We start from the raw sequence: 72089 nt of genomic DNA, 5'->3' as shown, positions 1-72089 counted from the left end.
AAATGACACTTGGAGGAAATTAAACGCAGAATAAATATGGGAAATGCCTGTTATTATTCGGTTGAGAAGCTTTTGTCATCTAGTCTGCTGTCAAAAAAATCTGAAAGTTAGAATTTATAAAACAGTTATATTACCAGTTGCTCCGCACGGTTGTGAAAGTTGAACTCTCACTTCGAGAGAGGAACAGAGATTAAGGGTGTTTGAGGATAAAGTGCTTAAGAAAATACTTGGAGCTAAGAGGGATAAAGTTACAGAAGAATGGAGAAAGTTATACAACGCAGAACTGCACGTATTGTATTCTTCACTTGACATAATTAGGAACATTAAATCCAGACGTTTGAGATGGGGCGAGCATGTAGCACGTATGGGCGAATCCAGAAATGCATATAGAGTGTTAGTTGGGAGGCCGGAGGGCAAAAGACCTTTGGGGAGGCCGAGACGTAGATGGGAAGATAATATTAAAATGGATTTGAGAGAGATAGGATATGATGGTAGAGACTGGATTAATCTTGCTCAGGATAGGGACCAATGGCGGGCTTAAGTGAGGGCGACAATGAACCTCCGGGTTCCTTAAAAGCCAGTAAGCAAGTATTATTATTATTCCATTATTTTCTGTATTGACGTTATTTATATTTGCTACGTATTTTTATACTGGTTGAGTGGAAGTGAAAGCCTTATGGCCTTACGTCTGCCAGTACTAGTAAAAATAAATCAAATAAATGAACAAGTAATTCAAATTGTAAGGAAGGTCATTGTACAGTAGTATCAATCTTTATCACTAGAGATCAAGGTGGAAGTGTTCCCTGATATTACCTGTGCCTCATTCCAAATAATATCACGCCAATATAGAACAATAACCTTATTTCCGTACGCCCTGGAGAGAATACGGTTCCTAATTATGATGGTATTTTTGAGATTTTATCTTTTGCGCTGATTGTCTAATGAAATTCATTTTTATACAAAAAATAATTGAGATGTCGGATTGTCTGGATGCCCGAAAAATTTGAAACTGGTGCACCTAAGTTCCACCCAGTGTTGGATGCACAAACTATTGAGTGAGCGACAGTATTATTTTACTGGTGAACTGGTCGCTGCACCAATTTTTTTAGATGTCGATTTCTCTCACCTGTAGTCGATGGCGCCGCAGATGATCCTACGCAAGAGCTGGGTGTACTCGCTGCTGAATAACTTGAGTCTCAGCACGTTGTGAAAGTTAGGAGCGAAGAATATAAGCAACACTGCGCAGCCATTCAGGATCGAGAACTTCAGCAGTTGGCGGTGGATTGCCCAGATTTCAGCATCGGGGTTCTTCAAAGAGTTACTCTCGATACCAAAAGCGCAGGAAGCGGTGACGTCAGTTGTGTACATGCACATTGTTTCCATGACGTCTATAGGAGCGCCTGTTAACAAGATTCACCTCTTTTGAGAATAATGAAGTAATTTTGTGCGAACGGGGTTTCAGGAGTTCTGATTTAAAATCAAGTCGCCATAGGAAGTGATATTATATCGTGCATTGGAGACGCTAAGTTTGGTTCAAGTTCGTTGAGTATGGCGAAATTCGATATTCGCCGATGTTCGCTCTGCAAGAGGACTATCGTGTTTGTTTTTTTTTTTGTTCACAAAAAACTCTATCCTTTCCTCCCACTCCTTCATGTCTTAACTGCTTTAGGATTTTATCACAGAACTTCCGGATAATTTTTCATATGAAATAAGACGAAGTTTGTAATGCCTTGGTTGCCTCGCTCATGTTCGAATATTGCAGGACACGTTGATGAGTATAAATCTCACTGTTATTTTAAAATTTAGAAAATTGTTCCATTATTTATTCCTGAAACTTCTGAAAAAAGGAGAGGTGACCTAAGGATCTGACACAGTCTCCAAGCACCAATATCTTTGGAAAAGATTATTCTGGCGCTCTGCCTCTGCTATTGTATAGTCCTAATTTACAAGACTAGATTCGTATTAACTCATTTGAAGATGTAATCACAAGAAATGCTTACGAAGTTGAAATAACCAAACGGGAAAAAGTCGCAATTTTTAAGCATCATTCTCCTTGAAGACGTCGGGATTCGAATTCTAGCGCTGTGATAATTAAGCTACATCTATCTGAACACTTCAGAGAGTTAACCTGAAGGATTTATGATAAAGCAAAGTGAACGAACAGACTAGTTCCTGGTTTTTAAATATTATGATTCTCTTCGGAGGCGTGAGAATAGAAATTCTACCGCAGCTACTTTACAAATATAATTTACGAACATTCCAAAACAACGTAAGCGAACGCTCAAGGCATCAATTAATATAAAGTGTGTTTCAATTATCCTCGCTATTTAGGATTCTCGATATCTTCTCGATCTGCAATCACGAATTCCTGCCTACTCATATCCAACCGAATTTAATATTCAAAACTGACTTCTAGTTCGAAGTGTTGTGTACTCTTTTCTCATAGTGCGTTATGGTGCTTCTCTGTTTCGGATCAGCTATGTTGCGTCCACAATACGTGATCATTCAATATTCATACCATCATCTATCGTGAAAAAATTGTACCGAAACAAGAAATAAAGTAATAGTATTATGATGATTTTCTCTGATTGGGATAATAAATTTTAGTTTCCCTTACACCCTTCCCCCTTATTAATATTGGTTACAGAAAATTATGTTACCTCGGTGACCACGCATATACGAGCGGAGAACTCAAATAGCTCAGTGGTAGAGCATTGGTTCAGGGTTCGAGATTCTATTCGGGAGTGCTTATTCATTTGTTCTTATAATTTCTATTTCACTTCATTAAAATATTTAATCAAAATACAGCACTGTATTTTCTCTTCAAAGATATAAATTTAAATACTCTCCGATATTGATAGATATAATTAGCAAAAATAATGTTTGAACTTGTGTAAATAACGATACACAAGTCCCTATCTTCTTGCATCAAATTACACAATTAATATTAAAGAAAAGACCATAGTATAAACCTGAATTCATAAATTTTCGGAAACCTAAGCAACATTCACAATATCTGTGTAAGGACTTGAATGTATTAATATTTAAAGTAGCGGTCGTCAGCACAGAGCACCCTGGGGCTTGCGTCTCTTGCCCGTGGAGAACACAGTGCACCATGGTGCACTCGTAGCTGCTAGCGGGTATGCTCTCTACCTCTTCCTGCTGCACGACGGGCCACACTGGTCGGCTCCGCTTACCCTTTGCGAGTCGGTATAGCGCTGGCTCTCTGTGCTCGAGGTTGCAGGTTCGATCCCGGGCCAAGTCGATGGCATTTAAGTGTGTTTAAATGCGACAGGCTCATGTCAGTAGATTTACTGGCATGTAAAAGAACTGCGGAACAAAATTCCGGCGCACTGGCGACGCTGATACAACCTCTGCAGTTGAGAGCGTTGTTAAATAGACCATAATTGTATTGAGAAAGACCTGAATCAGGTATTCGACCCAAATGGAACTTTAGTTTAACGCGCGAGAGCAGTCTCAGACCTCGAGTAGTCCTCGTTATGCTCAGAGACTCGCTGATATCTACCCGTATGTCCTACAGTTGTAAAACACAGTAAGATGGGAGGCTATCACGAAAAGTAAACCGAATTGTTTTCCTTCGCAGGTCCTGTAACATTCGTGCTAAGTTTATTAACTTACTACCATAGAAATCAAATAAAACATAAATCTAACCGACATGAATATCATACTCGAAGACAAAAGTCTACTTTCCTATTAATTGGGTCTAAATGTCATACAAGTGGAGCACTTAAACATGATGCTAGTTTCGGCTCAAGACTTTATAATAAAATTGGAAATCATTTTCCAAATTTGAAATATTTTAAAATTGAACGTTTTAAAAAAGAAATGTATAATTATTCAAGATCATCATTATTCAATACATCATGGTTTAGGCCCTTAGGCTTGTTTAATTTCCAGGAATTCAGAATTGTTCTCTCCATCTCTTTCTGGGCCTGCCAAGATCCCTTCTACCAACTGGTTGATTATAGGAACATCTGTATAGGAGTGCGGTTTATGACCATTCTCATCAGATGTTGGTACCACTGCTGTCTAGAAGATTCTATGAAATCAACAAGACTTAGTATTTGTAACTCTTCACGAATTTCACTATTTCTCTTCTGAATTTTCAATCTGTACCAGCAGGAGATCTCAATAATCTCATCTCCACCGCCTCTATTCTTCTACGTTGTTGTTTGGTCAGTACCCAATTTTCGGCTTCATATGATAACAGTGGTATTGCCATTGTCTTATAAAATTTCAGTATTGTTTCGTTCCGGACTCTTTTCATTAGAGTTCGTTTCATTGTTCCCAGGAGCTGTAGAAATCTAGAGAGTTTAGTTTCTTGATTGCTTGGTTGGTCACATGTAATATTACACCCTAGATAATTAAAATATGAAATGTGTTCTAAATTGATACCATTGATTGAAATTTTGGTTCGTTTGAGTTGAGATCCTTTCAATCCGAAAATTTTTGTTTTCTTTGTAGATACCTTCGAATTGTAATCGATAGCTATTTTATACATGCTGAATACTGATTTTTGTAGATTGCGCTCATTATCTGAGAGGATCAATAAATCATCAGCAAAAAGCTTAAAATTTAGAGGTGTTTTTCCGATAAAATTAACATTTTCTCATAACATCGTCGATACAAAAATTAAACAATGCAGGCGACATGGGACATCCTTGTCTTACACATCTTGTTATTTCCTTTGAATTCTTATTGATTCCGATAATTGTTTCAATTTTTGTTATGGTATTCATATACATGCTTTGAATAGATCTTATTAAATATGTTGGTATGCCCCTATCTTTCATTATTTTCCAAAGTTTCACTCGGCTCACAGTATCGAAGGCCTTTTCAAAACCAATGAAGGCCATAGCTGTCGGGATATTATATTCTCTATTCTTTTCTATTATCTGAAATACGGAAAAAATACAGTCCATACATTTTCTTATTTTTTACTTTAGTAGGTTATTTTACGACGCTACGACGCTTTATCACCATGTTAGGTTATTTATCGTCTGAATGAGATGAAGGTGATAATGCCGGTGAAATGAGTGCGGGGTGCAGCACCGATAGTTAACCAGCATTTGCTCATATTGGGTTGAGGGAAAATCCCGGAAAAAAACCGCAATCAGGTAACTTGCCCCGACCGAGAATCGAACCCCGGTCATCTGGTTTCACGACCAGACACGCTAACCGTTACTCAACAGGTGTGGACAGTCCATACAGGATCTGCTGTTCTTGAATTCATTTTGTCTTTGTAACAGTAAAGTTTCTATTGTTGTTAACCTTTTGTTAATTATTTTTGTGTATATCTTATACCCTGTGTTTAGGAGGCTTACACCACGATAATTGTGTAAATTCTTCCGGTCTTCCATCTTAAATAAGGGAATTATAACAGAAATATTCCATTCATCTGGTATATGACCATACATCCAACATATATTCAAGAAATATAGAAATGTATTAAGAAAGTTTAATGATGCATATTTAAATAATTTATTATTAAGCCCATCCGATCCAGGCGACTTCCTGTTCTTCATGCTTTTTATGACATCGATAAGTTCTTCTATCGTTAATAAATCAGTTATATGTTCCATTCTTGTTCTGAAATGATATTTAGTTGCAGTAATCTTTTTCGTGTCTATCTAGTTTTTTTTTTAATATTTTATATGCATTTCTATGGCGTCCATGTAGATCATGTTCCATTCTATTAACGAACATTTCCCAACTTCTTCGCTTCAATATTCTTATCTCTTTTTTAACTATTGCAGATAATCTTTTGTATTCTATATTGTCCTGGATATATGATATGTTAACAAATTGTGTATTTTTGACCTTTTTATTTCTGTCGACTATATTCATGTTTTTATAAAAAGGCATTGGTTTTTGTCTGATTGTCAATTTATATTAAATGTGTTTTTTCTCTTTCTGTTTTCTCTTGTGTGTTAGTTATCGGTCTAAATTAAGTTAATTGGTGTATTTAGTAAACTCTCTTTGTAAATTTTATATTTTATTATTGGCTAAGACCGCACCGTACACCAGCCTGGTTCTTACGGTAGTGGCTAGAAACATTTTTGTTGTATAATGTTGATTAACTAACGTTTTGTTTTAACATTTCATTACAATTTTTGCAGTAAGTCCAGCGAGTCACTTTGTACTTTAATTTTCTCTTAAAACGAAAAATGTGAAAGAAGTAATGGTGGAAAATAAGATACAGACCTTCATATGCTGTTTAAAATTACTTATTTATTTAATTTCACTATGCCGAAAACAACTATTGCACAAATGCTAGTGACATCTTCTTTCGGGAATTGTGTTTCGCTGCTCCAAACAACTGCACTAAATTCAATCAAAAGAATGGAGCTGGGTTGGTGCTTTACAGTCCTAATCACAGCGATCTTGATTACAGAATTTGCAAATGATTCCGAAACATTTAACAACTGAAATGTAACACGGTTAGGGAATCAAATTTTTTCTCCACATTCAGTCTCTGAGAAGATATGAAATGGGCCCATAATTTTTCATGATACTTTTCTTTAAATACTTCTAAATTCGATATTTTATTAGATATTGATCCCTTGCTCACATTTCATCATTTTTATCGCATCGGTTTGTAATCATTTCTACAATAAAAAATTATGAAAATAAGAAAGATGGATACTCACCGTCGGCAGTCGAGCTGTCCATGTAGGTGCCCAGTTCCTGCATGCAGTTTACTACAAGATGAATCATCTTCTTGAGCTTGATGGTAGTGAATACTTGCGTGAGATGTGAGCGCGTTTGACGCCATTTCTCGTCCTTTAGTCTGAAGATGATGCGCGACAGTAGGGGATCAACATTTTCCTTTACGTCAATCATGTGATTTACGAAATAATGAGCGTCCTTAACCAGAACTTTCTTCACCAGGTCCAGATCGTTGAGAATGATCGCTGGACGATCGAACGCCATGATGCCTACGTAAGGCTTGTCTCGATGTTGCTCGTAGATGTTCTTCAGGTGTTCAGAAATTCCGAGCTTCTGAAAGAACACATCCTTCAAATTTCCAAAGAAGGGCGTGGGTTCCAGGTGTGGTACGTTGCAGTTCTTCCAGAAGTTGAAGTTCCTCGTGAAGTAGAAGTACAAAACGCTAGATAAGATGACAGCCAGAAACCCGAGGTCGAGCACTATGAATTCGAAAAGAAGCGCCATCTAGGATAACCTGTACTCGTGGAGGGATCAAGATGAGGCATGACGGTATTCACTTAGGGACTTATATAGGTACTGAAGTGTCTGTTGTGGTAAATATGGTCCCCCACCGCTGCGCACTCCTGTCTTTTTGCCGCATAACCTGTTGGAGGAGAAGAGAAAGTCCGCTATTTTACACATGATGGTGTCACTCGGGAATGTAATACAACCTGACGAACTTATTCCACTTAAACTCATTTTTATGAGTTAAAAAATTCACAAAATTGAAATAAATATGAAAGCAGTTTTATTGAGAGAACACAAGAGTATCAATTTTTAATGTTTTTCTTATGAACATAAGAAACAGGCAACTTAGTAGATTAATGTAACATGCCCTTGGACCCAATGCGTTCTGGACGACAGACACCGTAGATATTTTCATTTCATGTCATTGTAGTATTTCATAGATCTTACGTTAGCATTGTACAGGGTGCGTCAGAAAGAACGGATGGATTTCACATGGCAAGAAAATTGTAAAGATTCATCAAATCAAAAATGTATTGTTATCAACATATTCACCAATACATGCAGTTTATTTATGTAAAACAACATTATCCATATGATGTCCTTGGCTTTCAATACAGGCATCGAGGCGTTTTCTGAAGTTCGCCATCAATTTCACAGTCATAGTTGGTGCAATTGCCACGATTTCTTCATGAATCGCTGTCTTCAGTTCGTCCAGTGTATGTGATCGATGTTTACAAACTTACGCCTTCAAATGGTCCCAAAGAAAGAAGTCGCAGGGCGCGAGATCTTACCGTAGCCTCGGACAATCTCAGTGCAATAGAATTTCGTCCAGGTGATTTCTTCTTTAATGTTGAACCTGTGATACGAAATGAAGCCACTCACCGCAAAATTGTATTCCGAGTTGGAATCCTAGCGTGACATCCGATGTCGAAATGAGTCCTGAGTGGCGATCACAGACTCTTCATTTTTCAAAAATGTCTCTACGATGAAAGCACGTTGTACGTCAGACCAACACCATATTCTCAACTGAAACTGCATTCTATGGCTGACCCAACAGTCGTGGTCCCCCTCACTATATCTCTCTCCTCGTTGCGTATCGATAGTTTGAAATCCATCCGTTCTTTCTGACGCACCTTTTATTTTCCAGATGTGAAATAAGTAGAAAAATACCGAAAACTGTAAAAAAAACTTAATTACGAATACGTACCTGCTAATGCTTGATATTTTTACGCACCATCGTCATATACGCAATTGTAACACAGGAAATTATGATTTTTGTCATTTTTTACGATGAAAGCACGTTGTACGTCAGACCAACACCATATTCTCAACTGAAACTGCATTCTATGGCTGACCCAACAGTCGTGGTCCCCCTCACTATATCTCTCTCCTCGTTGCGTATCGATAGTTTAAAATCCATCCGTTCTTTCTGACGCACCTTTTATTTTCCAGATGTGAAATAAGTAGAAAAATACCGAAAACTGTAAAAAAAACTTAATTACGAATACGTACCTGCTAATGCTTGATATTTTTACGCACCATCGTCATATACGCAATTGTAACACAGGAAATTATGATTTTTGTCATTTTCTGTGAAAAATAGAGAACACTTTTTGAGAGATGTTGATTTCTCGTGTCTTAGTAATTAGGTACTTCTGGATGCGAGCAATGATTTCATACCCATCTAGACAATGGCAGGGTTATTTGAAGCCTATGAATTTATCAAATTGCTCTGCTAACCTGTGTAGCAGTTATTATTGAATGAGTGTCTGATAGTTTGTTGTGATTTAATTCTCCTCCTTTCTCAGTTCTGTCATAATATTGAATAGAAGAAATAATGTCTCTCCTGCTTTTGTACAAGCCGTTATTGTAATATTTTCCTCGTGCATTTATATTGAGTAAATGTTAGTTTTTCTTCTATTCGTATATGGATTATTATTTTAGGTTTGTATATTAATAATTGTAATGAAATTTTACGAGCATTTTATATCGAGACAAGATTTAATGTTAAGATTTTTTGTAGTATGTCATAAAATTACTTCACATATTCTTTTTAAGTCCTCTATTTCTGGAATAAGAAAGGCCTTCTAACCTTCTCACAGTAAGATGAGTATGATAATATAGTAAGAATCCACACACATAATCGTAAGTTGTAATGTATTGTTGCATATTGAATTTATGTGCTCTATTATTTATCTCGGTAAATATTCAAGTTCCGTAATTTTAATAAAGTCCATTTTGTAATAGATTGAATCAAGCTTCTTGAAATGTTCCTGAACTGCATTATCTTTCTTGGAAATAAACCATGTAATTTCATTAGAATTCTTATTCATTATTTTCAATGTTCGCTTTTCAAGCGTGTATGTTTTTCAGTTTTGAAAGGCCTTTTACGACTTCCGGTCTTAAACGTTTAATACCGAGCAACAATTTCATTGAATTTGCAAAGATGGCAAAATATCATAAGGGTACACAAAAGTGTTTCATTGAGTAATTACATATAGATATTCTTACTTCAGCGTCGTAATTGTGAGATTTTTATTGGAGGGGAATCTCGCCATGAATTCATCCGGTGGTTTAAACAAAAGAGTATGAAATTTTAAAAGTCTAGTTTCAAAACGACTAGAAACTCTTATCTTGATATTTCAAAATAATATGTAACGCCATAAATAGTTTCAATTTATCAGTGTTTGAAACCTGACACACAAAAAACACATTAGTCTTTAAATTGAGTAACACACAATGTTGTAAGAATGCAGAAACAACGCGTTTAACCTAAATGTCCGTGGTGTCAGAAGTCCCTACATTATCTTATTCAAATATACAAGTTAATTATCAACCTGTAAACTGTATAACATGAGACAATCATTGAAACTATTACGACACATTTCTTACGTCATAGTACTGTGATTCATGTATGAACTTAATTGTGTGGCTTGGTGAAGAATAAACATTTTTTTCTTCATCTTGTTAAAAAATTAAAAATTTTTATTCAAAATACGTGTGTTTGACAGCTTATTTTCAAAATACAGAGCCTTCAAATAGATGTTTATACCTGAGTGTGCGAACGTGCGTGGCGGCTGTAAGCAAACTGTTTTCCGGCAGAGTAGGATATTCATAATCCCTTAAGTCAAGCTCATAGATTGCTCATGCAAACTACAGTAACCATCTGCCTTTGTCATAATTGTGTCGGACATGTGCTTGTGCCGACACACATAATTCACACCTTTTAAGGGTGAGCAGACATAATATCCATCGCAGAATGTCCAATGCACAAAAATGTCCACACCATATTGTCCTGCACTATATCGTCCAGCCTAAAAGGTCCACCGCCGGAAATGTCCACAAGGCAAACAGTCCATATTAAAATGTCCACATGGTCAAAATGTCCACTTAGCAATGCAATTCCAGTATGATACTGTGACCAAGGAAACTGCAGAACAGTAGACAAGATAACATGCAGACAGTAAATGTAGGAACTATTAGCCATGTCGTTCATTCCTCTTTCAGACATACAAGCCACATTTGACATTCTGTATGAGGATCTTCTCGAGCTTGCGGATTACGTGAAACATGTTTATGTAAGGGGTAGACGTGCGCAAGGGAGACGAAGAGCTGTTCCTCCTACCACCAGACAAATGAAATGTCTATGAATTAACTTTCCATGGCCACCATTGGACGAAGAACACTTAGTTGAAGGGTTTCATTCGAGATTCCAGAGGATAGTATCTGCACACCATGTGAATATTTGGCGATTTCTCGTCACGTGAGACAAGAACAAAATGAAACAGAACTTCAGATACTGCAAATTCAGGCTGGTCATGTGAATGTCAGACGCCCAATAAACAAGAAATTCGAAACAAATGAACGAAGGGTATTACAAATATTACGATCTTATCAGCAATATAAGTACCAGGGGAGCGTGAATCTTCAACTCAGAGCAATATTATACCACCTAAATGAAACATTACGGTTCCTCTTGAGCAGGAATGATGTAATTTTCTTAACTTTATTAAATCGTGTAATTCCAGTGACTCTTCATTTACTTGTACACATTTAGTAACCATTTTCATTAATAAATTTGTGCTGCAACCGCTATTAAAATAATTTAGTTTTTGGATAATTTTATGCTAATATCGAACTGGTTCAAAAGATGGACATTGATGGACATTATTGCGTGGACATTATGGCATAAGGGAACTGGACATATTTTTAGTGTGGACATTTTTGTCTCTGGACCTGTATAGTGTGGACATTTTTGTTATTGGACCTAATACTAACTGGACATTAATATAATGGACATTCTACGAAGGACATTATGACCTACAAGCCTTTTATTTTTATGCAATAAGAAACATGTCATTCTGAAGTTGCTGCAATTTCCCTTCTCATACAGGGTGTAAAAATATATTTTACAAGGCTCGGCGGTAGGTAGAAGGGTAACATGTGATCATATTTTGTTAATAAAACCATGTCCAGAAACTACTGTATTTGTTTACGTACTAGCGTCTCTGAAATGTAGAGGAGGATGTAGGCAGTGCGGATCACAAAAGCTAGGAAAGAAGTAAAAAGACAAGCTGCGTTAATGTGCTCTCAGATCTGCTGAAGATTCATCAGCCACTTTGGTACAAAATCTCTCTTACGTAGCACGACAAGAAGAAGTGCAATAGATGTAGATTTGATGACCATTCTGATCAGGCTACTGGCTCGTTCCAGCCCGAACCTCTCTCTCTCTTTCATATTTTCTATTTTAGTGACAAAGATAAAAAAAAGTGGTCTTGCCTTTACCACAAGTAGGAAATCTTAAAATGCTATTGATTATGCTTTCGAGCTCCCGCAAAAATTGATCACAATTTATATAAATATATTTATTGCGATTTAGTCCATAATTAACATTTTTGATATGGTATCCTATGTATGTAATAAGTCTTCGTGTTATATTGCCCAAGCTGCTTAATGACAAAATCATCACAATTTGTCATGTCTCCATAAAATTCTCTGACAAATTCTTTTAAAATCACACAAAGAGTTTCAATTTGTAAATTCTTTGGCCATTATGTGTGTAACATCATCAGAGTAGATAATTCTTAAGGCTCTGTTTTGTAGAATTTCTAGAAATGAAGACTGCTCTTGGGACATAGTACCAGACTTGAGCAGCATATCTTAGGTTGGAGAGAATTAACATTTTACGCTAAAGGGAAGGATGGATGTGGAGCCATTGATCCGTGCCGTTAAAATTACACTAATACACAGTATCGCCAACTTGAGGGAACATTATACGCGACTCTTATAATATTTTTGTGTTCTCAAATTTGCTTTTGTCGATTTCAACGATATTTCCCAAATCGTGTATTTCTCTTTCAGTTCTCTCTGATAACTTGGTACAATGTCATTCAGAATGTACATTCTATTTTAGGGTGTTAAAAGCCACAACTACAGTGACATCAAAAACTTTTTCGCTACATTTTTATTGTATGTTGTTTTTTTTTTACTATACCATGCAGGATTTGCTTAATGGTTAGTTTTAGTTGTCATGGTAATATTTTACACTGCATAGGCTAGGTACAATCAGGACATAGTTAAAAATGCAAGGAAAATGTTTTGACGTCACTTTATATCACTATTGCCGATTCTGTTGTGGCATAAGCATTTTTTATTTGCTTATAAATCATAACATTCATTTTCCTGCTTTAAAGCTGTAGATTTAAAGACGGAAAAAATCACGATACTTTACAAATTTTCGCTCTGGGTCTCATTCTGTACATTGTAATTATTATTAACAGAGTTTACTCATATTCATAGAAATGTCACGTTTAAATATATGTTAATAGCATAGCAATAAGGTAATGAACTTTTGATAAAGGAAATGTGAGCTTTTAGCTTACACAATTAATTGTGTCGTTCCCGTACATTAAGATTTTTATCTATGATAGTGCGTAAAAGTTGCATTTTACCCATATTATCACTGTGTAAAGCGAGCTTTTAAAACACTAGTGCCTAAAAAAGTAACTAATCTCTATAGGCACTGCTATTAATTTTACCATTGCCAAAGAAAATGTAATATACAGTGTACAAACTTCATTGCCTCTATCTTTCATTACGATACTTAATTATTACACGTAACACAAATAAGTAACAAATTTAACATTCGTATCTACATTTTAGCCCTTATTTTTCATAAATTACATGTAGTATTAATTTTAAAAAAAGATCCATCATTCAACTCTTCCTAACCGCTTTGTTGATTATATGGCCGGTTTAGACGGCCATGAAATCGTGAACATTAATAAAACAGACTGTCATTCCATGGATACTTTCTTCTTAATGGTTCTCAGTTTAGACGGCCATGACATTGTGAACTTATAACCTCTCGAACTTTAAATATTTGTTCAATGTAAATTCGTGCTGTCGCAGACAAACATTGTACGAGACACACTCGTAAAGTTTGCATTTGTGGCAAAAAGAGATTCTGTATGAACTTCTCATAAATAACTATTGTTTGTTCATGATTAGAAATATTAGGAATATACATATTCAGTACAGAATTGGACCAAGCCCTGAGCCTTGACTCTTCTGTGCTAAATGGGAAGCGTATCCCCAACATATTAACAAATGTAAAGTGTTAACCCTCTCAAATAATGATTATATATACGGCACAAGAAACCTGGAAGAATAAATATCTCTGTCACTACAATCACTTGATATCCCACCATCCGATCGTTTTAAATATTCTCGCCTCGATATTATCGATGCAAGGAAAGTGAGAACGGAGCTAAGAAAAGAGCCTTCCAAGAGTGGATTTGCAGCATAAAGGGAAAGGCGTAGACTATACACCCGCTAACTCATGGATCCGAGACCATCGTGGCTTGTCATAAAGTGAATGGCGAGAGACTATCAAGATGACAGCAAATGTTTCTGCAGTTAGATCTGTACCGGGACTATCTCAAAACGATCACCTCTGTAGGCGGTGCCACAAAGAGACAGAAACCCTTGCACACGTTTTTGGATTCTGCTCTCACAGTGATTTATTAAGGATACGCGTCATCATAACAGTCCCTCCGTTATAGCTGCAGCACTAAGAGATAATGAACTCAAGGTTTTCGAAGAAGTCCACGGCCTAGCACAGGGCTGGGCACATTACGTGATTCTGAGAAATGAGCGCTGTGAGTTTTAAAGAGCGCATCTTGCGAGCAGTGTGACGTATGCATACTGTACGTCATTCAGTGTCTGTGCAGTGGTGACTCTGCAGTATGATGGCGAACTTTGAAGACGGAGCTTCCACTCATACACTAAAGCGTCCCGCTATTCCCAATGCTATTAATGTATCATGGGAGGAGGAGTTCTTTTTGGTAGAGAGCAGTGGATTAGCAAAGTGTTTAATTTGGCATAAAACACTCCAACTGATTAAGAAGTTCAATATCCAACGACATTATTCTTTACAACATGCTACTGATTATGACAAATATGTTGGTAATGAACGCCATAAATTAATACAACTTAAAGAAAATGTTTCTCAGGTACATTATATTAGAGTATCTATTTGATATTTATATTGCATTATAAGTTATTACTGTATACATTTATTAATATATATTTTTAAATTATACAAGTATTATGATATATCATTGTATAGTATATTACAGTTCATATTATATATCATGAACTGTAATGTACTATACTATGTTATATCATAATACTTGTATAATTTAAAATTATATATTACTAAATGTACTATAATAACTTATAATGCAATATAAATATCGAATAGATACTCTAATATAATGTACCTGAGAAACATGTTTTTTAAGTTGTATTAATTTATGGTCATATCATATCATATCATATCATATCATATCATATCATATCATATCATATCATATCATATCATATCATATCATATCATATCATATCATATCATATCATATATATATATATATATATTATATTATATTAAATTTTATGTATTAAAAGTATGACAATAATGCACTTAGTGAATCGGCTATGAGAATTAGCTACAAAATTTGCCACGAAATTGCAAAGGAATTGAAAACATTCAACGAAGGTGAATTCATCCAGCGACGTTTAATTATATTGGCAGATGAACTCTGTCCACAGCAAGTAGGGGAAGTGGAAGCCATACGCCTGTCTCGTAGAACCGTGGTGAGGAGATTGCAGAATGTGCAGTTATGTAAATAAGCCTAATGATTTGTGTGTGTGCATAGAGCGAAGTTTATTCCATTAAATTAATAAGAGTGTTATAAATTCTGTAATGTACAATGGATTGATGTAATATCCTTATAAACTATTATGTACTGGCAGACTGAATGACTAGAACAACCGTGGCCCTTGTTATATTAATGCAGGGAAGGTAGCTGTAATGTGAGTACGCCACTGCGTGAGCGTTCTGCTCTGGCTTGGAAATGAAGTGCCTTGCGGAGGGAGAGCAGCTCTGGCCGACTAAATGGAGCCGCTCTCATGCCCGGCCCTGGCTTAACAGAAAATGGAAGCCACGGAAGAATCGATATATTTGCCTTTAATAACAAAAGCAAAGGTTACATTATTGACCCAACCATGAGGTCTGAAAGCAATCAGTCCCAGCCTTTAGAAGTCCATCAAGAAAATCGAAGGATTTATACATCCACCATTTCATATTATAAAGAGAAATGCAAAATTTTGTAAATATCTTTCCCTGCCAACATCTATTTTAAAAGAAATAACTATTGCCACTATTAGGGTTTCCGTACACATTAAAAAAACCATTGCTATTATCTACCTTAATTATTGAATTTTTCAGGATTTTTCACTGTTGTAAACTTGAATTTTCTTTAACTGGACATTGTATTTAATGCATTATATACATTTATTATTATCTGGTATGCTTTGTCTACGGGAAACCTCAAATTTGAGAAAGCAATAAATAAATACAGACATACATAGGCTACTGTGTGTATGTATGTATGTATGTATGTATGTATGTATGTGTGTATGTATGTATGTATGTATGTATGTATGTATACACACATATATATATATATTTATTTATATATATATACTAGTAGAGTTCGTTCCATCGGTTTTAACTTGGAAACTTATCTTACCTAAGTGGGGATAATTGAAGATTAATGTTGTTAATGGCTGAGGTAAAAATTTGTTAATTTCATATATAGCCTAAGCAAAATAAAGTTTCTTATTAAATATCTCGGTCTTACTTATCAGAACAGTAGAATAATCCAATGAGTGGACTTGAATTATTTTTAAAAAATTCTATAAACTTTGCTTGAATATTGAAAAAAATATGGTATTGGCATTTGGCTGTAATATGTTACAAGTTTCATAGTTGCAGCAGTTCCCCCATTCACACGTTAGGGCCATCTGTTCGATACACATTAAAATTTTTAAAACTAAAACATTTGTTCTTTAGATGTGTTAATTTATAAAACCTTAACAATATAATTTTTCTGAAGTCCGATTAGCGTAATATGTAGCTAATCGACGATTTATGCAATGGAGAGAGGAAAGAACTGGCCACCCTACTCCATTATCTCCTGACCTAGTTGGTATCACTTGTGAGGTTCAGACCTGTCTTCGGACAGTTGACTAAACTGAAATTATAATGAAACAATATTGTGTGTATTTACGCTGTTTGTATTCGAATAAACAATTACTAAAGTTTTACTTATTTGCAGTCATCTTGGAAAACTGTGTCGAATATGTCAGGTAATAGCCTATTTCAAAATTTATATCAGTTTACTTCGTTACATTTGTTTCAATTTTAAGTTGCAGTAGGGTGCTTTTGAACTCCCAGATATAGGCTAGCTTTGAATAATTATATTATTTTAATTCCAGAAGTTTTCTATGTCATACATTCTTGAATTATTATTATTGTTAGGAAATATTGTTGTTCTTGGAGTAAAATCAGGTATTCCTTACATTACAGGTAAAATTTTTGAATTCTTCTCAGTTAATGACAAGCTGAAATGTATTTCATTTTCTGAAGTTTTGTAGGGCTTGTATATATTTTATAAAGTTAGGGCATTGCTTATTATTGGATGACAATGGTGACGATGTTAAATCTACAGTACTTAGTGGTATTATCGCTGCCTAATTTCACACATTTTATATGTACAATGGGAGAGAGAGCCTTAGGGCCAAATCCTTGGTTATTTAAAGCTTTGCGTAGGACGTTCCTTGCTTAGAAAATCCTTTAGTTGTATCTATTTAAACAATCAATTTAAAGAGTGTATATCAGGAACAATGGGAGTAACAAACGTAGTTATGTTCCATAATGACAGTGATTTTCAGATAAATGTGTTTGCAATAATTTCATCCATCCTCTTTCAATTCATTTGCGTCACAGTTTGCATAGAAAATAATTTCACATTATTTCAGTTTCTCTTCGACTTTTAGTCTCGACGGGAAGACTGTATATAATTTAGTTGTATCTATAATAAAAGCGTAAAATTCCTAACTTCGGTCTGCAGGAAACAGTCACATATACTTATGGTCATCTATAACCTATTTGATGTGTGTAATTGAAATTGTTGACAACAATACTGGGATATTATCTCTTCTTTTATTCTTTTTTCTATTTATTTTGTGAATTTAAAGGAATGCATAAAATTATTAGTGGGGTCTTCTTGGTCTAGCTTGCGGACTTAAAAAGTGTGCATTTTGGGAAAATGTAATCAAAGGTATTAGTATACTGGGTTTTGGCATAAAAGTTATGTTTGTTGTACTTGCGTTTGTTAAGGAGGAATCGATGATCTTGCGAACTTGATATTTCTTTGTATTCAGGTTGTAGTGTTATACAGAGTGAACCGTAAGTAATGTCATTAATGTAAGGGGGATATTCTTTGAGATATTTCAAGCAAAAGGTTTAATATAATTTTGATAAAAATTGTTTTATATGAAACATTTAACAGGATGTTTTGATGAAGCCAATGACTTAATTCCCAATATGCTCAATAAAATTAAGAGAGCAGTGTATTATGATAATAAATGATTTAAAGAATTTTAGTTTTGTCTTTTAAATGTTCAGAAATTTGATACGAAGAAATCTAACTTTTCCTTCTGCAAAAGATTTTTGAAATATTCCATTACTTAGGGTTCATTCCTGTATATACATTTGAGTGGTTTTAAAATATCTGTTAGGATATAAGTTAACATCCATTGTTTCTCATTCATTGGTCCTCTTTTGTGTATTGTTATTTATAATCTAGACCATTATTACTACCGGAATTTGTTACATTACTTTCTTTTAGTTTTTTTATTGGTTATTTTACGATGCTTTAAATCTGCTACGATTATCTAGCGTCTGAATGAGATTAAGGCGATAATTCTAGCGAATTGAGTTCGGGATTCAGCGCCGATAGTTGCCCAGCATTTGCTCTTAATAGGTTGAGGGGAAACCCCGGAGAAATGTCAAGTAATGCAACTTGTCCCAACCAAGATTTGAAGACGGCCGCCCATTCGTTTCACAGTTAGAATGCTAACCTTTATTCCACAGCGGAGGAACTTCCATTATATCATCACTTAGACTTGAGTTGTAACTTAAAAGTATTATGCAAGGAGAGAAATTTATCACTCAGACAATCTCACTAACAAAATTATTAAGTTTAAAACAAATATTGTTACAAACAGTTAAAAAAACTCTCACACTGTAACTGTGTGGTTTCACTTCTCGATTTCGGAACACTGAGGTTAACAAGTCAAACTACCCGCCATTGAAAGTAATGCATCCTTCTCGTATGGTGGCATCATTCATTAGTGTCGCTTGCACATGCTGTTGCAGAATGTCGATGTAGTAATCTCCATTAATCATGTCGCACTCCCAGTAAAATAATGTCGTATGTCGAAAATCACATATTGCTTTAGTAAATTACTTACAACACTGTTTTACTGGTTGGAAGTATGAAGTTATAATAATAAAAAATAGTAAATTATCAATGGTTTTGGTACCTATTTATTAAACTATTTTACAGCAGTATTTTACTATTTATTTTATTTATTTACTTATTTAAATTTAAATATACAGAATAAAGAATATAATTACAAACAAGAGAAATAGAAATAAAATAATACAATCAATATAAAAAAGGAGATTACAGTAGTATTAACAAAATTTGAGACCGAATGAGCAGCGCTCGTGTTCGGTCGCAGTTCAGATATAATATTAATAGGCCTATAAGAGAATATAAAATAAAATAAAATAGGAAATAAATTTAAAATTACAGTTACAGAAATTATATAATACAATATTAATATAAGAGAAATATAGAAAATAATAAAAAAATAAATAAATAAAATATTCCATTTCTCTTGTTTGTTTGTAATTATATTCGTTATTCTGTATATTTAAATTTAAATGAATAAATAAATAAATAAATAAATAAATAAATAAATAAATAAAATAGGAACTAAAATTTAAATTACAGCGGCAATGGAATTATATAATATAATATTAACACTAGAGAAGAATAATATCGCACGTGAAAAGTAGGACAATTTATATATATATATATATATATATATATATATATATATATCAAAATTATAGAATACAAATATAATATAGGTTCATTAATTCATACACATAGGCTATAAATTTATTTAATCAAATTGAAGATATTAACACGTTTCTAATTTTCTTGTTATATGTTAGTGGGTTACATGTTAGAACGTTACTATTAGGTGGACACAAAGTGTTCCAGCCCACACCTTGGAGCTCAAATGGACATGGAATAGACAGGAGTAGCACTTTTCACAAAAGACTGCTCACAACTCGTCCAAAACATGAAGTATAAGTAGCACTAAAAAGACAAAAAAATTAGATTATATAATTATTGTTAGTCATGGATTCAAAAACAGAGACTTTAGGCTCAGTCCGCCCTAACTATTGAGGATTTTGAACAAAAAAAAAATATGTATTCAAAAATAAGCATCTTCATCTTAATAGACGAACGAAGTGTTGAATGTTTAGACCTTAACACTAATTTGTGAATAATTGCATTTGAGTTTGGCGTTTAAAAAATCCCCATACTGAGGATTTTCTGGTCGTGTAGCCACCAGAAGCGAAGGTCACAATTTAAGACACCGCGGGAATGGTACAATACAAGAAACACATACCTAAGTACAGTGGAAGAAACGTAAGACATTAGTAGTTTGTAGTTGCAAACGCCATCGCTTGAATTAAACGGAGGGTTTCATTACAGATCTGAACATTGAATTTTGTCGTATAACAGCAAGTCCGTTAGAATACATTGTAGTGCATTGGCGAAGAGCAAATGAGAGTCGCCTATTTAATGACAAAGGTTGGCTTCTAGAATGTTCCTCCATTTACTTCAATTCTGACGTAGACAAATACGAAGAGGGCGGTCTTAGGATTTGCTAAGCCTATTTGGAAACGTTATTCGGAGGCCCATGTACACAGACAAGACTTGCAGAATCTATGCCGGGAACAAAATTTTACTATAGAAGTGTGTCCTTTATACAATGAAAATCAGTGAAAATATGTACTGTATTTACTGTGTAAAGTGCATGTGATTTTATATAAAAATGTGCATTATATGTATTTTTAATGAACATGTAGAAAAATTAAGAACTGGAATATTAGGAAATAATTGATATCTTTTGCTTATAATTATTCTAACTATTACTTAATATGAATAGATAACAAAATGGTATATATATTTTTATTGCCTTTATTGTGAAAACTTTGTCTTTTTTTGATTTTGTCTAAGTTTAAATTCATCATAATTTCATATTCAATTGGAGTGTCAGGAAGAGTCAAAAGACAATAGGCTAAATAAATTTGGAACTTGTTGCAAGCAAGCAACTCATTGCTATTTTCCCTAAAATATTCGATCTGACCCCAAAAAAGTAGCTAATCCCAAACATAAATTTTAGTCGCTATTATGTTTCTCAGATCACCTAAATTTAGCGACTTTTTCCCCAAATTGGCAACACTGGTCCCCTCAAGGTCACACATCTGTTCTCAGGAGCTAAAGTAAAGGGTAAGCATAGATTGTTGTTGTTGTTCTTTTTTTTGCTTAGTCAACCGTTCGAAGACAGGTCTGAACCTCACAAGTGATACCAACAAGGCACCACTTATGAGGCAACTAAGCCAGAATATAATGGGGTAGGGTGGCCAGTTCCTTTCCTCCTCCATTGCATACATCGCCGACCAACTACATATTACACTAGTCAGATTTCAGTTGCATACAAACAATTGTTCTATCTGACACATATCGTCAAATGAGATGCCTGATAATAGATGTAGGGTAAAGGTTGGTAATATTGTGATACTAATAATATTATGATAGTTCTTTTTGAGAATTTTTTTATAATTTTACTGAGCGGAAGGAAAATCGGTTTTTTGCGTCACCGTATTAAGGAAATGTTCGTGGACAAGTTTCTGCACAAAACCGATCCTTCTTTCATCGCTCAGTAAAATTGTAAAAAATTCTCAATAAGAGCTATCATAATATTATTAGTATCACAATGTTACCAACCTTTACCCTATATGTCAGCCGGAACTGCAATCAGAGGAAGAAGCATAGATAACGGAGCAAAATATGGAGAGATGGCAGTGGGAAGGATGCAGGTTGTGATAACGTAGTGACGGATTTAACGAATGTACTCTTGATTTGCTTAAATTTTCAGGATGGATTCACCTTTTATAGTGATGTTGTTTTTAATTAAGAATTCTAGCAGTGATTACGTCACTAGCGTAGCTCAAGTGGTGGGACTTCTGCGTTCTGATTGGTGGCTGCTATCGAGCATGAGTTCGATTTCTGTTTGTTGTGCTTACCTGTTTAGTTTTCCCGAGGTTTTCCTGAACTGTTAGCCGAATGTATGGTAATTCCATGGCGAATCGTTGAACTCATCTTGCCAAACACTATCTCGCTGTTTCTAGCTCCATCGATGCTAAGTAACCTAGTAATTCAGATGAAAGAAATGTATTCTCTATTCCAACCAGAATCAAATATCTTTATTTATTTATTCGTTATTGAACATAACAGGCAAATCCCAATTACAATGTTCAAGATTGACAAACTAATTTATAAAACATAAACAAGGAAGGAAACATACACTTATTAAAAACTGAAACAAAATAGAAATAAGAGAAAGAAAAAAAGAGAAATTGAAATAAGGTGTGAAAGTAGCTTCAAATTAACTAACAACAATATTCTTTAAATTTTGATAACAAATAATTCTGAATCTAGAGAAATTCATATTGAAAATATCAACATTCGGATGAGGATGTAATTTATTGTATAACTGTAATTTGGAAAACTGAGGAATTTTTGTGGGATTCAGTATTTGCCCTTGGTATGTAAAATAAATTTCGAAATGTTGTATTAAGCTTAGGTGCATATAATGTTATGTAATAAAATAAACCAACACAGTCCAGCTTATTGTTAATAATTTTATAAAGAAAGTTTAAAGATTGACAATTTCGTCTAATTTGCAAACTAGTAAAATGGAAATGTTGTAGCAGTGTAGTATAAGTCTCATAAGTAGGATAATTATTATAAAGTCTGTAATATAACCAGTTTAGAAATTTATTTTGAATTTTTTCTAGTAACAATATATTTGTTAGTAACTGGGTTCCAGATAACCGCAGCATACTCTAATTTAGATCGAACAATGGAATTATACAAAATTATCATAGTTTTGACTTTAAATTTACAAGAATTTCTCATAACAAAATCTAAACTTTTATAGGACAAATTTATAATATTATTAATATGGCTATGAAATGTAAGTTACTCCTAAATAATATACCTAAATCTTTATGTTAATTTTCTGCTGGTAAAACTGTTGCGTCTATTTTATATGAAAATTTAATTGTATTTTTCAATCTAGAAAAGGTCATATGTATACACTTATTACTATTAAATAACAATTTATTATTAATACTCCAAATATGTAAGTTTGTAATATCCAGACTGCGGCCTAGGGTCACCAATTCGCGAGACTGAAGTTTGGAACGCACGGAGTATACATGACGTCATGACCCATGAAGTGGGATGGCACTGTGAGAGTACAGTTGGTTTCGTAAGAAATTACTAATTTCTAATTCTACTTGGCGTGGGTCCTTGCAATCACTACATGTTCTTGAGATCCTGTGAGTAAACAAGTATATTTTATTTCTTTTCATTTATTCATTTGATTATTTTACAAGCGTATTTGTGTTACCGTTAATTTAGCTGTTTTATAATTCACACTACTGAGGAACATGTCGAAAATTAAGAGCACCAAGCGTTCTCTTCAGAACGAACTTACAGAGAAGTTCGGAAAGGAATATTTTCTTATTAAAGGGAAAAAACACTGAATTTTGCAAATTATTAAAAAAGTTTAAGGACAAAATAGAACTGCATTCTTTCAGAACTAGTTAATAACAAAAGGTACATGGAAAATATTTAATTATACAGTAAAAACTGGCCTTCAACATCAAAATCAGACATAAAACATGAAAAAGGATTTAATCGAGAATTGTGTATAATGTCGGTACATGCCAACATCTCTTTAGCTTTTCTTGAAAAAAGTTATTTTGAGTGAAAGTAGGAGATAATGTTCTTTTGATGCATTGCGAATGTACTCGTACCTTGTAATCCCGTGCATTGAATTTTGAAGAAATGTATTTTATGTAAGTACTGTATATTTTTATTCTTTTTCGCTCATACACAAATGATTATGTTATATTGTTAAAACTTGTACAGTATAATGTAAATTGAAACATGTAATGTAGACAATTATTTGTTGTATTAGAAATGCACTGTATACGAGTATATTATATTTGTAAACGTGAACATTTATTTTGTGGCCTACTGTGATTGAATGCTTACCTATTGAGGCAAGGAGTAACTGCACTCTCAATCTCCCTTTCCTCTCGATCTACACAACACAGTGGTCAGTGCGTTCGTAACTTCATGCGTTTCGGTAATCTGCTCCGCAATCTGGTAATATCTTTTTGAAGTAGCTTACAATCTGATGTAATGTTTTAAATTCTGTATGATACCTCGTCCGTTAAGTAACAGACTGAAGTATATAGATTAAGTACAGTATGTTAATCCAAGGTGCAAAATATATCATGCCTGTTTGTGTGTTTATATCAAGTTTTACATCTATTTAGCGTAATATCAGTTAACAATTATAAATAAAAATAAAAGTGTAATATATTTATAAAAAAGAGATGTCCCAGTTATTATATTATTATAACGTTGAAATAAATTTAGTTGCAATAAAAAAATATTTTTGACGGTTATTGTGAACAAAAACAGATAGAGTTTATGAGCTATTTATGTTATAGACCTATCACTAGTTCTTATGTTTGTCTTTTGAGATTTTATAGTGTGTTTCAATTTCACTAGATATTTCATTTTATTCAATCTAAGGGAAGAAGACTCATATGAGAATTTCATACTAAATTTACTTTATCGTAGCTCAATTGAGGCGGTCAGAAGCAAAGAGCTATAAGTGCAGTTACGTTATTTTCCAGAAGATGTGATTTAAAGTTACTAAACATTCGTAAATTCCGTTAAGTTTTAATTTTAAATGTTAATGTGTTTTGTGGTTAAAAGATATATCCCTTTGCCTCTCAAATTTTAAATGTTTTAGTTTACCCTGAATGCACTTAAATCATTTTTTTTTTTAGAAATGTCACTTACACTCCTTTGATTCTAACCGTCTCAATTATAAGTGACTCATTCGTGCGCCAAAAGGCGGTGTTGTAGGTATCTCAACATGCATTTCGCAGTGTGTTTTCATCAATATCTCAGAAACTTGTTTTTGGCACTTAGCACATTTAGAATGTTAGGTCCTCAATTATTAATTCACAGAAGATCATCATTGAGGCTCAATAAACTTTCATTAAGAGTACCAGGACGAGACTGTATGTACAGGCAAAATAAAACTACTGCTGCAGCTGCTGCTACTACTACTACTACTACTACTACTACTACTACTACTACTACTACTACTACTACTACTACTACTACTACTACTACTACTACTACTACTACTACTACTACTACTACTACTACTACTGTCCACAGCTGTGGAGTAACGGCTAGCGCGTCTGGTCGCGAAACCAGTGGCCCGGGTTCGATTCCCGGTCGGGGCAAGTTACCTGGTTGAGATTTTTTCCGGGGTTTTCCCTTAACTCAATATGAGCAAATGCTAGGTAACTTTCGGTGCTAGATCCCGAACTCATTTCACCGGCATTATCATCTTCATCTCATTCAGACGGTAAATAACCTAAGGCAGTGATCGTCAACTGCGGTGTATCTGTGCGCGGGCAAGATTCCGGGGAAGTGCATTGCAGGAGCGAGCAGCATAGCATTACGCGTTGAGGTCTTCTGAGTGACAGTGGCGGCTCGACGGTTTCATAAACTGCAAAGATTTCAGGTGCCGTGGAACATTGGTGGATCGTTTTTTTCTAACTACGAGAAGAGATAGCTTTATTCATGGAACAACTGAATAAACCTATTCCGGAACTTGGAATTTAGCATTTCTAACAGATTTAACAGAGGATTTGAATGTTTTGAACCTCTCTCTTCAAGGTAAAGATCAAATAGTCACCCAAATATATGACAGAATCAAGGCCATTAAACTTATATTATCACTTTGGGAACGTTAGTTAAAGGATAAGAACCTCGGGCACTTCTCAAAACTAAGGACAGTTCACACTTCTGTAACGACCGCAAACTTACAAGAATACGCACAAATACTAGGAGAACTAAATCAAGAATTGCACTCAGAATTCCAGGACTTGAAAAGCCTTGACTGTATTTTTTAAATATTCGCGACTCCATATTCCATGGAGGTTGACCGTGCTTCAATCGAATTGCAGTTGGAACTCTTGGTTCTACAATGTGATCGGGAATTTAACGAGAAATTTGCAACCAAGAAAAGTTTGTGTGACTTATAACAATCTTCCACATGTCCGATTTCCACGATTGCACAGACATGCTACTCGAATCTTATGCTTATTTGGGTCAACATACATTTGCGAACAGTTTTTTTTCTTTGATGAAAATTAACAAATCTCGACATAGAAATCAACTGTCAGATCACAATTTAAAATGTGCACTACTGAAACAGTGTTTCCAAACATTGAGAAGTTGATGGGTGAAAAGAGGATCAAAAATCTCGAAAAATCGCTGCCATTGTTGAGTAAACTTCTATTCGTGTTCCACAAATAGCAGCAATATTTATGTTTACTCTGTTTATTTCATAAACAATTTATAGTTTCTCATTTCAATTATTTATATCCTTTCAAACCTAAAACATTATGTTCATGGTTTAGTTAATGCATATTTATGTATGTAGTGGCAATAAGTATTTAATTTAGAAATTTATACAGGGTTTTTATTAATTTCAATATTAAGTATTTAATTGAAATTGTTCCAGTAATATGTAACAATTGTGCTGCTGGTATTTAATGTCTTATTCTGTTTGCATATGTTAAATAGTCTAATGCAGTAATAAAGTTAATGTTCATTTATTCAAATCATGTCCAATATCGTGCTCATTAAAATACAGGGACACCGCCACTGCACCTCTGCTCCGTTACCGCACACTCGGTTGTTCAGGGCAAGCGAGCGAGTTAGGGAGATGCACAGTGCAAACCACTGACCTAAGGTATTGATAAAGCGTCGTAAAATAACCTACTACAACAACAACTACTACTACTACTACTACTACTACTACTACTACTACTACTACTACTACTACAAATACTACTACTACATTTGAAGGTCATCCGCATATAGATGATATTTTAGTTCTCTATCACTTTATAGATTAAGAAACTTGAAGTTGAGAAACAATGTTACCTACATTGACCGAACATGGTATAGCAAATAGCTGGAAATTGGTTTTAGGAATGTTTAATGTAAATTTTTAAACCTTGATTGAAATTTCAGTCGCATTTATAAATCTGCATGCATGGAAAATACCCAAGCGCCATTGCTAATATTGAGAAATAGAAAGTATATCTGTTTGCCATTTGACTTTTCCATATAGGCTTACATAGCTTTTGCTTAGGTCTACGTGCTCCAATTTTTTCATAAATTTCGGTAATTATAACACCTTTACTCTGAAGGGATTATTGAAATCGTCTAATTGATCTGTTAGTTCTAACCTGCTATCATATAGTTGGAATTGCATAACCTGCAATGCACCAGTCACCGCTATCTACCGGCCTCTTACTGTCACCACTCACACTGCATCGCTATTTCTGTTTATGTTCTCTGTCGTACTTAGACCTGTACTGTATGAATTTACTTACATCGTTGCCATTTGCTGTGCAATAACTGCAGCTTTTCTAAAACAATTGGGTAAACAAATAAAGAAAGGACTAAGCTAGGGAAAATTATTCTAGACCAATGTAATTCTACTACATATGTCATTTTCCATTGAAGAGTTCCTGCTTCTGTCAAACAATAATTATTCAATAAATTCTCACATTTAAAATGATTGACAGCGAACATTTTTGGTCAATAACTTTTACTCTATTTATTTATTTATTTATAGTGTTCTGATAATTAAGATTACTCTTTGAACTACAATGAAATTGCCCTAAATATTAAATTGACATGCGAAAATAATTATTAAGTAACTTACTTATATCTTCTCATAATTCAGTGAATAATTTGTAAAATGTACCAAGTTAGTCTCTGTGTTGAAGTATACTCTGAACTCAGTAATTCATAGGTATCATGCTTCCGTTTGAGATGGCGATGTAGCAGCGACATTGCAATAATGAAGTTTCGAACCACTGTAGTTTGTGTAGTCTTTCTTGTAACGACTAATTTTTCTTGGCTTTTTCAAGTGAGAGAAGAGATCTCATGGAATAAAACTTAATTCTTTAAGCGAGTTAAATATGCCACCGAAGTGGACTAACTTCAGAATTTATTTTGTCATTTAGGAACTGGGCGAGGAGTAGTTTAAGTTCTTTTAAATACACTTTTCATGTGAAAGATTGATGTGTAGAAGCAAAGCATTATGCGTGAAAAGATCTTATTGAAATAACTTATTGAGTATCACAAGGCTGGATATTAGGTCCCTTTGTTTAATATGATGATTAATTATCTTATTTGTAAGCGATCACTATTACCAGTGTTACATGCTGACGATTCAATGTTAAGCGCTAGGAGTGTTTAAAATAAATACCGGTAACAGACTATGAAATTTTCACCTTAGCTAAACACTGGTTTTTAGTGAATAGTTTTTTTTATTGTTGAATTAAGACAAAATTTAAATTGTGCGTTTTGGTTTAAATTTGTTAGGCATTAAAACTCCATTCAGAACTTTGATGGAAGTATCATATTGAAAAAAAAAATGCAGTAAGCAGCCTCATGTTATATTTCTTTTTATAAAGTTATTTTACTTTATTTCAGAGCCGTGTAATGTATGGAGTTCATATACAGTAGAGTAACTGTACTTACTTATGGCTTTTAGGAACCCGGAGGTTCATTGCCGCCCTCACATAAGTTCGCCATATCGGTCCCTATCCTGAGCAAGATTAATCCAGTCTCTGCTATCATATCCCATCTCCCTGCAGTTCATTTTAATATTACCTTCTCATCTACGTCTCGGCCTCCCCAAAGGTCTTTTCCCCTCCGGCCTCCCAACTAACAATCTATATGCATTTCTGGATTCGCCCATACCTGCTAGTCTACATGCCCTACTCTTCTCAAACGTCTGGATTTAATGATCCTAATTATGTCAGGTGTGTCCTGTTCTGTGTTGTGTAACTTTTTCCATTCTCCTGTAACTTTATCCCTCTTAGCAAGAAATATTTTACTAAGCACCTTATTCTTAAACACCCTTGGCGTCTGTTCCTCTCTCAAAGTGAGAATCCAACTTTCACAGCCACACAGAATAACCGGTAATATAACTGTTTTATAAACTCTAAATTTCAGGTTTTTGAGAGCAGACTAGGCGACAAAAGCTTCTCAACCGAATAATAACAGGCATTTCTCATATTTATTCTGCGTTTAATTTCCTCCTGAGTATCATTTATATTTGTTATTGTTGCTCCAAGATATTTGAATTTTTCCACGTCTTTAAAGGATGAATTTCCCTTTTTTATATTTCCATTTCGTACTATGTTCTGGTCACGAGACATAATCATATACTTTGTCTTTTCGGGATTTACTTACAAACCTATCTCTTTACTTGCTTCAAGTAAAATTTCCGTGTTTTCCCTAATAGTTAGTGGATTTTCTCCAAAATATTCACTTCATCGCATAGACAAGCAGCTGACGTAACCCGTTCAATTCCAAACCCTCTCTGTTATCCTGGACTTTCCTAATGGCATATTCTAGAGCAAAGTTAAAAAGTAAAGGTGATAGTGTATCTACTTACTTTAGCTCGCAGTGAATTGGAAAAGCATTGGACTGAAACTGGTCTATACGGACTGTGCTGTACGTTTCACTGAGACACATTTTAATTAATCCAACTAGTTTCTTGGGCATACCGAACTCAATAAGAATATAGAGTAACTGTGCACATATTAAAGAGGTTTTGCTGTATCAAAAAGTAATAAGAATTGTGTTAAATGAACATGCTGATGAACATTGTAGGCCATTCAGAATTAGGCTTTTTAGTATTCGACGGTGTCCTAGAACTTGACATTTTCAACGTTTCGAAACTGCTTACAGATTCTATCATCATGAAAGATAGGTAATACGAGAGGGTTGTCTACTCTGTTGGACTCGTTACGTCAATTCGGGAAGTGCCTGGGTTATTTGGGATGGGAGAATGGTTCAGAATTTCTTTAGAAGTTCAGTGCCTGATTGAAAATTGTGTCACTATTTCGAAAATCTTTTGCTTTCTACGACCCTGCGACAATACCACTTGGACGGACAGTAGATAGCATCTCTGAGTAATTTTATCTTTTCGGCTCGGGCAGAAGTGAAGATTGAATTTACAGTGCGTAAGGTACTCTTTTATAGATTAGGTACAGAATTATTTCAACATCAGTTACTAGTACGAAGGACGAAACTGGTAATTGGAATTAGGTACAATAGTCTATAGTGCAATAATAAACACAAAAGAACTGAAACCTGTATCGAAATAAACGGCCACCATTTTCAAAAATGTGTTTAAATACACATATTATGATTATTTTTCAATTTAACTTCAATCTCTATATTGTACGCTAATGTGCTGTAGACAGTATATACTGTAATATACACTGCACAATGAATACGTCCGAATGGATAGCTCAGTTCGTGAGTAAAAACACTTATTGTGAATACAGTACTGTATTTTGATTAAACAAAAACCTAATGAAAATTATCAAACTCAAAATCGCGATATTTCCTAGTTTACGTGAATGGATGAATTACTTTTCTTCCATCCTATACCTAGTAAAGTGATTTGTTTGTATTTTACGCAGTATCATCGAACTCCAGTCGTGGAAGGGAGTAGCAAACGGTGTTTCCGGTTCTCAACCGTTAACAGGTGTTAATATTAGAAATGTTAGTAAAAATAAAATGATGTCCCTGTGTATGAAAAGTGTTTATAATATGTTAGTATGAGGTAATCTCAGAAAGTATGTAACCGATTTGGATAATTCTTTGGCTTATGCTGTTATGTTTACTACTGAGACAATGGAGAACTGAGCACAAATATGCGACATAATGTAGGATTAAAACATTCTTATGCACAGAATTTAATGGAAATCCACACACTTTGACCGATATTTACCAAATTTTGCACACTTAGCATTCAGAACCAGGAAAAAGATATAGGATAACAATAATATATGGACAAACCACTTTTCCCCTGGTTTGATTCCCTATTTGTTAAAAGCAGTAATATTTGGGTATGAAATATGTTCGATAAGGAAAATTTTAGTTTACCATTACATCCCACGGGGTGACTTAGAAGAAAATTTCGAATAGATAAGTACAATTCAAAATCCTCCTTTTTGCGCATAATACGATTATGATATTCATTTGTCTGTCTTCTCCTGGTTTCAACTCGTGCTATTTTATATTGTACGAACGTTTACACCCTTTGACCGATATTTACCAAATATTGTACACTTAGCTTTCACAACCAGCAGAATAATAACAAAAAAAATTACGGACACCATATGGGGTGACTCCTCAGGGGAGGAGGAAAATTCCAAATTCTCTAATCAAAGTACAATTTGGTATCTTGGGGTATCTTAGGTCCACAATACGATTATGAGATTGATTATGCCTGTTTTCGCGCTTGTCTCAACTATGCGGAGGTGTAGGGATCAAGGAGTGAGAATTTCAAAGTCCTCCAATATAAGTGACCGATATTTACCAAATTTTGCACACTTAATTCTCACAAGCAGGAAAAAATACAGGCTGCATTAAAAGTTTACGAAAACACGCCCCTCTGATTTCATTCACCTGTCTCTTAAAAGCAGTAATATTTTATTTGGTTCTGCTGATAAAGAGGATTTTCTTTGTTCCTTGATACGAGAAGAAGTAAAATTTGAGGTAACCATGACACAGTAGAGATGACTCCTAAGTGTATGAGGAAAATCAGAATTTCTCTAATCGAAGTACAATATATCTTGAGATCAGGGAGTGTATAATATTATTATGATATTGTTTTTTTCTGCTTACCCCTGATTTTAATCCCTAAGCTGGCGTATAAGTGTCAATGGAAGGAAAATTCAAAGTCCTCCAATATAAATTAAATTTTATATGATATACAGATAGGTATTATAGGTATATCGGGACATACGGTACTGTATATGTATGTGTGTATATATATATATATATATATATATATATATATATATATATATATATATATATATATATATATATATATATATATATTGTTCTCTGATATGGCCGACAAAGAAGGAAGTTCTAGCTTACCGTGACACTTCATGAAATTCAGACTGGAAACAAGGGAATTCCCTGTGTACCGTTAGCTGTCTTTGAAGGACAAGTGAGAGCAGACATGGGCATGAAATTACATCAAATGTATGTGACTATAGCCTCAGATCATTGTGAATCATTCAGTCAACTATAAGCGAGAGTGTAGGGGTCGAATTTTGTTGTTGAGAGTATAAAAATTCTAGGATATTCTATGTAACTTTTATATTTACAATTTTATCAAATCTTTAGATATACCAGTGTTGAGGATCAATAAATAAGTGCAGTTGCATTAATCGTGCGGGTGACATTGGGCTTCGACTTTTATAGATTAGATGTCAAATGCAGTTGACTAGGAAGAAAGAAAACGAGTAACGCCGGGTACCTTAACCTAGTTATTGGATAAAAAGTGCCGTATGCTTTATTGTACCTCAGAAGAAATAATAATATTGGACCTTCAGGTTAGTTCAGTTTTAAAGAAAATTAATAAATCTGCAAGAATCGGATATAACTTATTTCACGAATTATTGAGTAGAATCCTCTAAAACAGGCCTGGGCACTAATAACTCAATTGAGCCACTGCAGATTTCCCCTTAACCCTCCACCTTCTCCGGCTGAGACGAGTAGACAGGAATGTAAACATTGCTCAGTGACGAATTCTACTCGTATAAGGCAGGCATCGTAGCTTTTAGAAATTTTCGGCTCTCTCTGGTCGCCTGAAATCCATCACTGATGCACAGTGCCTACTGTGCGTTTGTTTATAACGCAGTTTAAGCGATAAGGACATGAGCGAGGGCTTCTGAGTTCCGTTTCACTTCCCCGTTTTGTCCAGGGCTGCTCTAAAATCTTTTACAGTATAATCTAAAATGGTGGATTCAACAGATGTCTGAAAGTGTAAGATAAGAGATGGAATTAATTTGGGAGCTGAAGCAGACCTAAATTTGTAAAGAATGATCGTTAAAGGATATAAGTAATCCGCGTTTTTAATTATACATCAAGCAGACTCAATTTAAGATCTGTGAGAGACAGGGTGTGGTTCCTTTTTCCTGTTTATCTTTTGTTATATTTCTCATTATAGCCGTTCGCTATACTGAACACGTAATCGGAGTCCTCATATCCGTGTATGTGTAATTAATTTATTCCATAGTGTTCTGTACTAAACCCAGCGTTCTCCAATCTTCCTTATTTTCCGTCTTCCCCTTATTATCCACACACGACCCGTATATTTTATGCTGTCTATTATCTGATATCTGTATTTCTTATATGATTATGGGTGAATTAATCAGAGAGTGCACAATCACTGAAGCTAGATGAAGGTAGACATAATGTCAATGAATCTAGATTACTGTTCACCGTTAATTTATATAGACTAATAAAAAGAATCCGACAATAACCTTCTGAAACTTATTAAGTCTGTGTTAGCGGAATGAATATATTATACAGTGAAAACGCTCTTTTTTCGCCGTAATTTGTTACCGGATCTCCTGTATATTAATGCTGCACTCTTCATGGCTTCAAACTTAAGGGAAGGGAAATACCAATAAATTTATACAGAGTGAACAATAATTATTATAGAATATTGCTAATAAGTTCTTAAATTTTAATTTTACAATAAAAAGTTTCATACAAAAAGCTGTTGGAGATTAGCCATACAATGTCATATTATTGGTCCAAAAAATTTAATTATTAAGGTCTACAGAGTGTGACAGTAAACTTTAATTTTCTTAAATGGCACCCTATGTTAAAATTTGCATATTTCGAATCTCCATTAAATTTTACGTATGAATGTGTAGAAATTTTACCCATTCATCAGTTTCATGTCTCTTAACTATTTATTAAACTTGTTTCGTGGACTTCTTTTTTTAGTAGGTTATTTTACGACATCAGAGATTATTTAACGTCTGAATGAAATGAAGGTGATAATGCCGGTGAAATGAGTCCGGGGTCCAGCACCGAAAGTTACCCAGCATTTGCTCATATTGAGTTGAGGGAAAACCCTGGAAAAAACCTTAATCAGGTAACTTGCCCCGACCGGGAATCGAACCCGGCCCGACCCGGAACCCGGGTTCGATCCCCAGCGCCGGAGCGAATTTTTCTCCCCAAATATTGTTATGGAAATAGCCTAGTTGGAAAAACCACCAACACAATTAGATCGAAACGTCTCACTCATCGTCAACTTAAGTCTTTCTTGACGAATGTAATAGTATGTCGATCTATCATATTATAGTAAAGTGCGGTGACTAAGTCGTGGCAAATAATTGGCTAGGTTCTTTCAACTGAGGGAGGAAACATCGTTCCGGAGAAAAAAGAAAAGCCTATATGGATTTGTGAATTTGCCTTCTTAATGAAATTATCTGAATGTTTTAAATTGTTTTCTACAATATAATTTGTAAAAGATTATTACACAGATATATGACAGAGTGAAGGCGTTTGATATGAAACCACCTCTAATTACGGAACGTTAGCTTAACTAAAAGGATAATTTACAGCACATTTTTCAACATTAACAACGATATAGGCCTACTAGTTTCTAAAGACTTTGGATTTCGAAGAATATATTCACACATAATGCGATCTGCGCCAGGAATTTGATTCTAGATTTAAAGACTAGGAAAATTTTCAATTTGATTTTCGATTATTATCTGTAATTGGAACTTATTGATTTACTTTACGATAGTGAATTAAAGGACAACTATCACGATACTATGAGAGGAGTTCGGCCGGCGTCGTGAATCGGGTCCCGGCATAGCTCAGTTGGTTAGAGAGCACTCAGCGCGCACAGCTGAGAGGTCTTGGGTTCGATTCCCGGTGCCGGTACGAATTTTTCTCGTAATTAATGGTATAAAAACAAACTGACTAGTCATACTAGTCGAGCAAAATATAATGAGGTGGGCGAGACCTCATTCATATTTGATACATATATGATGTTAACAGTTTAAAGAAACTGTTGTTGAATATGGCCATAAAGTCATGTAATATGTGCTCCTGTACATATATGACGTGTATCGTCTCAAGTGCAGGCAGTAAGGCCGTAACACGATACTACGAGAGGAGTTCGACCGGCGTCGTGAATCGGGTCCCGGCATAGCTCAGTTGGTTAGAGAGCACTCAGCTCGCACAGCTGAGAGGTCCTGGGTTCGATTCCCGGTGCCGGTACGAATTTTTCTCGTACTTAATGGTATAAAAACAAACTGACTAGTCATACTAGTCGAGCAAAATATAATGAGGTGGGCGAGACCTCATTCATATTTGATACAAAAACAAAAGAAGTTTATTTGACTTTTATATGGACTTTCCATGTGTTAGATTTCCCCGATTAGACAGACATGCATGTTCGGATCCACATATCTGTGCGAACAGTAATTTTTTCCTATGATGAAAATAAACAAGCCATGTCATGGAAGCCAAGTATCGTATGACAACTTAAAATGTGCTCTGAGATTATGCACTATAAAAAAATAATTCCAAACATCGAGAAATTGCAGAGGGAAAAGAGAATTTAAAAAATCCCGAAAAATCGGTGCTAACGCCTGTGTTGAGTGAACTGAATGGAGTTAATTTCTGCATTACTATTCCTAGGGTTTTTATGTGCTTTGTTCAACATTTTCCCTAACAGAAGCAGTTCAAACATTTACAATAATTGTCATGCATTACCCGAATTATTAATATGAAATGTGTATTACATTTCTGAAAGTAATTATAAATTTATTAACTTTTAACTTTGTTGAAAATAGGCTACAATGTTTTTCAAATTGCTTAAGATAGTTTATTTAGTTATTTCTATTTAGCCCGCATCTTTTTGCATCAGGAAACAATCATAAACCTATGAAGTAAATTTATATTGAACGTCTTATCTGCCCTGTTACGACTTTCACTTGCCGAGAGGGCGAGCGGGCAAGACTTGATGACGACATATTACTCTGAGTTGGGGACCACTGACGTAGGCAGTAACTAAAAGTGCGGGTTAAAGGACGAATGGTCCGTTTCCTCAAAGCGACGCTTGTTGGTTGCGGTAGAAACACATAAAATGGGGGAGGGGGCGGGATGCATATTAAAGACTGCACGGACATTGTAGTAGGGAGACAACGCTGCAATAAAGTCGCAGTTCTTTACGCCAGGCGGTACTGCAATGTATCAGGTTACTCCTTATCGAGAAATGGATCTAACTCAAACTTCAAGCTACAGTAGGCCTATCACAATTAATAGCTGCATGGGGTTTGGACTGGAATCCTTTATTTTTTTTCGGTTGTAAAATTTTTCGATAAATGATTGATAATTCCATATTCAATGTTCCAACTTGTATTAACTTCGGGCTCGTGAATGGTTTATTCCAACCGACTTTTTCGACTGTTAATATTGTTTTATGTAGGCCTGCTAATTATCCTTCATGGTGAAAAATGGGTGGGAAGATAGAATTTGCGGGTAGAGCTGAAAAACTAGTAGATTTCTCTTGTTCACCTTATGTCGACATTTACTGCTCAGTTCACGTCTTGCCTCAAGTTCGACCTTAGTTATTATTTTATCCTTTCTGACTATTATGATACATTCCAATATATTGGAGGCAAGACAATTGGAAGAAAATTTAGTATAAGAATTTGAGATATAAGATAATGAATTAGGAATAAAAAATGGTTATGTACGTGGCTTATTTTTACACAGTAAGCCTGATATATTTTTGTGAACAGTTGAAGCCATATGATGATGTATGCGAACAAACAGGTTGCAGACAATTGATAAAACACAGCCTAATTTGCTTTTTAATAATGTCTTTATTTTGTAAATATATACAGTTACTGTCTGACCGAGTGGTTATGTTGCAGGGTCGTCGAAACGGAGGAAGTCACGTGACAATGACTTACTTTACAGGGACTTTTACTTTAATTTATTTAAACAGTTGTATAATATTACGTAAAACTTCCAGTTCCGAATTAGCAAATATTTTCAGGAAAGAGCCAAACAGCCCAGCCACTAGCCTTTACAGAAGGGCCAGCAGAAATGGGTGGGAAGGGGGGAAATCGAGATGCGACATAACCACTCGGTCGGACAGTAACACATTTTATATTGATACAATAATTTGCATACCTTTATGGATACGAGTTTCTGCGATTACCGTAGGCTATTTATTTAGATATTGCTTAGGCCTATATCATATCCATGACGAGTTCCAAATAATTTGTTTGACCCATATTAACATAATTTATTTACAAAGGACATAGGAGACATATTGTATTTTTGAAGAAACAAGCAAAATTATGACTAACTGAATAATTAATATGTTTATTCCTGAAAATAGGTTCAATAAAATATTGTACATCACGAACTACCATGACTGGATTTTTCTAATTGTTGTGTAAGTTCAATGAAAGCAAAGTCCGGCCTTATTTCATATATATTTTCAACACCATTTTTGTTTATTACCATCTTACTTCTAATCATCGTCATCAGGACACCATGTGGATATGACCAGCATGGCCCTTGGTAGCAGCTGAAGAATACGTCACATACGCTCGCACACACTTAAACTGATACACTTGTTATAAAGCTCAGTTTATAAGAATTATATTATTGTATAATGTTTATACAGTATTTAATTGGCATGGCGAATTGGATAGCATAAATTATAAATAGAAGCAAACACAATTCTCATACCAAATTGATGTACATATAATGTTACATAGAAAAATAGTTCACAGACTAAATTAGATTTATCACAGACGTCTTTCGACATGATTTACATAATTGTGTATGTACTGTAGTCCGTACACAGTATATAAATGTACAAGGAAAGAAGGAACTGATCTGAGGCTGTAAGATTTAAAACTTTAGAAGTATTCTCCTCGAAATGTTGAATTGTTATTTTGCTCATTTCCCAGTCGCTTTCTTAACAAGCTATTTCTCCAAAACAGAAATTTGTAATATTATGTGCCTCCCCATGAACTTCAGAAAGAAGTGAATAAAGCCTTTTTCTTGGCAGATATAGGAGTGGAATAATTCTTCTCGAATTCTCAGCCAAGTGAGTTGGATAGTTGCTGCCAAGCTTTCGATGACTAGTTCTGCCAGCCATCTTCTTCAGGGATTTAGTCTTCAATCCCTGAAGAAGATGGCTGGCAGAACTAGTCATCGGAAGCTTGGAAGCAACTATCCAATTCACCTGGCTGAGAACCCAAGAATAATTATTCCATAACCAACGCCGGGAAAGCCTCAAGTCCTAGATATAAGAGCTTTGTTTAACACGAAAGAAAGAGATACGGGCCCGTAATTTTACTAATGCACTTTAAACCATAATCTCTGATATGTTGTTTTAATTTTTATTTTTACAAAATGAAATGAAACGCCGGTTTTTCGGATATTATGTGGTCTGGTCTTGTACAGTGCTCAGATTTTTACGAGTATCAACGACTACTGCACCTTAACAGGTCCAGACTTAAAATAGGCTATGTCGGCAATAAAATACAAAGTACACATACCAAACGACGACTTGCAAAGGTATTACTTTATTACTTAACAACTACTCATTCACAATAGAGAACGTCGTTCTTGTTTTATTTATAAATAAGGTTTACAAATTGTGTTTCCATTTTATGTAACAATGTCTTGCACAAAATATGTAAAATTCATGTTGTATAAGAATATATACCAAGGACATTATGAATATATCATCATCATCATCATCATCGTCATCAACATCATCATCACCATCATCCTCCTCCTCCACCTCTTCTTCCTCATCATCGTCACCATTGTATCAAACTTCAATATGTCATTATTTGTTCAGTGGCGAGAGGAGCGATAGCCGATGACTGCGAATATCACTCAAACAAGCATAAAGCATACTTTGTCAAAAGTGACATTTTGTGGTTCACAGTAAAAGATCAAAATACGTATTTAAAAAAAAAAAACTTCTCATTAATTTTGGGCCCTATGCCCAGAGGCCGTGACGCCTGAATACTGATTTATGATTTAGTAGGGAGAAAACACCCCACTTCTTATACGCTGATCCTGTTGAACTTCAAGTACACAGTATCAAGTGGCTGGAGAAGAAAGGACTTGGGGTCGAACCTCAGTGGTACTGGAGTTTTCTCGCAAGGCGCCACTTCGTAGCGGGTGAGGATGTTGATGAGTCCAGATTTGATCTGGATGTAGCCGAACCGCAACCCTGTAAAAGAAGGAACGTAGAACATTAAGTAGAAAACAATACCACGAGTACATCTTCAGCGAAGCTACTTCTAGATGGAAAAAATTCGGTGAATAATTAAGTAACTGCATTTTGTAAATAAGAAACAATACTCATAAGTTCACGATAAGCTGTCGAGTGAGATGGATACATATTTTCATGTGCAATTAATATTATCCTCTGGATACCTAACACTGTTTATCCAATTCCGTATCTTCTTTAAGTATTAATGCACAATTTCTCAACAAAGTTGCAATTTGATGTGCATATTTTTCTAATTCGCCTTCACTGTACTGTCATAGGCCGAAGGGATAAATCTAAATGAAATATTGGGCGAGGAATAATCGCCCGTAAATTTTCTTACAGCATTACTCATCTGAGGATAGTGTTCTTTACGTTGGTTTCTCTAAGTTATACAAGTATTGTTTGGGTTTATTTCTTTTCTAACTTATGGAAATTAAGACCAAGCGGGAAAACGCTTCATGTTTTCCTTCGGTTCAAAAGGGATTGATAATGCTATTTAATGGCTCAGCATAAACACTATCATGTGCCTAAAGCATGACGGGAAAACGATCCCATTCGTACGAAAACCCGCTTTGAAAATCGGCATCCCAGAGAAAAAAAATGCTTCATGTTCACAGAATACTGGTATTAATTCAACACCACAGACATATGGCATGAAGCGTTCTTCTCTCTTTGTCTTCAAGTGTTACCTCTACTCTTTTCATATCTGTCAATAATTCTAGTACTTTTTTTCTGGAGTAATTATAAGATACTTGACTCCTCTTTTTATTTTACTTTCAAACGGAGTCATATTTATCACTCATCCGAATCTAAAGACACGTTTTGTAAACACTAGACTCCAAAGAGGACTGAAAAGACGATAAGTAAGCTAATGACATCACTTACCTATGCATTGACGCGGGCCGTCTCCGAACGGGAGGAACGCCTGGTTGTGGCGCGCCTGTTTGTTCTCCTCCGAGAAGTTCTCCGGGTTGAAGGTCTCCGGGTCAGGGTAGTACTTGGCATCGCGCTGGATGCCCAGCAGAGGGATGTACACCCCGGTGCCTGCGGGCACCGTGAAAGTGCCTTTCCCGGATGGGTGCGGGAGCTCGTAGTCCTTGAGACATGCACGGTCCAGGAATCCCAGAATAGGATACTTGCGGAGCGTCTCTGCAAAATTGACATCAGCAGTTCAATATCTCTGATCCTTATTCATCTGTTGCATGATAGAGATCGATATATTAAGACCACGGCTGTATCTTTTTTGATCCGCATCCTTAGCGTGATTGCCGAAATGTGAATTTCACACTTTAGCCCGAAAAGCTCATCGTTTATAAAGAGTGTTGAACTGAAAATTTGAATATAATTCACACATATGTTTACATTTAAACATAATATAGAGTGAGGTTTATAACTGTTACTATTATTGAAACATAATCTGTTGTGCATTATTAAGAATATAATATGTATTCTTGATAGAAAATAAAGATATACGGTACATTTGTTTAGTAAATAACAAAATTATCATTCAAATCGCTTGCTAGCTAGTGACAGGGATTTTGTTGATCAGGAATGCAATGTAGAGAAATATTTTGTATAAAGAAAAAAAGCTCAAGGTTACAGTAAAGCTTTGTTAACCTTCAAAATATATTGTTTTGTAATAATAACGAAGATCTGCTTTTGTAATTTATGATATGATATGAGCGTGTTGTATATCCTTTAAAATTTCGATAGACTATTTTATTTTGTTTCACAGTAGTGACTCTTCAAGTGGTCACCAAATGATACATAGTGAGAACCCCTGATCACATATATAACAGATTGATCAACCTAATGGCCTTTCAAGACAGCCACTTTTATCAATTTCATTATGCTGCCATCTAGCGACTGCAAAAGAAGTCACGTTATAACCCTTATGAAATTGCATGTATTTCCATCTAGTGATCGTTACCAAAATGCCTTTTCGATGGTAGAGGATCTGGTTATGGTTCTCATTTTATGTTTTCATTTCATAACATGGGAATGGCCAATATACAGTAAGTGATCAAGGTCAAAACTCAGAACTAACCTTGAATTACTGCACAAACATTGAAGGTGACTGGATAATGCTGTCAATACTAAAGTTTGGAAAACTGTTTTATGATATGTAGTCTTATTATGAAGAAGAGTCAACTTTTGTTTTTATTTTCTTAAGGTAAACTTATTGGTTGTAGTAAGAAATATCATTCTATATTTTAGAGGATATATTCAACTCGTCAACACGTTTGTATCGATTAAAATATGGAATTTAAACTACATTTATTTTATTCTCCTATGGGAACCGGTAGGCTCTATATAATTTGCTTCCGATATGTATTTAAGTATTCCCGGAGTTCACAAATCGTTAATTATTTCGCACTTCAGTGTGTCACCAGTTTATTTCACTTCATGATTCCAAAACATTACAAACAGGAGCCACCGATCAAAATGAATGTTATTTTTTTAGAAACAGAAAAGAAGGAATGTAAAAGGAGCTTGAACTTACCTGAGACTACCATTTCGAGATAGGTCATTTGCTGGATAGACTCGTACGTCACTTGCTGATCATGTTTATCCAGCACTTCAGTTATCTCTGCTCTTAGTCGGTCTTGGATCTCAGTCTTAAAGGCCAACTCGTATAGAGCGTAGGTCAGGGTGGAGGCTGTCATTTCGAAGCCAGCGAATAAGAAGGAAAACGTAATTCCTACGAAGTCGTCGCCGTCGATCTCTGTAATCACAATTCATGTTTTGTGTTCATTTTCAGGCCCCGAGAATAAATTGGGTATAGTTTATATAGAACGAGAACTTAATTTAACCACCAATGTTAGAAAGGTCAGTTACAAGACTTGATTTTTGTAAAATATAACAGTAAATCGATTCACTAGTTTTATGGTGTTATAAAATGGTAAATGTGTTATTACCATTATTGTCAATTAATTTCTAACTCTGCGTGAATTATGGTATTCAGTAAAGTATGTTGAGCTAAAATGTGCCTTACATATTAAAGTCAGATGTTTGATAGAAATATACAAGTACCATTGCTATTTATATATTTTATGCCATCCTAGCATTATATACGTATATCTAATATCGTTCATAATTGGCTTATTATAGTACGGGTGCCGATAAAAACAATGACGTGTTCGCTTGTGACGTAATACCGGAACGCTTGGATCGGGATGCATGCATCTCGTCTGAATATCTTCTACGCGCCGTGTAACAAGAATAATGAAATGCAGGACACAAAGTAAGGTATCATTTATTTTCAAACTTTAACAATTTTGTATCACTTTTGTAATATCACATAAAACAGTTCTGTGGTTCAGAGGAACTATATTGACAAAATAAGGGAACATTTTGTAACATAACCTGCGAGGTTATCCATTTCTCTTTATTCAATGTCAATTGCCAGGCGTAACTAATCGATACGTACTTATGAACACAAATTGTCAGCTATGGATCCCGAATTTATTTCATTCTTTCCTACAATTTATAATGCTAAGATGTCATAAAGTGTTGTGCATAATCTTATTATGACACTCGTGAAAATTGTCGTGCGACAAATAATATTCACTCATGCCATAGTCATTTACCCATTTGTTGTATAAATAACTATTATTATTCAGTAATATTGTTGAGTCTATGCGCTGCAGTACAGTAAATACTATACTCAAATGATGTTTTACTAGATATGCGTTATTTAGCATACTTACTTATACTCGATAAGATTTCGTGCCTTCTGTTTGAATAATTTGCCACTGAGTATTGTGTTGAATTAAATACTTCATTTAATGACTAACAACCTTTTATCTATTATTTAATTACATTTTTCATAAATTTTTCATGTATTCCTTGAATTATAGACCATGGATATTGACAGAGGTTCACTAAGTGCGGTTAACATTTCGTAATTTTGTAAGATAATAAGATACTCCTACATGTAATAACGTGTCGAATATTTACGAAACCACTATAATTATCTATGCATTTGTCTGTATATGCCTGTGCGCATGCGTACGTATGCATGCGATAGAGAGAGATTAATATAGGCCAGGTTTGCATAGGTATATCTTTCCACGCTCGCATGTGTGCACTGCCGCTTCCGCTCTACGTTCGAGGGTGTGGAAAGATAAAATATATTCACAATATAAGGTATTAATTTTAGTCATAGATATATGATTAAAAATAGGAATTTGTGAGTTAACGTATCGCTCAAATGTTTAATTTTTTAGTAGTCATAGACTTACAAATTAGAAAGCTGTAATGATCAGAAGAAAATTCGTTCAGACAGAAATTTGGTATTTCTTGTATATATCGACATTATAGTTAGAAATACAAAATTACTTACTCATTGGAGCAGCAGTTTCGTTTTGGTTTATATCTCTGCCCTTTTTCTTCATGTCTATCATGCAGCTCACAGCATCAGGTCGACCTACTCCATTCTTCTCTCTGGACACAATAAAAAACAAATTACTTAACTTTGGGTGAATATATCTTAACTGTATATATTTACCACGCCGTGTGATATATGGCATCGATCGGGAGTATAGATGTTAACACATAGATGTCCAATTGTAACTCGTACGAGGTAACCCCTGGCGTAAGCAACCCGCAGCGCACATTCTTTAAGGTCGTTTTTTCTATTTTATATGGAAAGTTATTGACCTTAGCAGAGCATGCTTGACGTGCTGCTAAATCAGACAGTCCTGTTTCCTCCATACTTTCCGTAGGTTTCCATTTATTGCTATGTGTTACTTTTAACGTTCACGTAAAGAAATAAAATCTTTTACATATCAAGCCTATTTTGGCAGTCATCCTCTTTCTCGACCTACAGTAAAATTCGTCTAGAAGAGTTATTTCAGATTGGTCTTTGTTGTCACAGACAATTTATTTTGTTCTTATTAACCAGGCGCTGAACCTATCCAGGGAAACAGATTAGTATGTTTAAGTCGTGAAAAGTTGCCTTTAATGAAGTATGAATTAACGCTTCGTAATAATTCTAATAGATCTACGAAATTTTTTTGTAGATATTTTAGTAGAAAATTGAAATATAAAGATAAAGTTTTGATGTGGTTTATACCATCTGATATTTCTATCTAAATTCTTAACTACCGTTTTTATTGAGCTTTATATCACTATCCAAGAAACTTAAATGTTATAGTAATATTTAAGTAAAACAACTAGACTGTCCGTTAAATAAATCAATAGCCTATGTGTATATATTATATTACCTGTGTTTGTTGATTTTTTATAATTTTCTTTGGAAATTGCTAATAAATTTACAAAGTACCGCATAATTTTATAATTTATTTTGCACATTGTAGGAAATTTGTGTTATTACGGAACTTTTCTCCTGAATCCATATATTCATATTGTATAGTGTGTATGTATTTTTGTTATTCTGTGTATAATTTGCAAATCCTAATATAAATCAGGTTATTATATAATAATAAGTCTAGAACATGTGACTATAGGCAAGGAAATAGGCCAAACCTAAACAGTTTTCTTTATTGATACCAATAGATATCGAATACATGCATTTTCTTTTAAATCGGTACATTTTAAACCAAATCATGAAAAATATCGATAACTTATAAATATGAGATTAACGTAAACAATATCAACATTCTTATTTCTGTGCAGGAGTTAGATTTATTTCAGTTTGAAAAATAACTCACTCTTGTTCTTCTAACTACAGAAATACTCTATGTAAAATATTTTGACCACAGTCATTCTTAGGGGCGAAATGCTCTCCAACCTCTACTGAATAATTATAGTCTACTATTTTCATTTTCTTGTATCTTACTAGCGCTTTTTAGTAGAATCGAGAATTTAGTTTAAAATAGTTAAAACAGCAGGTTAACGAGTTCCCGAACTGTTACCTGTAGTCGACGGCACTCCAAATGATCCTTCGCAGGAGCTCAGTATATTCGCCGCTGACGAACTTGAGTCTCAGCATATTCTGGAAGTTTGGAGCGAAAAACATGAGCAGTCCTGCGCAGCCCTTCAGCACGGAGAACTTGAGGATCTTCCGGTGGTTCGCCCAGATTTCGGCATTGGGATTCTTCAAAGAGTTGCTTTCAATACCAAAGGCGCAGGAAGAGGTGACATCAGTTGTGTACATGCACATTGTTTCCATGACATCTATAGGAGCGCCTGTTAACAAGATTCACCTGTGTTACCGTATAAGTATTAATCGTGCCGATGTTGATATGCTCTTCTAGTGAAATTTCGTGAGTAGGAGCTTGTAGTCTTATTAAATTAAAAAGGGGACAAGTGGCAAAATGGACATCGAAAAATGGTTTGAAGTAGACTGTGCCGGAACACGTAGCCTATGTCGCATAAAATATGTCTTAAACTATGAAAGACGTAAATTTGTAGGAATGTACAAAAGTTATTAATGACATTAGCAGGATTTTGTTCAACGAATTGTGAAAGGAATGTTGAATTTCGGCTACAGTTTTAACTATAATATTGCACTCATATAGGCCTACATATACTCTAATGGCGTAATAAGATGTTAAAAATAAGAACCAAGTCGCATTCTGGCTGAAATTAGCCTACGTATATATGAAGCTGGGGAGGATAATGATGATGATGTATTACTTGATTAAGATTGTCAAGCTAAATACAGTGTTCTACATCTCGATGAACTCAAGAATAATATTTACTATACTCGTACGTACTATCATTCAATGCATTCAGATAAACACACAATATATTATCTGTAAGTATGCAATTGGACTTAACAAAGATTTAAGTGAGTAAATCATATTCTTATCTCGCGTCCTTGGACTGTACGACTAATTACGATACGATGTTTTAATTGAATCCGGCTCGTATTACAATATCATAGGACGGCGATCGTAAAGAAAAGGATAACAAAACAACGAAAATTCGAGGTTTTATTACTTGCAAAATCATAATAGTTTTATCTCTCTATAAAAATAGAATTTCTCCTCAAAAACAATAAACGAATTAGAAATGAATTAATCAAATATCATTACTATAAAGTGTACAGAAATGTCATATTAAGCATTATAGTAAGACTGGAATGCCTCGATGTAAAAGTTTTATATATTTGTAAAATCGTTGTTTCTACTTACTGAGTTTAATAATATATAAGAATGTACTAAAACTAGCGAGAAGTGGCGAGTATCCACGTTATCTTTTCTATGAGAATACCTTTCACGAAATATGTACCCAATCATAGCTGCACATCTATTTCTTCGTTTTCGCAAAGCCGATGAAATGTACTGTGGATAACTTTCTGGACTTGAGGTTTCCATTCCGGCTTAACTTCTAAACTTTAAGGGTGCTATTCATAGACATTTCGCTAGCCCGGGCTATGAGCGTGCTAAACAGGATTCATATCATATCGCTGACACTGGTTTATGAATACGAAAAACGTTAGTTCGCTGATCATCCGCCAAAAGCCCGCGCTAAGAATGTCTGTGAATACGGCCCTAAATTTTTTTAAAGAGAAAGGGCGAACCCTAGCGATAAGTCAGTCAGAGAGAACTTTTACATTGAACCCAATTCACACCGGCTGACTACAGTAAGCTCGGCTGAGTATCCAGACTTCTACCAGGCAACCCCGCTTGTCCCTAGACAAACCCTTCCGTGCGTCGCCAGCCAGCGATCGGGGATGCTATGGAGTGATAATTGAATAAGGACCGGACGGATGATGTTGATGCCTAATGCAGAAAAGAGGGGAAATCCGCAGAAAAACCCCAAATGCGACTTTGTTCACTACAAATTTCACTACATATTTTTTCGGAATATGTATTACTTGTTTTTCTCTTGTTAAATTTTATCGTACCTGGTTAACATGTTTCGGCCTGTTATTGGCCTTCTTCAGAACTGAAGAATACATATTACGTAGTGATATAGTGTTAAAATTTGTGTAATCAAGATGTAGACATATTTTTTTATGGAAAATCACATGACCGAGACTCAACTCTGACCGTCGCAACGCGTCGAAGGTCTAGACCACTCATTCACCACGGATATTAGATTCGTGACTATTTCATGAGAATTGCGTATTACTGCAACAGTGGGTGAGGAAATGAATGATCGCGGATGACTACTTTTGAGGAGTATGGTAGCCAGTACTTCCCTGCATCCTTTCATTACTAGTGCGCTTAGTAGCACAACTCATTTTTAGAACACACTGTTATGACTGCAAAAAATAAGTTAATGGGTTGCTATCATAAAAAAAATGACACCTTTTCTTTTGAAAATGGTAGATTCCTTACAGTTATATGGAACGAAGCTATAACGCGAGTTTTCTTAGAATGAAAGATTTTTCATATGATTTATTCTTCTGTTTAAATTGCCGTTATCATTTTTGGCACTGTATATATTTCGACAATAAATAACTTTGTTAAATTAGATATTAATTTGTTAAATTTGTCAAATTAGACAATTTATTTCTTAAATTAGGTATTAGATAATTACGAATCATTAAAATCTGTAAGTAATTTCGTTTCCATTCGTTAATAGGATGTTTCATTTTAAAATACAGAAACCTCACTATTTATCTTTTCGGGACATTTTTAATTTTTTGGAGGTGAGACACTCCACTCGAATGTTTTAAAATTACACGTTTCACGTGGTTCATTGTTGTAAAACTAAAGAATTCGCTTCTTCAATTGAATCCTTTACACTCTAAACCTACAAACAAATGCACTAATTCCAGTCAAATAAAAGAATGGCATTGTTCTAGGTCTACAACTATGCTATTCTGATCACGAATAATCTTGGAAGCCAATAATATTAATTTATTATAAATCACACACTGCTGTGAGTCCGAAAACATTTTCCGCACTAAAACACTACGAAAATCGTAAACCACTAAGACAATGAGAGATGTTTATCCAAAAACGTACTTTTCCTTCCCAGTTCTTTTCATTACATCCTTACATACTAATCTTTTTTTTTTGGCTTTTTAATGACGCTGTATCAACAGCTAGGTTCTTTAGCGTCGATGGAATTGGTGATAGCGAGATGGTATCTTGCGAAGTGAGGCCGAGTACTCGCCATAAATTAAAAACTCGGAAAAATATCCAATCAGGTAAGCAACCCAAGCGGCAATCGAACCCATGTCCGAGCGCAGCTTTGGATCAGCCGGCAAACGCGCCAACTGCCTGAGAGACGCAGGCATCACTTGTCTTAATATTGCTGCCTCATTGGTCTAGAATGTAATGTACAATATTCATATAACTGATCAAATTAAGGAGAATGAGAATTGTTACTTACCATTGACCGCCACGCTGTCCATGTAGGTGCCCAGTTCCTGCATACAGTTTACTACCAAGTGGATCATCTTCTTGAGCTTGCTGGTAGTGAACACCTGTGTCACGTTGGCTCGCGTCTGGCGCCACTTCTCGTCCTTAAGCGTAAAGACGATGCGCGAAAGTACGGGGTCGACGTTGTCTTTGATGGCAATCATGTGATTCACGAAGTGGTGCGCGTCTTTTACCATCACTTTCTTCACCAGGTCCAGATCATTGAGGATCAGCGCCGGGCGATCGAACGCTATGATGCCCACGTAAGGCTTGTCTCGATGAGGCTCGTAGATGTTCTTCAGGTGTTCAGAAATGCCGAGCTTTTGAAAAAACACATCTTTCATGTTTCCGAAGAAAGGCGTGGGCTCGAGGTGCGGTACGTTATACTTCCTCCAGAAGTTGAAGTTTCTTGTGAAGTAAAAGTACAAAGCAGCAAAGAAGATCGCAGCCAGAGCCACGAGCTCAGGAACCATGGATTCGAAAAAGAGCGCCATGTTTCAGAAGATCGTTTGTTCGTTGAGGGTTCAGGTGTGTCATCTTGTTCTTCACTTAGATACTTATATACTGGAAACGTCTCTTGTGGAAGTCAGGCACCTCCCTCTCCACACTTCAAAGGTCACTCTGCGAGATTATCGTCTGTTCTCGGGTGGAGAGGGACATTCCAATGGTCTACACATGCCAGTGTCGTTTGCGATTTCCATGCACGGCTGAATTATCGCGCTATAGACTGTGACGTAAGACATTCATCGTAGTAACCGGCAGTGAAGTCATGACATAACTTTTACGTCAAACTACTTCGGAGCTCTTAAGATCATTTTAAGGGTTTCGAAACTACATCTTTCCTCACATGTTGCTATAAAGAATATCCTAAGAGTCGTTAATGTAAGAATCCATAAATAAATTCGCATACATAGCTAGATATAATCTCATCTATTCCTCAGCTGTTCAAAGTTTTCTTAAACTACTTAATGATATACCGAGAAGAGATAGAACATTTGTGAATATTTGGATGTCTTTACGTTATATTTTTACGTCATTATTAACTTTTCATTTAAGAAATTTACTATGGTGGCTTGTTATTCAGAGTAGCGTGTTTCCAGAGTTTCTATATTAAATATTAAATAAGATAACCAAACAAAATAAATAAATAAATGTAAACTCTATAGGGTCTTCTCGTCCCATAAATAAATTTAAGCTTTTTAACTTAAAAATTAAATTCAACACCTATAAACACAAAATGATCCCCATCGAAGTATTAGGATGATGAGCCGCTGTCTAGGCACAGTAGGAATCTGTGGTCTTATATTGATGTTATTTGGTGAAAATTTATTTCAAATGTTAATGAGAAGCATACAATTCAATAATTATCAGTTTCTTCTTGAAGAATAAAAATACTTTTGAAGACATAGACCTACTTTCTCACAGTCTTTCTGTTGCATTTCAGCTTTATTGTACCTCACTGGCACTAGTTGATCTCGGATGTTAAAGATGCCCGTTGTAGACAATCATAAATTATCTATCTAATAGACTACCTTTATGAAACTCATCAAAGCTGTTTATTGGTAGTGTTATGGAAATCTATTCCAAGAAACAGTCACAAGATAGGATTGAGGAATCAAGACATTTAAAATGAAGATAGGAAATTATCCGTAACTTTCAAGTTTATTCAAGAATCAAATGATTGTAGCCCTAATCGTATTTTTGATGATTAATTTGATGCTAATGGAACTTCTGTTCAGTTATCATTCCAAATTCCACGTAGGGAGTCCCATTTATGAAATCACTTCCATAGTATTAGAAGTGCTTATATACGGTGTTTCATAATTATGAATAGAAGCTGCAGAGGTGAGGAGAGGACAATGGAACAAGGCAAAACGTTTTAATATAGTTCCGGAAACCAACTATTCCCCAAAGTCATGGAGGTTTTATTACGTCTCGTCAGTAGGCTTACAGTAGGCCTATTGGAGAAGGAGAACGTTTAACATGTGCTCAATATGACCACCGTTCATGATAAGACAGGCATCCGCAAGTTTCTTCGTCACAGTAATTGTACATGTTCGAATATCCTTGGCGTGTCTCAACAATTGACAGTGTGTTCCTGGAGTTCGTTAACAATACCAACAGGGCTGGAATATACAGAACGTTTAAAATATAAAAAAATCCAGGGGATTTAAGTCGGGGGACCTGGGAGGCCATGATGCTGGTAATGCACACTCATGAAATCACGAACGTTCAAGGGAAAGTGAGCCGGTGCTCCTTCATGCATATGTCACAGCAGCTACCTTTTTCAAAGATGCAAATCATCAAAATGGTTGCAAAAAATGAAGGTACGCACGACCATTAAGAAAAGTATCAAGTAAGAAGTGAGGTTGCATATGTACGAGGTGTATTCAGTTGGGACTACAGTGTTAACACCATATCTCGGAAACTGTTGGTTTCCGCACCTATGTTTATTAGTACTGTTTGCCTTGTTTCATTGTCCTCGTGTACCCCTACAATTTGTACCTATAATTGTGGACTATCCTGCATAGATATTAAGTTATAATGAGCAGGCGTTAGTTTTCCGGAGCTCTGCATTGTAGTAACCGTCACCTCAAAAGGAAGGAGTTCGTAGCTGTTTTATTAGATTATATCAACGAATTAAGTATTCCCTTGCATTGAAAAACAGCAGTTAGGTAAGGCAGAACCAAATGATAATATGTATTAAAGATTTGTGACTGTGAATGCAATTATTCAAAAACATAACTATCGTGGTGAACTACAATACATAATTATAGCTGAGTACTTCGTCATTCTTCTCGTCTTAATCAAGAACTGACAGTAAACCGTACGTCTCTGCCAGACTACGCAATAAAGGTAACCTGTACATGTAATGGGTAAACAATACCATCTATTATCATATACTTGTTTTACTTATTTGAGACAAAGTTCTTCCTTTGTTTCGCTAATAATACTACTATAGCTGTGTAAAGCGTGATCGTGAAAAATTGTTGAAACTAATCCGTATTTTGTGAAAATAGACTTTCATCGTGTTAAACGTGGTGTGAGGTTTTTGAGTACTTGCACCGTGTCACTGACGCAGAGACCTAATAAATAACGATAACAGGATTCAAACGATAACTTGAATATTATTTATAACGCTAAAGAACTATAACAGAATATAAATAACTTGAATATTATTTATATCGCTAAAGAACGATAACAGAATATAAATGGTAACTTGAATATTATTTATAACGCTAAAGAACTATAACAGAATATAAATTATAACTTGAATATTATTTATATCGCTAAAGAATAACAAAATAAAATGATAACTTGAACAAGGCTCGAATTAGCAACCTTCGAGTCATCAAGCGAGCATTCTATCACTACTCTACGAGACGCAGATATGGAATGACTCCATAGTTCTGAAATTGCTTCTACAAGCGCGAGCATCGTGTAACATCACCGTGATCCAAAGTGGACTTAGAAAATATTCGCTGTTCACGAGTGCGCCCACTTTTTTTGACAGTTGTACATAGATATGTAATTATTTTCATATTTAATTTACGGAGTTAGGGGGTTTTGCCGCTTTGAACGTCATCTTCACCACGTGTGTGTGTGTGTGTGTGTGTGTGTGTGTGTGTGTGTGTGTGTGTGTGTGTGTGTGTGTGTGTGTAGTATATATGTAGTGAAGATGACATTCAAAGCGGCACACCACGTAGACAAAATGTTCTTGCATCTTAATTGAACGGGCGTTTTAAAATTGATTCTTTCAATGTTCTTCCCAGATTGCTTGCGTACGCGCATCGAAAATTGAACCGTGTAGATGCGGCTTATATGATACACATTGGTGCATTGTGCGCCCTATCTACTGTATGTGATGATTTTCTATGTACTACTCATGGCATTCGTGAAACCGATGCTTACAGGCAGACCATCCTGCCTCAGCCGTAACAGAGATAGGCTATGTCCCATCCGCAGACATAATAAACGTGATAAGCCCGGATCCTCAAGATCTTAAATCTTGTCGCCTTGGGTGACGCAATTGATATGGCGCTGGGGTTGCGGGTTCGATCTCGGCCCAGGTCGATGACATTTAAGTGTGCTTAAATGCGACTGGCCCATGTCACTAGATTTAGTGGCATGTAAAAGAACTCTTGCGGTAGAAAATTCCGTCACACAGGCGACGCTGATATAACCTCGGCAGTTGCGAGCGTCGTTAAATAAAACAGAATTTAATTTAATTTAATTCTTAAATCTTGCATCAGTATCGTAGACCCATCCCCAAGACTTTGTCCCAGCCTATTTTAACTGTTGCATATGATAGATGAAATGAGGGATAGGTGGAAACTGTTTGTAGAATGAGATCAAAATGGGAGTACCACGAGGCCACAAGTCTGCTTTGTCCACCACAAATTCATCGCGACTAGGTCAGGGTCGAATCTGGGTCGCGTGGCTATAACCAGAGCTGTAACGCACGAACGCGGCAATGCTCCGTACTTACTATCGTTAGTGAAAACATGCAGTGTTCTTGAAGTTCCTTACTTTTCTCTTTACCAAATGTTACGGCATTGTGGTCGATCAGAAGTATAAAAATTGACAAGGGAAATTAAAGTGTCAGTCATATGAGTTCGTCCATATTATAAAAAATAAGTACTTCGACTAAACATCAGTCTCTTATGATGAAGTGTAAGTCTTGAATCTTGGGCTGATGGGAAAGTAAAAATTCACTTACATACGATTGAATGCCAAAACTTGCCAATTGGATTCCGTTAGGAGAGAAGAAACAAAGGAGGATGCTGAAGAAGAAGAAATCTTCAGAATGAAAATGATGATTCAATTTTATTAGAACTAGCAGAAAAGGGTAAGGAAACGCTGACAGTAGAAAATTGTATATTATTTTGTTCGCACTGATTTCTTATGGTATTTGTGGCATAGTATAGGCCTTAGCAAATTATTAAATTGTGGAAACGCGTTTTAGTCAGTCACATTTGTCGCATTTTACTACTCGATTTCTAAAAGTATTATAGACAACTTCAGAAAGGATAATTATGATGGAGAAAATGAAACCAGAGATGTGTACATAATTTAATTTAATTCTTAAATCTTATATCAGTATCGTAGACCTATCCCCAAGACTATATCAACTAATTATAATTAATTCTGGAGAATCAGTATATTTAAATGAAATGTTAATGGAATTGGCAATGTTCAAGAAGCATTGAGCAATAAATGTTCAGGAAGTGATTTCAGAGAGTTGGTACAATTCATGTAGGTTAACAAAAATAGTGAACAATTTCCCCTACGGTAATTTATATTAGTATCTGCAATCATTTCATTGCATGTTGTAGATTGTGAGCGAGAATTTAGTTGCATGCATCTTGTGAAAACTGAAATAACATTAGAAAACGCCTTTCTGTTAACAATGAATCTTGAAGAGTGTACTCGGAAAGAATTTGATCTCCCAAGAATGATGCACAAACGTTTCGCAATTTCCACAAATATTATTTTTCATTTGTGCATTTTTGTGACAATTTTGTATTTTCTAGCTTAAACCCTGGGCCCTGGTTATTTTCCTTCATCCCATAATTTTTCTTAATTTTTTATTAATCCGCTTAGCGCTATTTTGTCGAAATATGGCACGATCTTTCATTTTCATCTACTCGAAAATATCTAGCAACTTGTTTCTTATTTTGTCTCATTTTGAACCGACACATAATTATTTATTGTGAATTATCCGTAAGATTTACATATCAGATTTTCGTATAAATTAGGCTATTATATTTTCTTAATATTAGGCCTATGTTCTGATTCTTCATTGAATGTTTATATCGGTATCTTCTGTCTTCGTCTAAACTTTATTGAATATGCGAATCTTTCGTTCGTAATTGATAGCATGATCATCTTCCTCTCCCTTATATTATACCACTTGTCTGACGTTTTATAATTTTGTATGATATGCTAATTTAGTCATTCGTGTTTCACGCTTCATTTCCATATACTCTTTCTAAATATTGCATGCCAATTATGTATTTCAATTTTACTGCGAAAGACATGGGTTTATTTTACATATCAAGTAATTTAAGCTGGTGGCTTATTTATCAATTTCGTATATAGTAAATTCCATCTAGAATAGTCATTTACAACTGGACGATTTGTGATATTACAGCGTTTATCTTGTTTTTCTAATTCAGTTTGCTAGCCAGCCAAAGAGGAGGATTCTGTCTGTTTGTGAGAGCAATGGTTCTTAATTCAAACATTAAAAATTATCTAGTAATTTCAATGGCAGTTGCGTGAAATCTGATTGGTGCTTATTTATTAAAATAAGAACTTGAAATACTTCATTGTTTAGATATATTTAAGCTACTAACTTTTTATTCTTTAAATTCTGAACTAGGTCAATTTTAATTCTTGTTTGTTTCATTACCCGAGTAAGTTAATATTTTTATACTGATACTTAACTGAAATAATTATATTAACTTCTAAGTAGTTGAATGTAGCATACATATAATTCAGTAATACTTGGCAGTGAATTGGCTATACGTATTCCTAAGTAAGAGGTAGTTTTAATTGCTAATATCATCTTCATTTTCTGTATCTTAAAAATTCTGGCACTAGCTTATCCAACAAGAAATAGGATTTTTCTCACCAAGGCAACGAGTTTGATTCTGATTCTTCTGGTTATCGTGTTATCATTAGCCACTTTCCTGTAACTTAGTCTGCAAAATTTTCAGATATTTACCGAGATGTTTATTGGGTTTGGGGCTACCTGAAGAAATGAGTATACTTGAGCAAATGTACGACAATTTTGATGAGTTGATGGACTCCATCGTACACACTAAGGGAGATATTCCAGAACACGAACTCAGAGATGATATATATATATATATATATATATATATATATATATATTATTGACAAGAGGACATAAGTACATAATCTACAATGAAGTTGTGGCATTGGGTAGTTATAAAAAATAACATTTCTTGTGTAATTTACCAGTGCCAGTATTTTTTAAAATTGTGTTTTGAAAATAAAGAAAATATAAGCAATTAAATTTACCTCTTCTGAAAAAAAAATCCTTTAGTTATTTTCTTTCTTATTTGTATAGAACACTGTCTTCTGTATTGATTTAACGTTTTATTGACACAATTGTTGTTTCGGTCAAAGAATAAGTCTTTCTCAAAAACTATAACCACCGACTTCATATGTTGGCGAATTGGTTATTATTAGTTTGAGTAATTTTTCCATCTCATGTCTTGTTTTTATAGTTACATCTACTCCAGGATAAAATACAATATAGTCTCTTGGGATGTACTACATAAAAGATAGAATTATTGTCTTTCAAAAACGAATAATTAAAACCATTTTCAAAATTAAACCTCGCGACTCTTGCAAACGTGTGTTCAAAGAACAAAAGATCCTAATAGTTTCGTCCATAATTGTATTCGAATGTGCCCAATATGCTTTCAAACATAATAATTTACTCAAGCGAAATTCTGGTTATCACTCTCATGATACTCGAAACAAGAATGCCATAATCTTTCTAAGCATACTACTAAACGTTTTGAATTGTCTCCCATTTACCTATGTTCCGAAATCTTTAATTCGCTTCCGGCAACATTTGCAGTCAGAAAACAGAAAATTCCTTTCGAAACACTCTAAAGCATTTCCTTGTAAACCATTGTTAGACGAATACTTCAGAAACGATGTACAAACGGGCAACTAATGTGGTACTCTAAACTCAGCATACATTGTTTTCACATAGGTTTCTATCATACTGCATCATACTCTTTATCTCTGTACATCCTTCTCTGCTACGAGCCTCGATTTATGTTTGCTGGAACATTTGAGAGGCTCGGGCGTAAAAAATGGCAACTGACATTTTGGTAAAAAATAAGATATGTAGCGTATAATATGGTAGCTTACATTCTGCGTCTAATGCAGTAGTTGGTTTTTCATGACCTCAACATTTGGCAGTAGTATACCGATTTTACTTTCCTGGGGCCTGTTTTTTCAAAACTCACGGACTAGTAATACTAGTCTGTACAGTAGTAATAATAGTTTGTTTTACAAGTCTGTGTTTCTAGAAACTACAAGGGTAAAGTAGTAGTTACCAGTTCACAGACTAGTAATATTGGTCGATTTCACCAGTTCCTAAGAGATTCTGTTTCTCAAAATGCTAATCTAGTTGATTATACTAGTATTTCACAGGAATATTCCTACAAGACTCTAAAGACTGGTGATTTCTATATTATCAGTTACCAGTGACAATCTTTCTCAGGTAATCAAAACAAAATATTGTAGTTACTGTATTTTTTTAATATATGTGGTTTAGTGATTCCGATTGAAGTAGTAAAGAAGTTGTTGTGAGAAGAGCTAAAACTATATCGAGAAAGAACAATTATTATTCCTTTACGGGAGCATTGTTTAAATATAATGAATGGTTTAAATAAAGTGCTGAAGAGAGTTGTTCAATATAGTGGGACCTGCCATAACAAGACAAACAAATAGAAGTCATGCATTATCAGCAAAGCTTCAAATACAAATTGCTCTACAAATCGGGATGTTGATTATTTTCCAGTGCCATCTGGTTTTTCTGCCCTAGACCAGCAACACATGCAGAATTTTTTTCCTAATAATCTGATACCAATTCATCAACTGCAGTAATTTTTGCTGGCTTTCCTCCTCCACTGCCAGTTCTTCTGACATTGTCAACTTTAGCCTAAAAAAATAAATACAAAACGACACTAATTTACGAATAGATCAAACGTAAAACTGAAGAAAAAAAAATTTGCAAATTTTTCAAGTCATAAGTAGCATTCATGTCGCCAGTAGACCCACTAGATACATAATGTGTTCATATTATGATACTGTGAACTTGAATTGGTACTCGTCAAAGTTGCTTTCTTAATGTTGGGCCAGTAAGTGTCCCTAACGTATGCATAATCTTTGTTCTGAGGTATCAGTTCCATAGCCTCACATATTACAAATTTTTTGTCCATTCGTTTACTTTATCATTTTTTGTTACTATGCTTGAAAAAGCACCAAATAATATATCCTTTGATTCATTAATCATATTGAGTATAGTTAATTTGCTTTCAATTGATGGAATTTCAAGAAAAGAGAGAAGTAAGAACCAAAACACAAACAACTTAGCCTTCTAAACTCAAATAACAATACCTACCAATGGCTATAAGCAAATGAACTCAATCAGCTGACTAGTGAAATAGATCATGTGACTAGTGAAAAATTGTCATCAAGTTAATAGACTGGTAAAATAGTTTGAGAAACAGAATCTACTAGAGCTGATGAAATATACTCTGGTAACTAGTAACTGGTGAACTACTAAACTAGTATTTTTGAGAAACAGGCCCCTGGTAACTACACTACTACTACTAATACTACTACTACTACTATTACTACTACTACTACTACACTATTACTATTACCACTACTATTACATTACTACTACTTCCACTACTATTACACTATTACTACTATTACACCATTCCTATTACCACTACTACCACTACTATTACACTATTACTACTACATAACTACCACTACTGTTGTAATATTACTAATACTACTACTACCACCACTACTATTACACTATTACTACTACTACTACTACTACTACTACTACCACTACTATTACAATACTACTACTACCACCACTACTATTATTACATTACTACTACTACCACTACTATTACACTATTACTACTACTACTACCACTACTATTACACTATTATTACTACTACCACTACTATTACACTATTACTACTACTACCACTACTATTACACTATTACTACTACCACCACTACTATTGCACTATTATTACTACCACCACTGCTATTACACTATTATTACTACCACCACTATTATTACTACTACCACTACTATTACACTGTTACTACTACCACCACTACTATTACACTACTACTACCACACTATTACTATTGCCACCACTACTATTACACTATTACTACTACTACCACTACTATTACACTATTACTACTACTACCACCGCCACCAAGTAGATAGTCTATGAGTATAAGTCATCTATCATCACTACTGGACAACTATATCTTCAGTTACTACAGTTGATACCATTAATTGTATGTAGATCTTAGTGGTATTTTACAATTTTCGAAGTATTTCTCTAATAAAATTCTGCATTGAATTAAGTATAATTTGTGATGCTGGATTATCGGCATGATCCAAGTCTACATCTCACTAGTTGTAGGCCTAAATTTTGCCCTAGATTGAGTCTAGTTGATCCGGCGCAGGACCTCGGTGTACTTCGCCGTTAAATAACTCGAATCTCTGCACGTATTGGAATTTTGGCGCGACGGACATGAACAACCCTGAGCAGCCGTTCAGCGCGAAGAACTTCAGCACTTTCCGATTGTCTATCTGAAATTCGAATCTCGGTGTTAAAGAGTTGCTCTCGATACGGAAAGTACAGGAAGAGTGACGTAATTGTGTACAATCTTAAAAAAAAAAAAAAAAAAAAGCATTGTCGGACAGATACTTTATAAGACCCAGAAAGAAGGCAGTGCCATGATCAGACATACAACGAAACAAAAACTAATTTTATTACCTCAACTAGTCCTTTTCTTGTGAACCAGGTCGCTCGTCCTTTGATCATGAGCACTGCCTCCTTTCTGGGACTTATACACTATCAATGCAACAAAACTTTTTTCTAAGACTGTACATGGTCATTGTTTTTTTAGCGTAAGAGGAGCGCCTGTTAAAAAGAGTAATCTGTTTTATTAGATATGCCGGTAGCCAGTGTTGAGTTGATGTTCTCCAAAGCCTGAAATTTCGTGACTAGTTCCAATACATTTTCGAATATCGAAGCATGGAAGAGACATAGAGGGATAAAATTGAGATTTTACGCTTTAAAGGTAGTGGTTCTCATCGTGCTGTTTGAACCTCGTATTTTGTGTGAAATAAGGATACAAATTGATGAATCAACGGGAATCTGTAATTCGACTTGAAAAATGATTGAAGAAGTGTAAGAAGAATTAGTGTGCATTTATTTTTTATGTTCTGACTCATCTGCACAACACAGAAACAGAGGCTACTGACCCCGCCAAGAGCCTAACTGCGCAATTTCTCGAAGATCTCTGGCGCGTGTTTACGATGTCCCCCCATAGTAGCCAGCTGGGATTCATTAGGCAACGATTTTGCTCACTACAATTTTATAAATACTTTCATATGACATCGAAAACGATGCGTCTTAATCTTAGAATGTTTTTTTTTTCTGGCTGTGGGCTTAAAATTCTAGCACAGATAATATTATTGTTTGAATATAGAAGTGTGATCATGAGGATTTATAAAAATCGATTACATTATATGTGCGTTATTATGAGTTCTCCTGATTCTAGTAACATTCAGAAATACTCAAAGCCTAAATGAAATGATATTTAGAATAGTGATCTATAAATACACATACGCCAAATAGAAATGATCGGGACGACATTCAAATACAAACTGCTGAGCTATTTATAATCGAACCCACACTTTCTGAAGTCGAAATTGCGATAGAAAAGCTGAAAAAGTACAAGTCTCCAGGTAATGATCTAATTTCAGCATAATTAATAGGTCTATGGAAGGGTGGAAACGCATTATGTAGTGAAATTTTTAAGTATATATTTGCTATTTGGAAAAAGGAAATTGTACCACAAACAAACATGGAAGGAGTCCATAATCGTACCTATCTTTAAAAAGGGGGAAAAAGAGTACCTGTAGTAACTTTCGAGGAATATCACATTTATTGACGTCGCACAAAATTATATCGAATAGGCCTATTATTTTGAGAAGATTAATTCCATATGTAGATGAAATTATTGGGGATCATCAATGTGGTTTTAGGTGTAGTAGATCGACTCCTGATAAGATTTCTTGTATTCGACAAATATTGCAGAAAAAACGGGAGTATAATGGCACAGTACATAAGTTATTCATATATTTCTAAAAGGCTTATGACTCGATGAAGAAATAAGTTTTATATGATATTCTTATTGAATTTGGTATATTTGAAGGTACTAAATGACGATGATAACGGTAAAACCGCCCACATTTATTTGTGTGAAAATAATTACTAATGAGGTATGTTACAATTTTATACATGTCATTCTATTTCTCCTTCCTCGTAATCTTCAGAGCCATCTAAAACTGGACTAAAGCACTTATACCCACCAATTTGGTACACTGTTGCTCTCATCAACACAGATTAAATATGAGCTTAACAAAACATGGATTTGTCTTTAAATTTTTAGAAGGTAAAGAGTAGTCACAAAGTTATACATATCTAACCGCGTTCAATTCATAACATGGGAGCAAAATAGAACAAAATTTCCTCTTCCACTCTACACCGTAGGATCTTCTGTAATGTGTCCTTTAGGTCTCTTCAGGCGATGACTTGTTAGTATCTCTTTTAATAGCATTTACAGGATATACCGCTTCTATTTAGTAAAATAACAAATAAGTTTATTGAAGCCAGACCATGGGCTCTTAGTGGGGCATCCAATCTGTTTCATAGATGATGTCACTTTTCAAGCACTTCCGGATTTCTTAAGATCTTGAAGATCTTCTTTCAGTGCTTTGGCCGAATATACAATAATAAACCCGCCTTTTGGTGAAACCTCTTGTAATTTGTGAACAAATTTAACATAAATACAGAATGTCATAGTGTAAAGTAGACTAATTTCATACTTGTAGTCGACGTCAGAATCCAGACACTCACGTCCTGTACATAATGGATGTGGACAGATAAATATACAACTTTCGTTATATATATTCATTTCAAATGAAGTTCATTAATTTAGCAACTAACGACGTCATTATACATATCAATCCTAAGGACACACACTCTTATGTCTGTCCTACAAGTGATAGTTGCTTTTAACTCGTCTATTTAAAAAAATGCAATACTTTAACAACTAATGGCATCAGTAAGCTCATCCATTCTAAGATTCACACTTCAACTTCTCTTAAATAAATTACATGACTAACACGTGTACTGTAATCTCCTGTCATACTACACGAAATATTCCTTGCTTTCAGAACTAAAGTCGACATTATGCTCTTTCACCCAGAGAAAACACACCACCTTTTATCCGACAAATGGAGAGATAAAATTCGTTCTCAGTCATGTTTCCACTAAAATATTGCATAAAGATCAAACAAATGTCACAAATTCACAGGGTCACTCGAAAAGCGTAGGCCAAATTTCGTGAACTCAAAGAGCAAGAACTTCAGGACAGTAATGCAAATCCCCGGAAGTCACCCTGTTACTGTATCAACCATTAAATGCAATTTCAAAACTGGCGAAATGATTCCCGTCTTCACACAATGATGGCCTGAAAAATATGTATGCGTTTCGAAAATTTTACAGGATGTGTCAGACTTTGGTTTGTCAATGCAATGACAGTATTAAATATGTAGAGTTCTAGCTCGAAATCACACCTCAATTCGATTTATAAGAATGCTAATGCAATCCGACATTGGATTATTTCTGAGTTATGTTATCATAGTTCAATACCTTTCTAGGACTTGTAATGACTCGGGATATTTTTACGGATATAGGTTACTTACTTACTTACTTACAAATAGCTTTTATAGAACCCGGAGGTTCACTGCCGCCTCACATAAGGCCGCCATCTGTCCCTATCTTGAGTCAGATTAATCCAGTCCCTAGCATCATATCCCAACCCCTTCAAATTGATTTTAATATTATCCTCCCACCTATATCTCGGCCTCCCCAAAGGTCTTTTTCCCTTATGTCTCCCAATTAACACATTTCTGGATTCACCCATACCAGCTACATGCCCTGTTCATCTCAAACGTCTAGATTTAATGTTCCTAATTATGTTAAGTGAAGAATAGAATGCATTCAGTTCTGCGTTGTACAACTTTCTCCATTCTCCTGTAACTTCATCCCTCTTAGCTCCAGATATTTTCCTAAGCACCTTGTTCTCAAACTAATAAAACACCTTTAATCTCTGTTTCTCTCTCAATGTGAGAGTCCAAGTCTCACAACCATACAGAGCAGCTGGTAATATAACTCCTTCATAAATTTTAACTTTCAGTATTTTTAAAGCAGACTAGATCACAAAAGCTTCTAATAATACCAAGCATTTCCCATATTTATTCTGTGTTTAATTTCCTCTTGAGTGACATCTATATTTGTTACTGTTGCTTCAAGATATTTGAATTTTTCCACTTCTTGAAAGGATAAATTTCTAATTTTTATATTTCCATTTCGTACTATGTTCTGCACATGAGACATAATCATATATATATATATATATATATATATATATATATATAGGAATTTACTTCTAAACCTATCTCTTTACTTGATTCAAGTAAAATTTTAGTGTATTCCCTAATCGTTTGTGGACTTTCTCCTAACATATTCACGACAACCATATAAACAAGTAGCTAATGTAACCCGTTCAATTCCAAACCCTTCCTATTCTCCTGGACGTTCCTAAGGTGATAGTGCATCTCCTTGCTTTATACCGCAGTGAATTGTAAAAGCATTCGACACACACTGGCCTATACGGACTCTGCTCTACGTTTCACCGAGACACATTTTATTAATCGAACTAGTTTCTTGGGAATACCAAATTCAATAAGAATATCATATAAAACTTATTTCTTCATCGAGTCATAAGCCTTTTAGAAATATATGAATAACTTATGTACTGTGCCATTATACTCCCGTTTTTTCTGCAATATTTGTCGAATACAAGAAATCTTATCAGGAGTCGATCTACTACACCTAAAACCACATTGATGATCCCCAATAATTTCATCTACATATGGAATTAATCTTCTCAAAATAATAGGCCTATTCGATATAATTTTGTGCGACGTCAATAAATGTGATATTCCTCGAAAGTTACTACAGGTACTCTTTTTCCCCCTTTTTAAAGATAGGTACGATTATGGACTCCTTCCATGTTTGTTTGTGGTACAATTTCCTTTTTCCAAATAGCAAATATATACTTAAAAATTTCACTACATAATGCGTTTCCACCCTTCCATAGACCTATTAATTATGCTGAAATTAGATCATTACCTGGAGACTTGTACTTTTTCAGCTTTTCTATCGCAATTTCGACTTCAGAAAGTGTAGGTTCGATTATAAATAGCTCAGCAGTTTGTATTTGAATGTCGTCCCGATCATTTCTATTTGGCGTATGTGTATTTATAGATCACTATTCTAAATATCATTTCATTTAGGCTTTGAGTATTTCTGAATGTTACTAGAATCAGGAGAACTCATAATAACGCACATATAATGTAATCGACTTTTATAAATCCTCATGATCACACTTCTATATTCAAACAATAATATTATCTGTGCTAGAATTTTAAGCCCACAGCCAGAAAAAAACATTCTAAGATTAAGACGCATCGTTTTCGATGTCATATGAAAGTATTTATAAAATTGTAGTGAGCAAAATCGTTGCCTAATGAATCCCAGCTGGCTACTATGGGGGGACATCGTAAACACGCGCCAGAGATCTTCGAGAAATTGCGCAGTTAGGCTCTTGGCGGGGTCAGTAGCCTCTGTTTCTGTGTTGTGCAGATGAGTCAGAACATAAAAAATAAATGCACACTGATTCTTCTTACACTTCTTCAATCATTTTTCAAGTCGAATTACAGATTCCCGTTGATTCATCAATTTGTATCCTTATTTCACACAAAATACGAGGTTCAAACAGCACGATGAGAACCACTACCCTTAAAGCGTAAAATCTCAATTTTATCCCTCTATGTCTCTTCCATGCTTCGACATTCGAAAATTTATTGCAACTAGTCACGAAATTTCAGGCTTTGGAGAACATCAACTCAACACTGGCTACCGGCATATCTAATAAAACAGATTACTCTTTTTAACAGACGCTCCTCTTATGCTAAAAAAGCAATGGCCATGTACAGTCTTAGAAAAAAGTTTTGTTGCATTGATAGTGTATAAGTCCCAGAAAGGAGGCAGTGCTCATGATCAAAGGACGAGCGACCTGGTTCACAAGAAAAGGACTAGTTGAGGTAATAAAATTAGTTTTTGTTTCGTTGTATGTCTGATCATGGCACTGCCTTCTTTCTGGGTGTTATAAAGTATCTGTCCGACAATGCTTTTTTTTTTTTTTTTTTTAAGATTGTACACAATTACGTCACTCTTCCTGTACTTTCCGTATCGAGAGCAACTCTTTAACACCGAGATTCGAATTTCAGATAGACAATCGGAAAGTGCTGAAGTTCTTCGCGCTGAACGGCTGCTCAGGGTTGTTCATGTCCGTCGCGCCAAAATTCCAATACGCTGTGTCGTCTCTTGTTTGCAACGATGGTCAATTACTCAGTCCAATGGCTCGGGTATTCGTGCTGACTTTTCCTTATTGATCTCTTGACCTCTAATTTTTATGACTAGGAAGTATTAAATATAGGAAGAATCAAATGGCAACATACGTACTTTAGGGCAACATTCTGTGTCTGATAAACTCATCTTACCTTGAAGAATGAGCGATGAGTTCTTCCAACGTGCCTTTTATCTATGCTCCCTTGATAATAAAGATTTTTCATCTGAGTTCGTCCGGCGTTGTGTTGACCCCATATTTAGAAGTCTGTCTAGCGTAACGTCTAATAATCATATAGAAGTAACTTGGGTAATTCCCACTAGGGTACGCAATCAAGGGAGGCGGCAAGAACATGTATCACGAGGAGGAGAATGTGGAGAGGAGAGGAGAAGAAATATAAATACTGATGACCTTAAAGTTATCATATAATTCTTCATGTGATTAGAAACTTCGACATATGCGTAATTGTATACATTCGTTTAACAGTTGAGTCTCATATTGTGTCATACTACTTCCAGAATTTAATTTCACAAAATGTGACAGCAGTTAATCATTTAGGTTGAATGTCCTTTTTATAGTTAAAAATAACGTCTTTATTGATTTGAATTTTCCACCAATGGAATATCAGGAAATGTATTTGCGTGACTTGTTTTCCCTCAAAATATAATCTAAAATTGTAGCTTAATTAAATATTTGTTTTGTTCCGTCTATTACTTACTCTTTATTGTTAAATATTAAGTCCTTAAATTAAGACATAATTATACAATCTCTTGGCAGTACTAGAATCGACAAACGTTTTCGCCAAGAAATGGCATATTCAGGTATGGTTAACACTAAAATAACACTTTTAAAAATATCTAGTTCTCAAAAATGTTCCCTTATGTACACTTAACGGCAAAAAGAATGAGCCGCCGGCAATTTCTAAGTTCCAGAGACATAACATTGCGCATGCTCGTCTCGTCAAAGCCGTAGTTCAGCAGGTAACACATAATTAAACCATTTAAATTTGCTGTATTTTGTTTAAGAGTCTAAAATATGTTATAAGATCGAATGGAGGGTTGACTCTAGACACATCAGGGCCTCTGAAGAGTGAAATAGTAATAAAATTGATAAAAACAAAATCAACCGAAGCGAATATGAACATGAAAGCAAAGTATTATGCTGAAATGCCATTAACAGTCGCAGTAGCGTAAGTCATTACGGCATTGATCTAATGAACGAGTTAACAGTAGTTGCTCAATGTTCGAATCTCCCACAACGACTTCTTTTTTAATTACAAATTTGCCATCATATACGTCTCGCAAAGCTATATTTATGTGGCGCTATCTCTTAGAATATGCCCAAACTCTAATATGTAATAAACCTTCCTCTCTCCTCCAAGCAATACTCCTGTCTGTTAATAAAATGTTCTGTCTCATCATTACGCTTGAAGAAGGCAGAGGGACAATAGAGAGCGTGGCATATGGTGTCGTCGAGCTATGAGAAGTGAACATTGCTACTCTCCGACAGAACTTTGGTTGAAGAAATGTAATTTTCTCCGACAAGGTAATTGTCTCCAGTAGCAACGATGGTCCTGCCCTAGTTTATCGTATGGATGGCCACTGATGCGATGAACTCTTCGTGAGACTACTTAACAAATTGGGGTGTGTGAGCGTCGCGTGTTGGGGTGACATACGCTGGGCTAGGAATTCTGGAACGCATCCACGGTCGGTTTACAGCAGAAGTTTAAGAACACATTTTGACAAATGTAATGATCCCTTCCTCCTGAGAACGATATCCAGAAGGAACACTTCTTCCAGGATAATCACCCGGTACACACCGTCAACCGGATTCAGAGATGGCTTACGAGGAGGCCTATTGTCGACCTGGTCGACTGGCCCCCACAATCACCAGATATAAATCCGATTGAAAATTTGTGGACTACAGTCAAACGGATCTTACGCTCTAATTGGACAGAACAACCACCCGTTCGGACAGCTGACCAATTGTGGGACAGAGTTCTAGATGCGTGGGAGGAGGTGGCCATGAATATAGACCTGTTCCATAATCTTGTGAACTCCATGCCGCTCAGAATGGGGGCAGTTGTGCATGCAGGTGGTTTGTGGATGAGATACTAGTCTCCACCACAGGCCTTTTTTGTTAATATATTAACAAACTGTGTGTTTTTTTGTTTATTCAAGTATTTATGTTTGATATGCGTTCGATTTTTTAGGATATGAAACAAGTATTTTTTGTTTATACAGGCCAGATCTCGCCTATTAATAGTCCATAGGTTATGGGCAATAATATTTTTACAAGGCAGGCATAACGAAGTTTATGAACAAATGCCATTTCACATATAAACTAATAAGTTCATTGAAAGCTAGAAAAAATAATAACAATAATAGTTTTACCGTACCGGGAGGCGAACTCACAACCTCTTAGCATTTCTATCGACCAGGAGTCGGCCCATTCTTTTGCCGTTAAGTGTACATACACATACAGGCATTAATAAATAAAGGCACTAACAATAATAATACACATATAACATAATAAATTATTCAAAACATGAATGAAATAATATGTAACGTTAATGGGTTAATGCTTTGGATAACCAGCAAGACTGTTCTACGCATCAATGACATACATTCTATTAGTCACGACTATTTTTTATTGATTTTGCATTTTAACTGTGATATATTTTATAATAGAGATATTGGTTATTTCCATTAACCCATTAACGTTACATATGCCATTCATGTTTTGAATAATTTATTACGTTGATTTTATTATTGCTACTAATGTCACCCTTCCTATTCTGTATAGGTTGTAGCATTCTAAGTACCAGATCTCAACCAAATAGATCACATCTTGATAGGTAAACGAAGACATACTAGTATAGTAGACATTCGAACCTTCAATGAGGAAGAATTTGATTCTGACCATAATTTGGTAATTGAAGAATTAAGAGAATGACTATCAGTAGCCAAGCGAGTAGAGAAGCAAGTTAATATTAGAAGATTTAGTATTCCGAAATTAAAGGATGAGGAAACTAAGCAACATAATCAGGGTGAAATTTCAAATAGGTTTGCCGCTTTAGGCAGTTCCGAAGAAGTTGAGGAAGAATTAGATGTTAATAGCATGTAGGAAAATATCAAAGGTAATATAAAAATTGCAGCTGAGCAGAGCGTAGGTTATTATGAAAATAAGAAAAAGAAACCGTGGTTTGATGAAGATTGTTGCAGGGTAGTAGAAAGAAGGTAACAGGCAAAATTGAAATTCTTGCAGGATCCAGTTGAGACGAATAAAGATATTTATTTCAATAAAGGACGGGAAGAAAGTCGTACACTTAGGAATAAAAAGAGAGTTTATTTGAAGGAAAGACTCAATGAGGTGAAAACAAGTAGTAAGAATAAAAACATTAGAGATTTATACAAGGTGTTTAAAAAATACGGGGCATAATTTCAGGTATGTATTTCCCACATGTAGACAATCAAAATAGTTCATTACAACATGTGTCCAGAAATGCTTTATTTCCGAGTTATAGCCTTCACAACATTGAAATTCACCGGAACGTTTTTCTTTCCGCAGGTCGTTGCCGTCAAAGGAGACATTAAGAGGGCACTCTGACAGTTCATTCTGAGGCGAAGGTTACATTCAGTGTTGTGTAGGCGTTAGACTGTGCGACATGTATTCAAATCAAGAGCTGGCAGAGATACACTTCATGTACGGTAAGGCGGATGGCAATGCTGCGCTGGCTCGTCGTTTGTACCAGGAGAGGTACCCACAGCGACAATGTCCAGATCGGAAGACATTTGTACGTCTCCATTACCGTCTGTGCGAGTATGGAAAATTTAACTCTCCTGGTTTGGGAAGAGGACGACCAAGATCTACAACTCCAGAAGTATAGGAGGAGATTCTGGAGGCTGTGAACATGACTCCTTCTATCAGCACACGAAGGGTAGCGTTGCAAGTCAATGTTCCTCATACGACTGTCTGGAGACTGTTGAAAGAGTAGCCTATCAATTGTATCCTTATCATTTGCAACGTGTACAGGCCCTGTCACCAGCAGATTACCCTGCACGAGTTAGGTTCTGTCAGTTGTTCTTGCAGCAGTGTGGTGTAAATTCGAACTTTCCTGCCTTAGTATTATTTACAGATGAAGCACAGTTCACACGAGATAGCATAACAAATATCCACAATCAGCATGTATGGGCGTATGAAAACCCACTTGCAACTGTTCTATCTCATCACCAGGTGCGGTTCTCCCTCAACATGTGGGCCGGTATCATTGGTGATCGATTAGTTGGACCCTATGTACTTGTAAACAGACTTGCGGGGCAGGCGTACAGAAACTTCCTGGAAAACACCATACCTCATGTTTTAGAAGACACTCCACTGATCAATCGTCAACACATTCACTTCTTGCATGATGGTGCTCCTGCACACTTCAGTCGTACGGCTCGCCGGTACTTGGATCGAAGGTTTCCTGATCGATGGATAGGTAGAGGTGGCCCAATTGCTTGGCCTCCACGCTCACCTGATCTGAACTCTCTCGATTTCTACTTGTGGGGTCATTTAAAATCATTGGTTTATTCGTCTCCGGTGCCTGATTTGGAATCCCTTCGGAATCGAATTGTGGCATGTTCTGAGGACATACGCAATACTCCTGGAGTTTGGGATCGTGTTCGCAGGTCATTGAGACATCGATGTGAGGTCTGTATTCAAGCAGGAGGTGGACATTTTGAACATCTTCTTTAATGACAACGACCTGCGGAAAGAAAAACGTTCCGGTGAATTTCAATGTTGTGAAGGCCATAACTCGGAAATGAAGCATTTCCGGATACATGTTGTAATGAACTATTTTGATTGTCTACATGTGGGAAATACATACCTGAAATTATGCCCCGTATTTTTGAAACACCCTGTATAAGAACCTGAAGGAATTGAAGAATGAATATCAGGCAAGGGTAAATGTGGTCAAGGATGAGAATGGTGACTTCCTTATAGACTCTCATTCAATCCTGAACAGATAGAAAAACTATTTTGGGCAACTACTAAATATGTACATAGGCCAAATAGAAATGATCGGGACGAAATTCAAATACAAATTGCTCAGCCATTTATACCCGAACCCACACTTTCTGAAGTCGAAATTGCGATAGAGAAGCTGAAAAATTATGTCTCCAGGTATTGATCAAATTCCAGCAGAATTAATATAAAAGGGTGGAAGCGCATTATCTAGCGAAATTTATGTTTGTACTTACTATTTGGGAAAAGGAAATTGTACCAGAGCAATGGAAGAGAGTCCATAATTGTGCATATCTTTAAAAAGGGGGACAAGACTAACTATAATAACTTTCGAGGAATATCACTTTTGTTTACGTCGTATAAAATTTTGTCGATTATCCTTTTGAGGAGATTAACTCCATATGTAGATGAAATTGTTGGGGATCATCAATGTAGTTTTAGGCGCAATATATCGACCACTGATCAGATTTCCTGTATTCAACAGATATTTGAGAAAAAATGGGCGTATAAGGGTTCAGTACATCAGTTATTAATACATTTCAAAAAGGCATATGACTTGGATAAGAGAGAAGTTTTATATAATATTCTTATTGAATTTAGTATTCCCAAGAAACTAGTTCGATAAATTAAAATGATCGGCCACGGTAGCGCGTTGGTATAGCGCTGGCCTTCTGTACTCGAGGTTGCGGGTTTGATCCCGGCCCAGGTCGATGGCATTTAAGTGTGCTTAAATGCGACAGGCTCCTATAAGTAGATTTACAGGCATGTAAAAGAACTCCTGCGAGACAAAATTCCGGCACACTGGCGACGCTAATATAACCTCGGCAATTCTGAGCGTTGTTAAATAAACCATAATTTTAATTTTTAATTAAAATATGTCTCAATGAAACGTACTGCAAATTCCGCATAGGCCAGTTTCTGTTGGATAGTTTTCCAATTCACTGCGGGCTAAAGCAAGGAGATGCATTATCACCTTTACTTTTTAACTTTGCTCTACAATATGCCATTAGAAAAGTACAAAATAACGGAGAGGGTTTGAAATTGGACTGATCGCATCAACTCCTTGTTTATGCGGATGACGTGAATATGTTAGGAGAAAATTCACAAACTATTAGGGGAAACACTGGAATTTTACTTGAAGCAAGTAAAGAGATAGGTTTGGAAGTAAATCCTGACAAGACAAAGTATATGATTATGTCTCGTGACCAGAATATTGTACGAAATGGAAATATAAAAATTAGAAATTTGTCCTTTGAAGAGGTGGAAAAATTCAAATATCTTGGAGCAATATTAACAAATAGAAATGATACTCGGGAGGAAATTAAACGCAGAATAAATATGAGAAATGCGTCTTTCGATTGAGAACCTTTTATCATCCAGTCTGCTCTCAAAAAAACTCAAAGTTAGAATTTATAAAATAGTTATATTACCGGTTCTTCTGTATAGTTGTGAAACTTTGACTTTCACTTTGAGAGAGGAACAGAGGTTAAGGGTGTTGAGAATAAGGTGTTTAGGAAAATATTTTGGGCAGAGAGGGATGAAGTTACTGGAGAATGGAGAAAGTTACATAACGCAGAACTGCATGCATTTTATTCTTCACCTGGCATAATTAGGAACATTAAATCCAGACGTTTGAGATGGGCTGGGCATGTAGCACGTATGGAGAAATCCAGAAATGCATGTATAGTTTATTTGGGAGGCCGGATGGAATACGACCTTTGAGGAGCCCGAGATGTAGGTGGGAGAATAATATAAGAATGGATTTGAGGAAGGTGGGATATGATGGTAGGGACTGGATTAATCTTCCTCAGGACAGGGACTAATGGCGGGCTTATTTGCGGGCGGCAATGAACCTCCGGGTTCCTTGAAAGCCATAGTAGTAGTATTTTATTATTGTTAGTGCCTTTATTGATTAATGCCTGTATGTATTTGTAAGCGAACATTTTTGAGAACGAGAGATTATTTCAAAGTATTCATTTAGTGTTAACCATTTAATGTGAGACCTGAAGGTCCCATTTCATGGCGAAAATTTTTTGTCCCTTTTACTTTTGCCAGTAGATTTTATGATTATGTCATAATGTAATGGCTTAATATTTAACAATAAAGGATAAGTAATAGACGGAACGTAACAAATATATATATATATA

The 72089-nt window shown here is 35.3% G+C and overlaps 1 protein-coding gene and 1 non-coding gene across 2 annotated transcripts; one reads left to right on the top strand and one right to left on the bottom strand.

Annotated features, from left to right (window-relative positions):
- Window positions 1-35156: 35156 nt before the first annotated feature.
- Window positions 35157-35234, top strand: TRNAA-CGC (transfer RNA alanine (anticodon CGC)). Its single transcript has one exon. It is a non-coding gene; the product is annotated as a tRNA-Ala (tRNA).
- Window positions 35235-37335: 2101 nt separating this feature from the next.
- LOC138711925 (cytochrome P450 6j1-like) lies at window positions 37336-49260 on the bottom strand. Its single transcript, XM_069843225.1, has 6 exons — window positions 48535-49260; window positions 45156-45429; window positions 43622-43722; window positions 41780-42001; window positions 40162-40425; window positions 37336-39234 (listed from the first exon to the last, which is right to left on the bottom strand). The coding sequence occupies exons 1-6, from the start codon at window positions 49055-49057 to the stop codon at window positions 39065-39067; spliced, it is 1554 nt and encodes a 517-aa protein (XP_069699326.1). The 5' UTR covers window positions 49058-49260; the 3' UTR covers window positions 37336-39064.
- Window positions 49261-72089: the final 22829 nt, after the last annotated feature.

Source organism: Periplaneta americana, chromosome 13 (genome assembly GCF_040183065.1).
Source record: "Periplaneta americana isolate PAMFEO1 chromosome 13, P.americana_PAMFEO1_priV1, whole genome shotgun sequence".
Classification (NCBI taxonomy): Eukaryota; Metazoa; Arthropoda; class Insecta; order Blattodea; family Blattidae; genus Periplaneta; species Periplaneta americana.
Note: the sequence above shows the minus strand (reverse complement) of the source record. Positions and strands in the feature narration are given on the sequence as shown.

Bases quoted from the DNA above. Each gene is read 5' to 3' on its own strand.
- LOC138711925 (XM_069843225.1), bottom strand. From the start codon at position 49,057: ATGGCGCTCTTTTTCGAATCCATGGTTCCTGAGCTCGTGGCTCTGGCT. The intron at 42,002-43,621 runs GTAAGTAATTTT...TTGTGATTACAG, and splicing joins CGAAACTGCTGCTCCAATGA to AGATCGACGGCGACGACTTC. The intron at 39,235-40,161 runs GTAAGTGATGTC...CTTCTTTTACAG, and splicing joins CGGCCCGCGTCAATGCATAG to GGTTGCGGTTCGGCTACATC.